The sequence below is a fragment of the Pinus tabuliformis genome, chromosome 2_2 (assembly GCF_031772625.1).
Source record: "Pinus tabuliformis cultivar Carrire ecotype Pingquan chromosome 2_2, CPIR1, whole genome shotgun sequence".
Taxonomy (NCBI): domain Eukaryota; kingdom Viridiplantae; phylum Streptophyta; class Pinopsida; order Pinales; family Pinaceae; genus Pinus; species Pinus tabuliformis.
In genome coordinates, this window is record NC_142300.1 from 1,209,278,598 (window position 1) to 1,209,350,686 (window position 72,089).

A 72,089-nucleotide genomic window follows, 5' to 3' on the forward strand; every position below is an offset into this window, starting at 1 on the left:
TTTCCTTCAACCCCTATAGGCAAATCCTGTAGAATGCCAAAAGGATGAAACCCACGGCCATCAAAGGCCTTTAGAATCGTCGGGGATTGATTTAGCGAAGGAGAACCAAGCGCTCTCCAACACTGTATCGACATAATACACGTTGAGGCTCCCTCATCAATCACAGTCCGATGAATAGGCCTGTTTTTGACTATCACTGGAATCTAGAAAGCCATTTGATGAGGCAAACGCGGTGTACTATTTTCTAGATCGAAAATTATTAGGTTCGAGTCCTGAACGTCAACAGCTCCTATAGCCGACAAAAGTAATTTACGTTGTGCTGGACATGATTGCAGCACTTCCAAAGTCGAAATTGCTGAGGGTGAAACAGCTAAATCCTCAACAATGTTATAGTTCTGAGCCGCTCTCGCATGTGGATTGAAAGCTGACTTTCGAAGTATACCCTTGGCGGGCGGTTTGATTACCAAGTCTGGATTAGGTTTCTCGATCTGTAGTGGATCGGAACCAGGAGCTGAGGTTGATGGATTAGAATGAGAAGATTCTGCTTCTTTACCATCAACAGGACTTGCACTACCATAATCTTGCGATCGAGTCGCAATCCGAACATGGGACATCATCAATATGGGTTCTTCATTGGCACTCGAGGAAGAACCTATCATCTTACTGTCTTGAGCTGGAAAAGGATCCTTCAAAACAGCAGGAGTTTGGGAACCTTTGACAATCTTCGCAACCTCTGCACGATGAGGGCAGTCTCTTGTAAAATGTTCATCGTCACAAATGAGACAAGGATAACGAGGTTTTCACTTTCCATCATTGGATTCCGATTTTTCAGGTTTCTCCTTTGAATTTTTGTCCGTTTTATTCTTCTTCTTTCCTTTCTTCTTCCCACCGGATTTTGATTTGGCTGTAGATGACTCTACAACGTGAATATCGGCGGAAATCTCTGCAGAAGAATCTCCTGTTGGGGAATCAGGCAAGGTTATGATAGGAGAAGAATTCTTGGAAGACTTCTTCTTACTTTTAGTGTTAACCGTACCAATCATACCATCGGCGGCATGAGATCCCGAAGGAGCTGCAGCGATTTGATTTTGCTTGGGAAGATCGGGGATTTTCTCGTGTAACGTACCTGACTGAGTATAGACCAAGTCAAGGTACTGTGCTTGAGCAATTACTTGCTCCTCAGTAACAACTCCGGCTTTAGCTACATCTTCAGTGATCTTTGGCAACAAAGATTTTACAAACCACTCGGCCAAGATCTGATCCGGAATAAACACCTTCACTAAACGCCGTCGACGTCTCCACTCATGAATATGATCTGAAATGTAAGTGGATGTCGATTGTTTTAACGAAGTTAACAATTCCGTGCCATTGTCATATCGGACTGGCAACTGAAAATGAGTTAAAAACGAGGTAGCTAACTGACTAAAATTATAAAAAGTGCCTCGCGGTAACTCAATGTACCACTTGGCCGCGAGACCAATTAGAGTGTGCTGGAAAAGCCTAAGATGGATTGAATCATCTGAAATGGAGTTAGACGCACACCAGAGGTGGTAAGTCATCACATGGTTCGACGGGTCCTCTCCTGATTTACCTTCGAACTTAGGAATGTCACTGGGCAACTTATTCGGCATTGGCGGCCAAAACGGAAGATAATTAATGGGATCATTCGTTAGGTGCGACAAGTCAGGTAGGTCCAAAGTTGCGATAAACGGTAACTGACGATTAGGGTCCCTAAAACTCTGGGTCATGAGACCAGCCCCAGGAGGAGGATATCCAGGATAACTAGGAATAGGAATTGCGTTTGGGATATTGTATCCTCCCAGAAAACTAGGATTAACCGAACCGTACTGGGGTTGTTGAGGTTGTTGATAAGTGTACCCAGGGTATGGTTGATACTGATAGACTGGCTGCTGCACAGCAGGACCGAATTGGTACTGTCCCTGGTACGGTTGATAAGTAAATTGTGGTTGACTTGTGATAACCGTACTTGAACCAGGTTGTCCTACAGGCATCTAAACCGAAGTTTGAATCGTAGATCCAGACAGTGGTAAATATGTCTGAGGAGTAGATACAGGAACAGTAGAAACCAGAGCTGTCGATATTCCAGAAGTAGGTAGGGTAGATTGAACAGATGTTGCGGCAGTTGTAGCAGTCGTTTGAGGCGGAGTACGAGGTGTACTAGGCCCAGACTGAGAAAATACCGAAGGTACAGAAGTTTGAATGTTAGACTGGACTAGTTGATGGGGTGTACCAGAAACTAAGGATTGTCCAGTTTGAGATGACAACTGTACATTTGGCTGCAACACCTGTTGAGTTTGCGATGGATCCCACACTATATTCATTCCGGGGTACTGACCCATAACAGGTTGAGAATATTGAGGATCATAACCAGGTTGAGGGTAGGATTGATAATTGAAAGGTACATTTCCCGTTCCTTGAACATACGTTTGACCGGAGGGTGGTTGGAAACCTTGGTTCGAGTACTGACCTTGGGGTTGATACCCTTGAGGCACGTACTGATACTGGGGTTGACCTTGAGGTATAAATTGATACTAGGGTTGACCTTGGGGTACATATTGAGTCTGGGGTTGACCTTGAGGAACGTACTGTCCTGTAGGTATGTACTGTCCTTGAGGTTGCCCCCCAGATGCAAATTGGGTACCTTGAGGTTGCCCCCCAGGCGATAATTGAGGTTGCCCCCCAGGCGGTAACTGGCCACCTTGAGGTTGAGGATTGGGAATAGAACCTGACATCATGAGAATGTCTTCTACGCTCAACGGCTTAGTACCATTGCTTCCAGTTAATAACCCTTGCTCAATGGGTTGAAGAGACGCTCCCGAAAAAGTACCAGAAAGTGACTGATACCCAGAGGGAACAGAAGGACCGCCGTACAATAAGGATTCGGGCGATTGAGTAAACATGGACGACTGCCTTGACATATTTAACGGAGGATAATAACCTCTAGGTGTTGGGTGATAAGGAGCGCGAGGTGGTGAAAAACTTAACCCTGGGTTTTCTAAGAAATTAGTCAAAGAAAGATACCAAGTACTGCTCCTAGGTGGACTGTAAAAAATTGATTCACGCTCCCTTAGCTCAATAACAGGTTGATTTTCAGGGATAGGGATGCCTACTTCTTCTTCCGGAGTAGCAAGTTCTTCAATAGCAATAAGTCCAGAAGGAAGATCTTGGGTGATTACTCTTTCTACCCTAGGTGAACCAGGACCACTAGAAGCTGGAGAAATAAACCCCGATGTCGGAGTAGCAGCAAATTCACTTTCAGGCTCGGATATTTCAGGTTCCTCACCTATATCACTAGTAGATGAAAAGCTACCAGTCACTTCGGAAACAGACACTGATTGTGGATTATAATCTGCCACTAACGTTTGAAAATCAGGATGTACTATCAAAGAAGATTCTCCTTCTTCAGGTGACCCAACTCTACTGTCTCTAGGAGTTACGAGGACTTTCAAGCCTTCAAGCTGGCTCGGGACTTCCTCAGGAGGTTGGCCCCGAAGTCTACGGGACTTCCTCAGTAATTCAGCCACAGTTAAAAACTCAGGAGGTTGGCCCCGAAGTCTACGGGACTTCCTTGGTGATTCAGCCACGGTTAAAAACTTTTAACTACTTCACACGCAAACAAAGTAAAATCTCAATGAAAACCACCTAAAGTCTCTAAAGAACCAAACAAATTTGAATCACACGCTTAAAGAATCTAGGAGATCAAACACACACAAACAGTAACTTTCCGTACTAAAAACACTAGTTGGTGATGAAATCCAACGTCGCAGAGTTCAATACAGAAATGGCGGTTGGAACAGTTACCCCGGCAACCTGCTTAATGAATAGACTGGCACAAGTTCCTCCACTTAACCGTCTCGAGTGAAGAGAACCCCCCAGAAAATCCAAGTGAGTCTAGCTGACGTCTGCTCCAGGTACAGTGGGATCTTCCCACCACTGTCACCTTAGGAAGAATCCTAAAGAATATGGCCACTAAGGTTACCAACTGAAACAAATATACCTGGGGGAACAGTCTACGATCCGATACGCACGCAAGGGCAGAGTATCAAGCTCAATCCCCTTGAAGGCTCCTTGACATAATCCAAGGTTTACCAACAAGTGACCCCAGGCTCCTCGACAATGGTTAATCCGAGGTTTACCGTTTTTAATACGTGAATATCTGGCGTCGTTCCCAATGAGGAAGGATTGATTCCCACACTGGTTCGGACACGATCTCGTGCTTCTCCTTTAAGAGGAGCTTTCCCAGAGCATAAATGCAACAATTGGATTTCTTCCCTACCACAAGATACAACTACTTGTTTGTTTTTACTGTCTTGGAGAGTTAATTACTCTCCTACTCCAAGACACTAGCCTAAGCTAAGTTGGTGTATCAAAGCCCTAGAAATAAAAATGTTACTAGATGAATTTTACTTTAAGCGTTATTTTTTATTGGTTTTTGTTTAAGTCAAAAGGTGCGGAGATGAAACTCGTGGTATGAAGACTCGACTCAAAATCACTAAAAATGCACTTAAGATGATTTAAACAATCTTTTTCTCTTCGATGAACTTCTAAACTAAGAAAGAGTTTGAGAATGCAAATACTTTTGTAAACACAAATCTTTCTTAATCAAACAAATTAAAAGAAGAGCTTTTTGCCTTTTCCAATGCACTCAAAACGAGACAACTAGTTATTTCACAAAAATTTCCCTTTTTTGTTTCAAAGCACTCAACCACTACAAAAAACAAACTTTTTCCAAAAGAGATTTTTTTTTTTTTATAAAACACTCAAAACTATGGAACTGACTAACTTTGAGATCTATAAATTATAAAAACCTATTTGAAGTCAAAGCCTACAAGATGTCTTTTTTAAGGATGTTTTACTTAGCTAGATGTGAGCTAAGGACCAATTTATGCAGAATCACAAATCAGTCAAGAACAACCAATTTTGTTTTCTTTTTGAAAATGAAAATCCAAACTTTTAAACATAAGCTTTTCGAAGTTTTGTAAAGAGAAAACTCAAAGCGGATTCCTCAACAAGGGGAGATTTCATAAATGGTCAGACTCATAAGAAGGCTGGTAGACACTAAGGTGATCTGAAGTCCCTACAGCTTCTAAGCTCAGAGCCACTATACAACCAAAATGAAAAACAAGCCCAACAAGCAAAACTCTTAGGAATTTCACCTAAAACCCTAACACTAATGAAATCAACCTAAGGAAAGCTTCTGACAAGTTATATGCAGGTCTGGGCAGTGGATAACAATTTCTAAACAAAAACTAAGCTGACTAACAGAGGAAATCTTAGGTTTTTCAAAATTTTGACAGGGTCCACAGGCCCACAGTTGACACAGGTGCGGTCCCGCTCTGTGCTAAAAGCAAAGGTGCGGATAGGTACGCACTGTGTCAAAAGGCTAGGGTGCGGTCCTCTCCCAAAGCTATGAAAAACGAAAAATAACCCTGGATCTACAAACTCTACCCAATTTTACACACAACAAGCCAAAAACAGAAACAAAAACACAATTTCTCAGGTCAAAGTAAAAACAAGGAAAACAATCAAGTCCCCAGTGGAGTCGCCATTTTGTCACACGGAATAAGTCGATCTTGCGGACAAGATAGACCTTCCTAGAATCTAAAGAAGACCTAATGACAAGCAAACCAACCAGACACTATCTTTCTCTAAATATGCTTTTATAAACAATGGCAAACAAGTGTTTTTAGGGCCTACCTTAGGTCCAACGCAAGTTTGTGGATGCCCTCGCTCCTTCGATCCAAATGAGCTCCTTTGTCGCGAATTTGCAAACACAAACAAGGCAAACAAATTAAATAGCACCTGAAAAGCCAATATCATAAAACATATTTAACATGAAAGTCAAGGAGTCCATGAAACAAATAACATGAGATACTTGTTGAGAAAAATGAGTTTGATTGTATTAATTCAAAAGAAGAAGAACTTTACAATCTGTGCCTTGACGCTGTACAAGCTCCTCCCAGGGTCCAGCAAGAAGTCTCCTCTACTTTGACAAGTTTCACTCTCTTCCCAATGAAGCCAAAAAGGTATGTGATCTCTCCTCTTAAGCTCAACTAGGAAGTATTAATTTCACCAGCATTTACCCTAAAAAATGTTCAGCTTCTAACCTCCCCAGCAACCAGCCCAATGCCTGAATTTATAGTGCAATGGAGGGAGGTTACTAGGTCCTCCTTCAAAGGGATAAAGCCCTCCTTCAAAGGGATAGCTCCTCTCATCAAGGGATTAGCTCCTTCTCTTTTGGGATGCATGAACCACCTCAGAGCGAACAATCCACGTCAAAATTCCTTCTAGAATCATCTAGAATTAACCCAAAGTGAGTTTTTTAAGATAAAACTTGCACCTTTTGACTTTCACAAGGGTCCGCACCCACACCTTTAGGGACAGAGCGGGCACGTCCGCAGTTTTTGTAAACAGAAGGTGCGGGACCGCAGGTAATAGTGAGAGAAAGTGCGGAACCAGAGTTTCATTGATTTTTAATGTCTTTCTCCCATTTTCAAAGCTTGACTTGAAGAGCTGAGGTCTGAGACTTTCCTAGGAGGACAGTACAAGTGATGATAGACCCATACTAACTGCAAATAATCATGGTGACGATATTTTTGTGTAACAAGTGTAACTCCTTAACCAAGAGTACAAAACCACGGGCTTAATCATCATGAACCACAAAACCATTAAAATCTAAAACCATGTGTGGAAAATCACCAAAATGGTACACAAAAAGCCACCCAAAAATTCAAAGAATTCTTAAAGCTAGGAATGTGCATAGTTGACTCTAAGATTACACATCTTCTTTTTCAAATTCATCTATTTTATCATGTAAACTTATAAATAAACTAATCTAGAAATCATCACTTAAATATAATCAGACAATCAAAAGTTTTTAAACAAAAATTTCCCAACAATACTAATGATTTTTAGATTGAAATTTGAAATGGCTAAGTATCAACATACACACAAACAATCGTTGAGTGTACTTGCAAGCAAACAACCAATAAACTATGGACTAACCAACTAATAACAAAGCACTACTTTCTAGTTAGCACTAAATCAAATTCTAAAATCAGTATCGAGTTGGAGCGTTGTGAAAGAAATAGAAAAGTAAATCACTCCTCAATATATCTCTATAGGTTTTGATAGCAAAATAAAAACATAACTTCACTATCTTTCTTTACATGAAAGAAATAAATCCATGTCCCAAGGCCATGTTTAAATATCAATTTTTAAGAGCAATGACCATAATTAATGAAGCAAACTAAGTAATATATATATCACAATCAAAATATAACTAACCACTAAGAAGGAAGCAAAGTAACTAGATAAACACTAAGAAGCACCAAACTAATATGATGCAGGTGGTCTTTGGCCATTAAACATCGATTGGTTTTGTCCCTAACTTCCACGATTGTACATGGAGACACGGGGAAAAGTAGTTGGTACCATGCCAACTGGATGATATAATGTAGGATGATGTCTGGGAGGCGGTGGTATGATGCCAATTGGATGATATGATGTAGGACCCCTCGGAGTTGGTACCATGCGAATTGGATGATATGATGTAAGACCTCTTGGAGTAGGCACCATGCCAATTGGATGATATGATGTAGGACCTCCACGATTGTAGGTAGGGACGCCGAGACAAATTGTGGGTTCCATACCCATACCTCCTCGATTGTACATAGGGACACCCGCACAAACTCTTGGTTCTATATTGGCAACTGGATTAGGAAACTCTGAGAAACGAGACTGTAGCTTCTTTTTTCTCTCCTCTTTTTGTTGAGCCAAAGCAACATAAAGAGGCTTGCCCAGGACAACTTTCTTATCCATTTCTGCCAAAGCTCGGGATGCTTCATGAGGAGATGAGAATGAGACAAATCCTGAACCTTTACTGTGTCCATGCAAATCCCTCATTACCTTGCATGAAGTGATAGTGCCATAAATAGAAAACAATTCTCTCAACTTGTTATCATCAATGCTATCATCCAAATGTTTTAAATAAAGATTTGTTCCAGATTGCTCCTTCAATTCAGATTTCTTGAGTGCTTTTCCAACGTACCATTCTTTGCCTTGAATTTTCTTGCCATTTAAACTATCAACACACTTTGCTGCATCATCTGCATTCTCAAAATTGACGAATCCAAAACACTTTGACTTTCCCGCATCATCTCTCATGACTGCCACACTGATAATTTTTCCATACTCATCAAAGTATTTCTTCAAATCCTCATCGTTCATTGACTCTGATAAATTGTTAACAAAAACATTTTTAAACTTGGATTCTGGGTTTGTTTGTTCCGACTCTTGCTCTCGCTCCTCTTTTTTCATGAATTCTTTTTTTTCTCTCTCTTCCTTTTTCATAAATGGGGCAACATAAACCTGTGTATCGTTTATCAACTCACCATTCATACATTTAATTGCATTTTGCGCCGCTGCTTCGTTCTCAAAATGCACAAATCCATATCCTTTGGATTGCCCTGATGCATCTGTTGCAATCTTAGAAGAGAGAATGGGTCCGAAAACAGAGAATTTGTGATAGAGGGTTTTATTGTCTACTGCTTTGTGAAGATTTTTAATAAATATGTTTGCGGATCCAGAGTTGCGGATGTTGGGGTCACGGTGTGAGTACATTATCCGAATAGGCTTTCCATTAAGGGGTGTAAAATTCAAGCTGCGTAAAGCCTCGCTGGCATTTTCAGGGGTGCTGTGATGCAGGAGCATTGGCTCTCAAAGATCAAGCTCGAAGTATCTAGTCAGACCTAAAGGTCTAGACGTCAGCCAAGAAGGGTCCATTGTAAAATTTCATGTAAAAGAATGTTTATTTATTAGCAAGTGTAGATAGGGAATCTATTTAGTTGTTAGGTGTTAGTTAATGATATCCCTGAAGAAATGGGATGACTCGAAAGAGTAGTTATTGTTTGTAGTTGGTAGTTGAATGAGTCATAAGTTAGAGATAAGGATAGTTTTATTAAAATATAAGTTGTTGCATTAGTCTAGGAACTAATTACAGGTTTGTAGGAGTTGGTTGTGAGAGCTGGATAATCTCATGTTGGCAATAGAAAAAGAAAGAGATGAGATCAACGAGAGGAAGGTCTAGAGGGGACAATTGATTTTGAGTTTTTGAAGGAGAGAGGAGGAACATTTTTGGGTGCTGGAAATTTTGGTGTGAGGTTGAAGTTAATTTAACAACATTTCTTAGACCAGTGGTTTTTGTAGCAGCAAATTGAATCTACAAGTGTGTGTGTGAGACAGTTATTTGCTTATGTGTTTGTGAGGTTTATGAACCATAATATTAATATTAGGAGATTGAAATTGATTTGGTCTTTAAATTGCTGTGTTGAATGAGGAATTCTTGCACTGTATTTTATCTGTTATCTACATTTAAATGAGAACCTGGATAATCATATTTCAGTTAATATTTTAGTCTAGTACTTTTTCATCCAAGATTGTGTATTGGAAAGAGTCATTTTATATTTTAGATTCGATAATATAGAGCACTTTGTATCTAGCAAACAAAAGAAAGAAAATTCGTAAAAGAAAATCGTCACCAATTTTGCGGGTCGATTTCTGATCAAAGGAAGATGAATTTCGAAATTCTCGCACCTGAGTTTTGTTCAGAGTGGGGTCTATTTGGTAACCCATGAGCGATTTCCCAAAAAGATCCTTCATTTGGAAGTTACGAAGGGATCTTTAAATTGTGTTTTTACAGACTGCGTGATTGAAAAAAAAAAACAATGTCTTCTTCCTGTAATAGCACCGTAGTTTGCTGTGGGAGTCCTGTAACAGCACCGTATTTTGCTGTGACAGTATGTAACAAAATTGTAGTTTTTTGTGAGAGTCCTGTAACAACATCGTAGTTTGTTGTGAGAGTCTGTAACAAAATTGTAGTTTGCTTTGAGAGCCTGTAATAGCACTATAGTTGGTTGTGAGAGAAAATATTTGTTGATTAAAAAAGAATGCAGAGGATGTTGTAACACATTTCTGAAAGTAGGAAAAGGGTGCAGAAGTGGGATAGATCTTTAGAAAAATTTATCCTGCATCATTTAGTATCAGAGCTTGGTTAAAGATCTTTTTAATTAAAGCAGAATTGTGCAGAATGCAAGTGTGATTGCGAAAGAAAGAGGAGATCAGTAAAAGCAAATGTGCTTTATAGAAAATTGACGAAGATATTGCAAAGAGGAGATCAGGTTATTTGAATCTGATAAGTAGAAGGCATGACAGAAGATGAGAATAAGTGGTACTCTTAAGAAGAGATTGCAGAAGCCTAAAGAAAGCACAATGATGTTTGTTTTCTTGATGAAAATGGAGATTCAGTTGAATGTGAAGAGTGGATGGAGATTGCTTGTGAAATCATACAGGTATTGTTTTATTTAACTCTAGTTTGAGTTTTGCAGGTTAAAGACAGAGTAAATATTGATAGCAACAGACAGACAAGGAAAGTTGTATGTGTTCTAAAGAACAAACTGAATGAAAGATTGGAAAAAAAAGTGGCAGTGAACTTGAAGAATCTGACTGAAGGTTGGACAGAGAGGACAAGAGTGTTCTTAGAAGGAAGCTGAGCAGAAGCATTTTAAAGTGGCCATAGAAATTTGGCAGCAGCAAGCTTTTGAAAGCTTGGAATGGTCTTTGTTTTAAATATCATTGATATGCAAGTAACAATAATTAGTGAAGCATCTCAGCAAGAAGATCACAGCCTTAAGAGCCGTGATGAAGGAAGCCAGTAAGGGTTTCTGAGAGAGTGTGGCTAGAACCTATTATTTCAGTTGTGATCGAAATACAAGAGGACAATTGTGTTCTCAAGTGTAGATGAGTTGTGCATGTGAGCCTAGAAGGAGCAGAGAGAAATGCTCAGGAGGTTCCTGACAGAGAACCAGTGCTTTCCAAAAGACCAAGTCCAGAGGAAAGCTTGGTGAGGTAAGTGGCAGTAGGGAGGACTTGTTGTTGCAAAGGCTTAGTGCATCTCATAGTGAGTAAGTGAGGAACTCATAGAGATGGAGAAGAAGATGACTACTGATAGTCATAGCAGAGGTTTTGAGGAAGACCACAATAGAAGAAAAGTGAAGAAAGAAGATGCCAAGGCAAATGGCATATGGAAGCAGTTGACTAATGAAGAATATGAGAGGGAGAAGGCTGAGATAATAGTCCATCTTGAAGTACTAATGGAACTGTTACAGAGGAATGAGAAAGACCAAAGGTGTGGTTTTCGTATGAGAAGAAAGATAAGGTGGCATAGGCTACAGAGGAGGAAAGAGAAAATGATGAATGCTCGACTAAAGGAAGAATTACTCAGAATAAGTGAGTATCAGGAGGAAGACTTGAAGACTGAAACTTCAAGTGAGACCAAGAGGTCTTATGGTGTTAAATCTGATAACTTGTGTATGTTTGCAGGTGGAACATGTGAGGAAGGACAATTTGCTGACATTGTCATCAAGGAGGAAGAAGACAGGCAGAATCTAAACTCTGTTCTGAAAGAAGATGGGATAGCTAGGTCTCATATAAATGTCCATACACAATTGGGGAAAAGTGTTGCTTTTCAGCATATTGTAAGGGGTAAGAGTAAAGAAAGTTTGGCTTATGATGATGGCCAAAAGCAAGAAGAAGTGGAGAAGGATATCAAGCAACCAAGTGGAGGGCTTGAAGAGGCTGAGAAGAAGACCATTGAAGATTTTCTGAGTCATGTAGAGGACTTGGAACAACAGGAGGACTTGATGATTGAATCATCAAATGAGATCATGAGGTCTTGTGGTTTTAAAACTAACAAGTTATGTGTGATTGCAGGTATTGCAAAAGACAAACCATCCTTTGGAACTATCTTGAGTGAAGATGAAAGTTGCCAAGCAAAGTATGATGATTACTATCTTTCAGATGAAGATCAACATGAGTTATGGCAACAGAAGGAGTTCATAAATTCCTTGCTTAGTGGAGGAAGTATTTTCAATGGAGATGAGATAGTTATGTTTTACAATGAGGAACCTGTTATTGGTAAGGACAAAGAGGAATTGGCTTTCTTGAGTGGCCAAAGAAAGACAGTTGGACAAACATCTAAAGAGTTCACACAGATGGAGAGTCAGACTTTTGTTCTGATGAAGATTGAATAAGTAGTGTCACCAAGAAATTGGATTTGTGACAAAGAAGAAGATAGTGAGGATTGTATAGAGTTTTTGGGAGAAATTCCAAGTAAGATGGCAGATTTGTGGCATAAGTTAAGTCTTTTGGAGAAAAGGCTAGAAAACCAAAGAATAAGTATCTAGAATGTAAAATCAAAGCTAAATGAGAATGAAGAGGTTGTCATGGATGACAAATGTGGAAAAGAAGTTATCAAAAATGTTGGCAAACAAAGAAAACATGGTGAAACATTTATGCTTAATGAATTGGTTGATTCTGATGTACTGGATAATAGAAAAGAAAAGGTGGATGAGTATACAGTCGTGAAGATGATAGGCAGTAAATCTGAATATATGAAGCAGCAAGTGGAAGTTGCAGAAGAAGTTCACTATTGTGAACCAAAGTGAGGAGACATTCTTGGAACGGATGACGTGGAAGAGAGACTAGCTAATAGTCTCGTGAATTCTTTTGAGAATTTAAATCAGCATACTGATGTGCTGACAAAGGAGTTAGAGGAAAACTCAGAACATCAAATTGAGATGTTTCCAAAGAAGGAAAAGGCAATGAGGCCTTATATTTTTAATTATGATAATTGGTGTATTATTGCAGGTTGTGATGAAGATATTGCTGCAAAGACAAAAACAAATTGGCACATGAGAACGGTCAAATGAAGGAGGAAAAGGAAGATTCCATGATAGTACTTAACCCATGGAACGAAAACATTAAATCATTGGGAAGTAAATTTGCAAACAAGGAGTAGAAATTGGATGTTGCAGAGGGAGATATCTTCAAGGATATTCATGAAGTTTGGGTGGCAACAATATCTACAGCAGTATCTGGAGCAATCTCAAGAGTAATAACAAATGTTGAAGTAGAAAAAGCTGAAGAAAGTAATCAATAGTGTAAATATGAATGGACAATGTGCAGTGAGACGTAGTGGCAGAATAATAAAAGCAAGATTTGTTATCAGCAAAGGATTGAACTGCAAGAGGCCATAGATGAACTATGGTATTTGATGTGAGTACCTAAGAAAAGCTACTACAGAGCCAAGCAAGTAATCCACTGTAAAGTTGAATGGAAGGTGAAAAATGATGAAGGTAATGACAGTGGAGCACTACAGCATAAGGTGTAGAAGCCTGGAAGGTTACAGCCAAAGAGAGATGAAGACAGTGAAGCTTATGGACAACCGCAAAAAAAAAAGTTTGGGACCTTGGAGGTTTTTGTCAGCATATGAAATCACATGATCGGGAGATCATGAATGTTTTCAACTTTGGGAGCTTGATGCAGGAGCATTGGCTCTCAAAGATCAAGCTCGAAGTATCTAGTCAAACCTAAAGGTCTAGACGTCAGCCAAGAAAGGGCCAATGTAAAATTTCATGTAAAACAATGTTTATTTCTTAGCAAGCGTAGATGAATCTATTTAGTTGTTAGATGTCAGTTAATGATATCCCTGAAGAAATGGGATGACTCGAAAGAGTAGTTGTTGTTTGTAGTTAGTAGTTGAATGAGTCATAAGTTAGAGATAAGGGTAGTTTTATTAAAATAGAAGTTGTTGCATTAGTCTAGGAACTAAATACAGGTTTGTAGGAGTTGGTTGTGAGAGCTGGATAAGTTCAAATTGGAAATAGAAAAAGAAGGATATGAGATCAATGAGAGGGAGGTCTAGAGGGCACAGTTGATTTTGAGTTTTTGAAGGAGAGAGGAGGAACATTTTTGGGTGCTAGAAATTTTTGTGTGAGGTTGAAGTTAATTGAACAACATTTCTTAGACCAGTGGTTTTTGTAGCAGCAAATTGAATCTATAAGTGTGTGTGAGACAATTATTTTCTTATGTGTTTGTGAGGTTTACGAACCATAATATTAATATCAGGAGATTGAAATTGATTTGGTCTTTAAATTGCTATGTTGAATGAGGAATTCTTGCACTGTATTTTCTTTGTTATTTACATTCAAATGAGAACCTAGAGAATCATATTTCAGTGAATATTTTAATCCAGTACTTTGGCATCCAATATTGTGTATTGGAAAGAGTCATTTTATATTTCATATTCGAGAATACAAAGCACTCTGTATCCAACAAACAGAAGAAAGAAAATTCGTAAAAGAAAATTGTCACCAATTTTGTGGGTCGATTTCTGATCAAAAGAAGGCGAATTTCGAAATTCTGGCATCTGGGTTTTGTTCAGAGCGGGGTCTATGTGGTACTCCACAAGTGATTTCCCAAAAAGATCTTTCGTTTGGAAGTTACGAAGGGATCTTTAAACTGTGTTTTTACAAAGTGCGTGATTGAAAAAAAAAACAATGTGTTCTTCTTGTAACAACACCGTAGTTTGTTGTGAGAGTCCTATAACAACACCGTAGTTTTCCGTGAGAGTTTGTAAAAAAATTGTAGTTTGTTGTGAGAGTCTTATAATAGCACCGTAGTCTATTGTGAGAGTCTGTAACAAAATTATAGTTTACTGTGAGAGTAACAACTCTGTAGTTCGCTGTGAGAGAAAATATTTATTAATTAAAGAAGAATCCAGAGGATGTTGTAGCACACTTCTAAACGCAGGAAAAGGGTGCAGAAGTGGAATAGATCTTTAGAAAGATTTACCCTGCATCATGATGTAATTGACATAGTCGTATCCCAGAGAAGTCTTAGTCATGGCATGATAGATCTTTAGAAAGATTTACCCTACATCATGATGTAATTGACATACCCGTATCCCAGAGAAGTCTTGGTCATGGCATCTCTGCAGATGCGAACACTGACCACGGGGCCAACCTACTGGAAGAGTTCTTGAATCTGCGCATCCGTAACATTGGGCTCCAGATCCCCCACGTACAGAGATTTGGGCCCCTTGATTCATTCTCCTTCTCGCTACCATTATTAACAACTTCTTGAGATGATTTGGGTACTACTGATTCATTCTCCTTCTCGCTGCCATTATTAATAACTTCCTGACAGTCGCTGCCATTATTAACAACTGCGTGTTCTTCTTCTTCTTGGGCTTGGACCTTAACAACTCCCTCTTCTTCTTGTTGGGGTTGGACCATTATTGCTTCTTTTCTCTTATTTCTGCTCTCTGTTGAACCACATACTGATTCATTCTCCTTCTCACTGCCATTATCCCTGAAATTTGGGTACCGATTCATTCTCTTTCTCGCTGCCATTATTAATAACAACTACCTGTTGTTGTTCTTCTTCTAGGGACTCCACCTACAAAGTGCCACCCAATCTTTCCAACTCTACGAGTTAAATTTTAAATTGGAAAAGTCGGCGCAGTTGGGCGTTTAAGTTAAGGTTAAGTCAAGGCTGTTGGGCCTTTTAATTTGAATAGAAAAAGCCATTATGACCGAGAAAATTTCAGGAGTTGAGCAGTAGTGGTTGGAAACGTCAAAGTTTAAAGAGAATGTAATTAAGTAAATTAAATAATATGTCTTAAATAAAATAAAGAGATTATAATTATTTTATTATTTAATAGATGAAATATATAATTTAATAAAAGACCATAGTATACAGTTGTGTATATGAATTGTGTTTGTTTTATGGTTTTAATAGGTAAAATTTTGAATTAAATTATAATGATAAAAAAAAAATTAGTTTTATTTGATTTAGAATTTGAATTAAAGAGTTTGTTAGTTTATATTATGTATATACGATGTTTTTGGAATAAGGCTTTTAGATTTTGAATTTTAATTTAATTATTAATAATTATTATGTCTATAGAAATTTAACCTTTGTAGAATATTATAGAATGTCTTTGGTAGTATACACAAAATAAAACTCAGTGTAGTTATGTCTTTTTTCCCTTTTAATTAAACATATTAATTAAAAAAATGCCATATGAAATGAATTATGGTTTTTTGGGCATGTGGTATTGAGAACCCATGGTATTAGCCCATGGTATTGTAGGGATTTAGCCTACAAAAATGTCAATAATTATTATGTCGATAGTAGGGATTTAACCCCCTCATAATATTATAGAATATCTTTGGTAGTATACACAAAATAAAGGTTGAGTGTAGTTGTGCCTTTTTTGTCCTTTTAATTAAACACATTAATTTAAAAAAAAATGTCATATGAAATGAGTTATGGTTTTTTGGGCATGTGGTATTGAGAACCTGTGGTATTAGCTTACAAACTAAGAATTTCCATGATAAAGTGGGGGTGGACCTCCATAGTTAGGAATCTTCTTACATGTTTTTTAGAATATATATGCTGAACTTATATATTAATTCTTTATATCACTAATAATAATAATCATAATATAGTTATAATTTATTTAATTCTTATGATTTTTTAAATTTTAGCAACTTGAGATGTATAATGAAATAAGTGTTTTGGTGCTTATTATATTCCTATCCTCATTTGCCTGTCATGTTTCACCATTTTCAATTCATCTTCATTCTTTACAAAAACAAGAGGCATGACATATGCATACATATGAAACACTTGGCACAATCTTGCATATTCAAATAAATTAATAACAATGGTGATAGCAACATATGAAAATCAAGAATTTTAAGTACTCATGATTGCAATATAAATCTTCCATGCAAAATATGGTTGTCAGTAATGTGATAGTAAAAGCTCAAAGAAACAAGTCAATTAACACAAAAATAAATCACTTTCTTATGGCAAGATTGATGTTTACTATCATAGAATTGAGTATTAAGCATCATCACATGGCATATAAATAAAAATGAAAACACTTAAGCAACTAAAGAAACAAATATAATGTCTTATATGTTCATGAGGATCTTAATAATAATTTGGTAAAGCACTTAAACTATTTAAATAATGATAACAATTAGAAATGGAAACACCAAATGTACACAAAATATTTTGATTAAAAGGATCTTTTGATTAAAAAATGAAGTAGATGAAGTCCCAAAACTAGAATTTCTCTTTTAGGATGAATATAAACACTTATAACCCATTTTAAAATCTATCATAATACTATTATGGGATAAAAATATGATTTATACATGCTCTAGAAATTTTTTGAAGTCACCATATTTTCTTGAGATGAACAATTTGTTGACCGTGTTTTCCTTTTCCATTGACATTTGTGCTTCGATTGAAAAAAATTGTGTCCTTTTCCTTTTTCGTTGTGTGTAGGATACTTTTAATGGTGGGCTTATTCTCTTTGTTGGTTCTCTCTTTGTTGGTGCTTGACAAATATAAGATCCTTTCAACTTTATGGGTGCACTTGTGGAAATAGGCTCTTTTGCACTCCACTTTATTTCTATGGATATGATTTTTGTATGTACATTTTAAATGAGTCGATCTATGGGTGATTTTACAAGTGCCAACACCCTTCAACATTTATAAAGATGATGTCTAACAGATGTGTGCACTTGGATTTTTCAATTATTTAGATGTTGAAATTTTGTTTCTAATTGATCCCTGGTCATAGGCTTGTGGTCATAGTCCCTAGTCACGGGGTGGTTGGCCTAAGCAGCCAAGTGCTTATCAAACTGTCAAATCTAATAATGTGCACACATCAACAACGAGCTGCGAGTGGCGAGAAACAACCAACATGACATGGAAAGGAGATGAAGTGGCCCAATGAGATGATGACACATGGTGGTGACATGCACAAGATGACATGTGGTGGTCACATGTACAAGATGACATGTGACACCCTACAAATATCTAAATAACTTCTATATTCTTGGATCGTCTAATATCTAGATGGTGCAAGATACAAAATGACGACCATTGGAATATTGACCACCTCCCTTCTTCTTGAAATCTAGAATTGAAGTATTTTATTGTGGTCAAATTTTGTTTACATCTCTTAACTCCTGGATTCTTAGATAGTTAGATGGCTCAGTGAGCCCTTGTGCTCGAAATCCAAATTCGGTCCTTTGTGATGCCCTTAGATTTCTCAGACACTTTGAATATCCATGTATTCAATCTCTTTTAATATTTTAATCGGGATCCATTCTAAATTAAAACTTGCAAATCAACAAACTGCTAGCCTCTTGGATCACCAGATATCCGAATGACTTGGAATTTTGTATTTTGTTGTTTTTAGGTTGATTTGTTAGATCTTGGTTGTTTTATCCAAGGGCTATATACATTAAAAACCTTTGCAAAACTAGACCTTGGTGCTAGTCCCAAGACTGTCACATTGAAACTTCAAGATCGAATCAGAACCTGCCACATGTAATATTTTGTTGCATCATATCTATCATGTCACTACCACATCATATTCCATGTCATCTTTCTTCCACTTGTCATACGACGATGCTACCATGTGTGACTCAAAAAGAGCTACTTGGTCACCTAAAAGGGTTAAATTTGCCTACCATGTGTCTCATCTGTAGGGTGCCACATGCCATCCTATACATGCCACCACCACATGTCATCATCTCATTAGGCCACATCATCTCCTTATCATGTCATGGTAGCCTACTGCTCATTGCCCATTACTTTTTTTTACACATCGTCAGGCCCGATAATCGGTAAGCACTAAATTGCTTAGGCCAAGCACCCAGTGACTAGGGGTTGTGAGTGGAAGCCTTACCAACCATTACTCGCTACCTCTGTACTTCCACCTTTTCAACTTTGGTGTTGGTCTAATGGTGGGCCCATACCGAAATCATGATCAGCTGGAACCATGCTTGAAATTCAAAAATTCAACCTTGGTTTTATTTTTATTCGTGGGGAGTTATATGGAGTGCCATATATCATTGGAATGGTCTTGGAGAGGAATATCTAGTTAAGAACCTAGTTTTATTATTGGAGCTAAGGAACTGAAGAAGAAAATGCCTTCAAAGATATTACCTTCGTCCTTTACCTCAAGCTAGGCAACAACACACATACAAAACATCAATGATAACACACTTACCAAGCTAGACCCCTTGAACTTCAAACTTGACATCAATGACATAAACTACCAACATGCTCAATAACCTCCCTCTTTGGCATTGACAGAAATTCCACCAAACATTGTTGGTCATAGATGCTAGCACCACCAATTGGAAACACTCCAAACATTGCTTTTGATGAGCCAATGGTTAATCACTCTCCCCCTTTCTCACTCTCCATATTCAATATCTATGCACACATTTCATCGCATCTCCAATTTTTTCTTATTCTCCCCCTTTGACATCAATGGAAAAGGGATTAGTTACTCCCCCACTGACCATTTTGCTTCTAAAAAGATATAACATGATGTTTATATTAATTTGTTGCTAATAGGCTTCCCGAAATTTAGTTCTTCTTGAGTGATTATAACCATATTTGTACATATTTAGATGGTTTCCCTCATTGCTTGTGATGAAAAATAATGAAGAGAAGAGTGAGATATCACTCCCAAATTTTTCCTTAAATAATCAAAAGGTTATCGTGCAAGAGGTTTAGTGAAGATAACAACAACTTGTTCCTTGGTTGAGACATATTCTAAATTAGGATCTCATCAACCAGCTTTTCTATATGAAAATGGTACTTTAGGGGGATATGCTTGGTTTTTTAATGAAGAATAGGATTTTTTGGATATCCTAATTTCACTTGTGTTATCACAGATGATTGGAATGGTTTTATCATAAGTAACTTTCATATCTTGTAGAGTTTGTTTCATCCACAAAATATATGTGCAATTAGTTGTAGCTACTATATATTCAGTTTCAACAATAGAAAGAAAGATACATGATAACTTTTTGTTCAACCGAATTGCTCAGTGATTCCCAAGAAAGACACACCACCTCTTGTTATTTTCCTATCATCTAGTTTTCTATCCCAATAAGAATTTGTGTATATAGTTAATGAAAAATATTGACCCTTGGATACCATAGGCCATAGTCCATTGTAGCTCCTAAATATCTGAGAATCATCTTGGGAGCTAACAAACGACTTTGTTTGGGGGTTTACTAATACATTGAAACTACACCAACATATTTCATAATGTTTATTTGTGAGGCATTTAGATACAAAATACTGGCTATTATTGATGTATACAATTCTTGATATACGTCTGGTGACTCATCATCTTTGCTAAGCTTGCATCCAGTGACCATAGGAGTGATGACAACATAACATTCTTCCATTCCAAAATTCTTTAGCATTTCTTTGAGATACTTGCCTTAGGAAATGGATATACCTTTATCTAAATGAATAATATTCAATCCAAGAAAAAATGAGAGTTCCCCAATCATGCAAGTATCAAACTCAATTTGCATATATGCCATAAATGTTTAGCTGAGTAAATCTACATCACTACCAAAAATGATCTCATCAACACAAACAACGATAATTAAAATATTTTTGTTCGTAGTTTTAATATACAAGTTACTTTTAGTTGTTCCTCTTTTGAATCCTTGCTGTTATAGATACTTGTTTATTCTAGAATACCATGCCCTGGGTGCTTATTTAAGTCCATACCATGCCTTCTTCAACCTAGATAATACCTCAGTATTTTTGTATAGCTAAAATACTTCAGTTTGTTCTATGTAAACTTCTTCTTCAAGCTCACCTTTCAAGAATGTTGACATTACATCCATCTGATATACTTCAGAACTTTTGTTGCAAACAAAAGATAAACACACTTTATTTTCCTATAATCTTGCAACAATTAATTTAGATAAACTAAGTAGATGATTTTGAACATATGAAAATTTTGAGAAATGCATGGGAGAACTTGAAGGTTCATGAGGTAAACTTACAATTAGAATTCTCCCAGGTATGCATTGACATGTTCATTGTCATCTGTTTTCAATTTTTCTTTTCATTAGTTTATTTATTATTTCTGTTTTTCTTCTTTTGCAGGTCTTCATTAGCTTGATTTGAAGACATGATTTTTACAAGAAAACTTGATTAGATTTAGGATAAAGCTAGTAATCAGCACTTACCAAACCATTAACATGTTCAAGGAAGTATCTTATTTCTTATCAGAAATACTTTTGTTTTGTGTTGTGTATTAATGTTTCTCTGCATATTTCCTTTATTTGCAAATTTAGCGATATGAGTCAATAATCATAATTCTGCCTCTCGTTGATGCAGCTAAAATGGAATGTTGGACTCTTTCTTATTTAGATTTGTCATAAGCAAAGGAAAAATTACTGTAGCAGTTGTAAAAGTGCTCTTATACACCTTTGACCAAAATTGATTTGAGTCTCTATACTACACTCATTAACCTATCTCTTTGGTTTGTATTATTTTGTATGTTTATTTTGAAAAACATATTCTGAAATTTGTCTCGTGAGATCCATGAGGTCGATTTTATTTCTCCACCTGAATTCATCAGTCTCAGAATCTCGTAAAGACACATCCAATTGTGAGTTTATGATACCATGTTTTTATCCAATAGTAATCTTAGGTTTCTTTGGTTTCCATTTAAAGGATTTTACAAGAAATCTTTTCCATACTAGGTTGTTATTATGAATCAATGTAATTTTCTTCCTGCGGTTTCGTTTTTCACCTCTTTCCATCTCGGAATCCTTTTCTCGGAAGCTTATTTTTAAAGACAAATGTAAGTTCTCTTGAAATCGATTTTCACAAAACTTTAAGGTTATTTTCTTATCGGAACAAGCATCATTGAAGCTATTTTATAAAACTCTTACGAAATTGTTTACCCCCGATATCTGAATGCTTGATATACCAAAAAGACAATATTCCTATGTGATACATTTAAAAGGCATTCGTTATCGGGTATGTTTAATATCATAAGTTTTATTTATGAAAATTTATGAAATGATTTTGTTCCAAGGTCTTGCTTCCCGATGCTTTACTTTAATATTCAAGACTTCTATATATTGGGACTTCTTATATCGAAAGTGAAATTCAATTAAACTTCCGAAGAAGAATTTTGCAGAAAACGTTTATGATGCAAAGTCCTTTTTTATCAGAGTTATGTCCATCGAAGAATTTTTATTCTAGAAATATTGTTTAATAGAGTTCTTACCTTTAACACGTCATTTATCAATGTCTTCCATATTGGAACTTTTTTAACTCATAGTATCCATATCAGACCTCTCTATTTTGGAGCATTGGAATATTGTAACTTTATTTCAAATCCATTCCTGATATCCGCACTCTGAAATCTAGCATGGAATTTCTCACGTATTCTGGCGTCTTTTCACTTAAAGTAATATAAGAGAGGTTTGGGTTCCCGACATATGGAAGAAATTAAAATGGTGAAAAGGAAAAGAAAAAGACACTCTTGAGCAACTATTATGGTAATGCTGCCAGCTGGGAAGTAACTTTGGAATATGTAAAGGTAATGGGTCATGCTCGATTTATGTTTGCGTTTTTTATATATCACTCTATACTTATCATGCAAAGATTCATGTCCTCCCCTAGTGTTCACAAACCATTATTAAATTGTTTGGGACTTGGTCTTGATTCTTGACATTTTATAAAATCATGGAGTTGATATGAAATTTGAAAAACGAAGAGAACAATTCCACTGCAATTCATAAAGAAGCATATTTTCAGTCTCATTTCTGATGGATTTGTTTTATTTCTGATTCCTTGAACATGAGACATCGTTTTCCTAGTTTTACATATTGCTTTAATAAGTTATGATTTTGAGCCAATGAAAAGTACATTGAAAGCCACTTCTTCACGCTTTTACTTCCAATTAAAAGAAGAGGTTAGCTTTTGTTGGAGAAACTTGTTTTCTCTCAAGTAAAATTATAAATAAAATTCTCCAATGGTAAGTTTCTTATGCTCACTTTCATTCTTTTCATTTTCTTTACATTTTTGGTTTCAATTTTGTTTTTAGTTTTGATGATCTCAAACTCTGTTTTGCAGGAGTTCGAGAATTGCTTTGCACCCCTATCAGCTCAGATTTGGCACTAATTCTCCTTTTTTTTGTTACCTTTCAAGTTCTTGGGAGAAACAATAATGATCCTCATCAAGTTAGCTAAATCAGAGAGTCCCTGAACTTTTTAATTTGCTTCACAAGCTTTGTTTTTGTTGAAAAAATATTAAGATGTTTTTTATGCAGGCAAAGACTTCTCATTTGGCTTAATTTCGCCTCATGACTAGTATTTCCCTTACAGGTTGGAAATCTAAATGTTTGTAACTTCTTTCACTTCAGTTTGGATTTATTTTTCCTTTTTGTTGATTGGTTATAGTTTGATTTTGGTGACTCTGCCAAGATTTATGTGAAAGGCCTTTTCCTCACCCAACATTGGTTGGCAAACATGAGAAATATTTACTCTATCGATTTAATGGTTTTCATTTACCTTCAAGGTGTATCTTTATGGAATCCTAAATCCCCCTTGATTTAAACCTTTCTCATGGAGGAACATGCATATTTTCTAAGTGATATAGTTCACCTTTTAAAGGAAAGAACTGACCCGAGTTTAACTCAATGGATCCTTCCCATCCCTCCACTTTATAAAAGTCTCCGGGTTGATAGTCGCGAGGAAAGATTTTGGAGTCAACATTATGGAAGTATTATATCCATTTGGTTAAGTCTCTATTACCATCCCACCCCTTTCACTCAGGTACATCATAAACTAAATCTCGCAAATGTGCTTATCAAAAGGGTGATCAAAAGGGGAAGCATGGGGAATATAAGTAAACTCGTTGGGGCTATAGACGCTTGCTGGAAGCAGGTCCATGCTTGTATGGCATAAAAGACAAATTCATCGAGGTATTGTTCAAGCTCACCGACAGCAAAGTGATGTCAGAGACCATTCATATTGATGGATATATGCTTTATAAAAAAACTCATATATGTAGTTTCATCTATTTTTCATACGAGGTAATCTTAAAATACAAATTTTCCCAAAATTTGTATTCATAACATTAGACTTCTTCAGTGTGAGTACTTATCTTTTTAAACTTATATTGCTTAATTCATCTAACATGGGACCCAAGCGAAATGTTTTATCGTTTGACGACTTAATAAAATTCCTCATTTTTAACCTTTGGGTAAATTGAATTTCATCATTTGTTTTAACCAAGAGAAAATTGGTTCTTTCTCGTGTGGCGCCATTGTTGATGTGAAAACACAACACCCCCATTTGACTTATTTATTTCAAATAATGGGGACTCTTTTCATAAATTTTGACTTAAACACCTTTTAATATTTTTCTTTTGGTTAAGTGTCCTACAATTTTGTGAGATTTTAATTTTCTTCAATTTCTATTCTGTTTACTTCATTGCATTCTACTTTCTACTAGCTTTCCATCAATTCTCGTTTCATCTCATGTGGTTGCACGGTTTGCAAATGGCACTCCTCCGAAGTTTGATAATTTTTACCGCATGGGCTAAAAAAATGTACAAAATGTATATTATTTTGATTTTTGTAAATTATTTGTAAATATTGATTACTAGTTAATTTTGACTAATTAATTCATTTTTCGCTAACGGTCCTACAAAATTACCACAGCCAAATTGTAAAACAATTAAAATTATGGTTTTTTCGGATTTCAGAACTCTGTTAAATTCCAATTTAAAAGAAATTATGTGATCCAAAATCTGAAAAATGAAAAATGATTGTAATTCGTTATGCCGTGACTTTTACACAGGTGGTTGTAATTTATGAAAAGGTCCCACTCCATGTGGGCCTCACCTTACCTCCTTCCTTTCTCATTCAATCGAGCCTCGGTAATTTTTATAGCTCAATACCTTATAACTCCTCCCTCTTCTCTCTTCCTCGGAAATTAAAATATTGAAACTTTCGCTTAATAAAACCTCCGATATATATAATCTTCGATGGTCTAATGTTGTCATTCCATATGGCCCCATCATCTTCCCTCATTCCATTTCATTTTATTACATCTCTGAAACTTTCACCTCCGATAAAACTCTATCACACCTTATGCCTCCCACCTAACTCTTATTCCTCCCTCTTATAAGCTCTGATGGCCGATGCCCGATCCTTGTTCGTACCTTGTTATTATCATATGGTTTGGAATATTTAAAAGGTTTGGTAAAACGTTGATTTAGGTACGGTGACATATAGGGGATTTAATTGTATATAATATTGTTTTAATATTAAATAATGTATATTATATTATTGTTTAATAATTTAATTAAATTCAAATTTTCATATATAATTTAATTTTGGTATATAATTTAATTAATTTGTAAATAAATTAACATATAATTAGTTTAGTTTAAGTTAATTTAATAAATTGTAATTAAAATATAATATTGTTTTAATATTAAATTATGTATATTATATTATTGTTTAATAATTTAATTAAATTAAAATTTTCATACATTATATAATTTAATTTTGGTACATAATTTAATTAATTTGTAAATAAATTAACATATAATTAGTTTAGTTTAAGTTAATTTAATAAATTGTAATTATAATATAAATTAACAATTTGTATATATATAATTCAATTTATAATTTGTATTAATATATTATTTAATGTTTTAGGTAATTAATAATTATTAATTGGATAAATTTAGATTAAATTTTTAATTAAATTTTATGAATTTTAGCCAAGGCATGATTTTTTCCAGAATTCTGACATTTTTGTCACTTCAATTTCAGAGAGGCATACTTCAAGATTCACTCAACCAAATGAAGCTTGCAATAGCTCGTTGGAAAGCTAAGAGAAAGGAGAATAATATGAGATGTTCAATTTTAGCAAATTTCATCATTTAATGATCCATAAATCCATCAGAATAAAAAGTGACGAATTTGCAACAAAAAATAGTTTTTTTATTTTGATTTGGGCAAATTTGATCGGCTCTGGGAAACTGTTGTCAATAATTCATTCCCAACAATACCAAAAGGCTGATCAGATCCATTTGAAGCAATCATAGCACGATAATTTCTTTAGGTATTAATTTATTTTTAAATTAACAATTTGTTGAGAAGTGGTTTTATTTCTGAATTTTCATTGATTTTTGGCAGGTGAGTAGTTGGGGAGATGAAGAAGAGAAGACTTGGAACAATGGAATTGCACCAACAAGAGAGAAAGAAGAATTTTGGCCAATTAAAATTCCTTGTTTCAAATTTATTCTCCAACAACTCTCTCATTTTAATTATTATTGTAATTATAAATATGTCTTTTGTAGAATTGGATAGGGGGTTCCGAATTTGAAACTTGGGGAGGAAATTCTCGGCAAAGAGAGGGATTTTTGCACTAATGTAGAGAGCAATATTTTTGTAGAGAATTCGCTAGTTTGGACTAAACTCGTGGAGATTAAAAGAGACATATTTCAACTTTGTTTCATGCTATCATGAAATTTTCAGAGAGTTTTCATGTACTCAAAGGCTATGATTAAATATTTAATTTTTGTACACTATTGTTGGAGATAAACCCTGATTGGTGGCCTACATTTAATAAAATTTGAGGCAATTCTTGATCAAGATAAGTATATGTTTTTGAAGTTTTGCACTATCGCAAATTTATTTAATATATGCTTATCTAAATCATTTGAAATCTATCTTTTAATGATGGATCTAATTGCCATCAAGTTAAATTATGAATTCGAATAGATAAAAATGACATACTTGTTAACTAGTTAGCAAATTCATGTCAACTTTATCTTGGTTTTAATAATGATTGTTTTATGAGAACTATTTCCTTAATGTAGTCATATATGTTTTAGTTTGAATTCATTTTATTTGAATTTGGATGTATGTGCATCAGAGGTCTCATAACTATTCACTAGATAGATGAATACATATACTTGCTTGAACTATTGATAAATCTTGGAACTATTTCCCCGACTTATTGACTTCATTTTTTATTTCAAATTCAAAGATGGTTCAAAACCCCTTTTTACCTTTCTCTTGGTTGAGAGGGGAACTAATTCTTCTTTCAATCGAGATAGATTTAGGATTTACTTTTTGTTACTTAGAGTAGATCAACATTTAGTTTTAATTATTGCATTCTAGAAGCCCTCTTACACAGAGGCAGACTTTAGAATGGTTTGGTTGAGTCATTAATTCAGCTTAAGGATCTCTTTCTTGCATGAGCTCTGCAAGAGGTCAGATCTTATGTTTCTTTCCTATTGGAATGTAATAGACATACTATAAGCCAGTAGAGAAAGAGAGGGGTAACTAGACCCAATTGAACCAGTTGGAACCACCCTTCCAAACAGAAAGGGAGTTGATTTAAGGTTTTGTATGTGTGGTCTCCCTTACATGTTGAAAAGGTCATTTCAGACCATCAACACTACTCCAATCTCAACCTCGAACAACTATAGTCGTCTTTTGAGCATGCAATCCCTTGACCTAACTTCTAGGAGGACCTTCGACAAGTGTGTAAGGTGATCTAGTCAGCAATCCCGCGTAGTGTCTCAATGTCCAAACTATCAACACGTACTCAACCTTTGGTTGCAAGATCGCTATAGGGGTTGCCAGAATCTACAAACCTTCTTTTGCAAGCTCTTTAACTAACGTAAATATTAGAAAATGCATAAAAATGAAGGCGTCTAGATAGAATAACATATTTACCTTCTAAATTTTGAATAATATGCTAATTAGATTCATTTCTCCAACTTTGCATCAAAGAAGTATGGATATGCGTGGTAAGGTAGGTTCAAAATGGTAAACAAGGGACAAAATGGGGGTATGTGAGGGTAAAAATGAGATAATTTTGGGGCCTCACAACTTCACTTAACATTAAAGAGTACTTTGTTTCTCTCTCCCCTATGCTAGTCTTTACCTTTACCTCTATGTTAATTCCTAGGTTACTTACCTAATTTCTCTCGGCCTACATTTGCATGAACAAAATTTTTCTTAGTAAACTGATACAAAAATAAACAAATTATATACCTCTTGTTGTAGCTCAAGCTCTCACCTAGGATGAAAATTCCTAATCCCAACAAGTTATCCAAGAAGTAGCTTTTTAGGCAAACCATCCACTATCACCTTAGATGCCTTTCCTCTCACTTCAAACCCATAGAAGAAAACTTCCTAACCTAAGGAGGGCGTTCCTAATGGTCCAAAATAAGTCACAATTGCGTTCCTAATGGTCCAAAATAAGTCACAATCATCAAGTAATTAAGGGAGATTTAAGAATTGGTTTGACTAAGACAACTCGATATTACCTACACTAAAAGTAAAGGGAGATTTAAGAATTGGTTTGACTAAGACAACTCGATATTACCTACACTAAAAGTAAAGAGAAAGGTTGTGTAGGTGTGAATAGTAGAATAAACGGTTGAATGTAAATAAATTTAAGATATCCAATTTAGACAAAACAAAAATTATTCAAATCTAAACTATTATTGGAATATTAAACATAATTATTATCATCTATTTTTCATATCATCAACATCAGCGTCAAATAATTATTCAAATCTATGCTATTGTTGGAATATTAAACATAAGAATTATCATCTATTTTTCATATCATCAACATCAAGATCAACAGTCAACAATCTTATTATTATCATCAATCAACAATCTTATTATTATCATCATTATTATCATCAATCAACAATCTTATTATTATCATCAGTGAATCAAATGTCAATGGTTTTGTTTTGTAATGATAAACTAAGATAGTGCCAAATGTATTAGAGATATTGAAAAGCAGTTGGGTTGAACCTTTATGATGACATATATAACATGAACAACAATTGTGTCATTAATGCCTTATTAGTCCCTGCCATCTGGCAATGTCCAGGGACTATAGTAATCGATTTGTGATGTTATAACATTAAATCACCTGTTTGTTTGTTATTAGTCGCTGCCACTTATTAACCAAAGTTTTCAAAGGCATATGGTTTTCCTATTTTATATAAAGCAAAGTTTCCACAGGCATATAGTTTTGCCATCTTATTTGGCCTCTTCCCGGCATAGAGGGAAGAACCATATGTTATGTGTTCTTATTTCGCAAATTTGAAACTAATGAAATAGTTGAACAGATATTAAATGCTATATTCGTAACCAAGTTTCCATGTTCTAATTGTTCTTGTGCATTGAACTTGCCATGTGGTGCAACAGCTGCCAGCTTTTGCGCTGCCAGCTTTGACAGTTAGACAACAACACCACCGGTGATGCATGAAGGTGAAATTCGACCATTCAATAAGAAGACCGCTCCGCTTCCCACATGCTGGAAGTTGATTTTCTATCTATTTTCCTTTTGCTGCATCCACCATGCTTCAACTCCGCTGTCTTTGTTGGGGCTGGAAGCTGATTTTCCATTGCAGGCTTCAGCTCCCCTATCTTTGTTGGGTAGTTGGGTAGTTTTGTTGCAGAGGCATTCTTTTCTGAACTGGAAAGGGGGCTAGCCTTGCCCATCGAATGAATCACTGTTGGCAATCTCCCAAACTGCATTGTGTTTGCGTGGACTCATACTGTACCATCTCCATTGTCCTACCTGCGATACCAGTCAGTCCATTGAGGTTCAGATGGTGTGATTTTTGTCCTACCTGCGATACCAGTCAGTCCATTGAGGTTCAGATGGTGTGATTTCATTTAAGCGAAAATTTTTGCAACGTGTTTCTCAATTATTCTATTTCTCTTTTAGGTGGGATTCTAATGTTATTTGTTAATTAATGTTATTTGTTGATTAAGATTATTAGAAGAGACGAGTGATATGAAAATGACAGGTGGTTACTCACCCAGGCAACTTCAACGGCAGAAATGTCTGTTTGGCCTCCTTCGTACAAAAACTTGACAGCAAGAAAATTCGGGTACGCACTGCTTTCGTCTACCTTGATAGCCATATTTTGACCTGGATACTCGCATGGGACTCTGCAATAATACGCGCAGTTTTTCTATTTCAGGAAGTAAATAACTAGAGTTTTCTATTTCAAGTAAATAGTAAATACGCTGAACACTTATGCATCTATTTCAGATGAATACCAGCGAGATAAGTGACAAGTAGATAACCAAACTATTTCAGGTATTTTAATAAGCAGTTTTTTCTATTTCAAGTATTTTAATAACCATTATCTTCTATTTCAAGTAGATATAACACTTATGCAAGTGCATCTATTTCAGCTAAATACCGACCGAAATAACTAGCAAGTAAATAATGAACAATTTTTTCTATTTCAAGTAGATAATCAACCTAGTACATAAACTTAGCACACTTTTCTGTAAGAGATTTCCTAAAAACAATGTCGAGAGGAATGGGAAAAAACCAGAGATCTACCTTGAACAAGCAACGATCTTCAAGTAGCTTGATACAACTGTTCTCCCTGTCTTTTATATATCCCGCCTCTCTGCTGTTAACAATCCCTTCATATTCTGCAATAGCTGCCCATCCATTTTCCAATCTTGTGGAAATATGGCACAATACAGAAAGCAATTCTTTAATTTCGTAGGCAGACTATTATAACTCCATTTCAGTCGGTCGTACATATCTCTATCAAGACGAGGATGAGCCGCTGAAAAATGAGCAATATTTTAAGATTTCTGAAAAGGATCTACATGCATTAAGAGTTTTCTACTCTGACTAAAGCATCCTATAAAACCCAAGACTCTGGTTGCATCACTTACATGGGATTTCTTAAGATTTCCAGCAATTGCCACTGCTAAACCCTTCAAGAATGCAGTTCCAGAGTTTTGAGATTGTCCAATTGTGCCTTGATTTTCCAAGGAACCTTTAGAAAGTGGAGGCAGAATGCGAACGAGCTTCTTTCCCTTTTGTGATTTAAACCACTGCACAGAAACAAACCTAATCATGTATGCAAAATAATGTATATTTAAGAAACAAAAGAGGCACAACCATTGAATAAAATGTAACACCCAGGAAATAATCCAACCTGCTTAAGATAGGCATTATCTGTTTCCTTCGGAATTTTCCATTTCGCTTTAATACGTTCAGGATTGGTCGTTGAGAAACTACATTTGCTCCATGCAGAAAGATAGCCTAGACATTTGTACTGACCACCAGAATATTCCAATCCACCTTCACAGAGTATCTACAGTAGTCACCACGGAAAACAAGGTTTTCTTCAAGAAATAAGGACTCGCTGTATGAAATCGTGTAAAAACTAAGAAATCCATGGGCAAATCAGCCTCTCAGGGTAAAAAATGTTTACAGTGAGTCTTGCAAATATTATCAGGGTTTGAAGGCAAGAAATGCAGTTGGTGAAATTCCAGCTTACCAATAATGGCGGTCACTGTAAATCCAGAGCGATTCCCTCTGAACTGAGCTATTCGAATGCAATAACACTTAATTGCGGTTACTCTAGGCTAATGGGAAATGCATGCACTGCTACTGACACGTGAAATCCATGCAAAAGGCAATATTTGTGTGTTGGAGCGACTGCTATTCTGCGCTGTTGGATTGGCCCGCGGTGCCATTGTGGACCGACGATTTCCATGTTAGAGTAGGGCCAGCTGAGCTTCCTCAGCAATCATTAAAATTTTAAAGTCTATATACTCCCTGTTTCTGTGTATATGTCTCATTGGTTATGCTAAAGGCCGATAATGGATAAGGTGGACAAGCGGAGGCATCGTTTAACATTAAATCGGAGATCTGACATTCAGCATGATCGTCATCCGCGTCCAGAATGGCTGGTTTTACTCTTATGTTTTCTTACTCTACCCATTTTCAATTTCTCATTAAGAAATTACTTAGTTTAGTGAATTGGTGGTTTGAAATTATGCATGCAGGCACTTTTCTTAAATATTTTTTTTTTAATCTGATGAACTGACAGTGTTTTCAACATTTTTGTTTCTATTAGACAAGTGCGAAAGAAAAAGTATTTTAATTACTATGATCCTTTATCATGATTCAACTCTACGAGTTTATTCCCATGTTACGTTTAATATCCAATTAGTTTTGTACAGGAATTATGACTAAACAAGTAATTAACTTATTTTTATTTTTTAATAAAGTACAAAAATATTTAAAGAATTATAATAACATTTCTATATATAAAAATAATAAAATTAAAAAAAATAATAGCATACACTAAGTTAATGTCTGATTTCGATTAAATCTACTTTGGCGATTATGCAATACGGTGGTAATCTGTTAGCATTATATAGATAGGTACTTGTTAACCTGAAGTAATATATATACTCAGTGTTATTCTTTTGCTATTCTCAGTATTGTTTGTTTCTGTTATGCTTGTTAGATTAGATTGCAGTTACTAGTGCTTAGTGCTTTTGTGTCGCTAGCAAATACTTGCCCACTCTTGCATTCTCAGGATGAACTTAACGCAGGGACTTGCTGCCCCGCAGCTCATCTTGTTTTAACCACGAAACATGAATTATTAGATTTTGAGATTGATTCATATAATAGAGATACTTTCCAATGCGAAACAATAAAGCCTCAACCTTATACATCAATGTGTTAAAATAAAAAAACAATAATCAGAGATGCCACATAGAAATATTTATGATCACAATTATGAAGATAAAATTATTGGAGCATTTGAGATAGTAGGTAATATATGTATTATCCAACAATGGTTTTTTTAACCCTAAAAGCACATTTATCATAATTATTGCAAAATAGAACTTAACATGACAATGGCATGAGTGCTTATGATATTTAAATGACACACGAATTATAATTTTATAAGGGCATGTGGCGATGTTGTAGAACTATACAACCAATTAAGATTACCACTATTTTAGAACAAATTGAAAGTGCATATAAATATTACTCTAAAATGGTGAAGATAATACCCCATTTATGCACAAAATCACTGTAAAGCAATAGCAAGCGGGATCATTTATAACATTGCTATTCATTCAAGGAAAACTCATACACAAAGTATGCAAAAAAAATTGTGTTTTAAACCTTTACATAATGTTGTGTTGGGTTTGACATTAACCTCATAGATCAAATTATTCCATTACCTTGTCCATCGATTCATTTTAAGACATGATTAAGATTCTTTAAGCGTTAAAACATGCCCAAAATTTGGGTATCAAGACATATTTATATCATAGGAAAATTTGTTATATCATTCATGTGCTTAGGTAACCAACTCAAATTCAAATATCGCCACGATAAAGCAATGTGACATTAACCTCATAATGTGACATTAACCTCATAGATCACAATTTTCCATTACCTTGTCTATTGATTCATTTTAGGACATGATTAAGATGTCTTTAAGTGTTGAAACATTTCCCGAGATTTGTGTATCAAGACATATTTATATTATAAGAAAATTTGTTATGTCATTCATGTTTTTAGGTAAGCATCCAGAATGCAAATATTACTATAGTAAAAGGATGGTGCAACATCCCTTAACATTTCAGCATCAAAATCCCTAAATATATATGCAAGTTGAGGTCATAATGATACCATACTAAAACCCCTAAAAAAATGGAATGAATTTAATGTAACATTTGCATCATTAAATAAGTCATTGGGTTTATTAGGGTGTCTATTTTCTTTGAAGGGGCTTCAAAACCATGAATTATTTCAAACATAGTGAATGTATGTGGCAGAGAAAACTTTGATTACCCTTTGAGTAGGCATTATCAAACCAATATCAATGTTACTAAGAAATGTAACATGGGTTTCATGCTTTCTTCAGGTAGAAAAATTTCAATGTTACATGTCATACAACATCTCATAAATCCATAACCCATGATCCATAGAATAGACGACGATGGGGTGTAATGTTAAGGCACTCCATGATGTGAAGATCATTGGTTCAAAAATCCATGGGAAAAAATCCAACCATGCTAAGGGTTGGTGTGGCCCATGACGGGTGCGATCCCTGGGTGATTTTGACGACTTAAATTCCCATGTATAATGATTTTTCAAGTCAAAGGTTAAGCGTGCAATCATCTCAGGACTCACACCACTTACCCAAGACAAAAATCATAACATTATGGATTTATTTAGATAAAAAAAAACACAACCTTAAGGAACCTTCATTGTATAGATTTAAGAAGTAGATTTTGATGCAAAAAGGGTAAGTTGCTTTACTTATTTCATCGTCAAATTATTTCCTTGATGTGTACATACAATGAAAATACATCAATGTTGGCACAAATCCACGACTTTAAACAAGATAAATATTAAAGCATTTGTTTCCAACTGTTAATTTAGATAACCCTATAGATATGAAAGATCTTAAACAACTTCAAAGTCACCTTACCATTGGGGTTAGATCTAAAGATTAACACATGAAATGGATCCAAGCCCATATTATTCTAAATTAATATTATAAATTCGAATAATTCAATTAGCATTACAAGATCCAAAGGAGTAATGATATAGCAATGAAATATGTTAAATCCTACAACCTAGATTAAGAGATCAAACAAATAAATCACTAGGTTGAAAAACAAACAAAATAAAAGAAAACAAATTAATTTTTTTGGATATTTTGGTTGACGAAATAGAAATACTAGTACCTAGAGAGGGCTATGTGGTCACTACACAAGTTTTAAGTGAAGCTAAGGTTTAATATGGGACAATCTTAAGGGCACCAAAAAGGAACATAGCTCAAGCATTGGCTAGGGCCATTAAATTTTATTCAAGGATGGATGGGGGAATAGTCCTCTAGGAATCCTATCCAAGTACTAACAAGGTGATCTCAAAGGTTGGACAAGGTAAGAGAGAACACCCTAATATGTCCTATCTCAATGCAATGGGACAATTTTTCAATGATCAAAAGGGAAAATAAAGAAGAATATAATTCAGTTTACCCTTGCAAGAGGCACAAGGTTCCTTTCTTTGGCCTTGTAATAGATTTTTCTTCTAGAAATACCTAAATAAATAACCTAATCTAACCCTTGAAAATATCTAAATAATCACTTAGAAGAAAAAGGATTCACAAAATCCCTTGGGGGTAGCTCAATTGGTGATGGTTATGAAATTGAAGTGTTATGTGCGAGGAAGTTTGAATTTCAAACTTCCCCAATTCACCTATGCCTACGGAAGGGGCATACGTAGGCACCTAAAGCTTATAGTGGTAGCGATTGGAATTGACCTCATGTCACGCGAGTGTGATACCAATCTAGTTGCCAATTCCTCCAGATACAAAAAAAGGATTCACAAAAAATATTTAGGCAAGTTTTCTCATCAGTTTGCAACATATTAAAATGAGTGACACATCCTCCTTATATATATAAGAGGCCTCCTTAATGCAATATGTGAATACAATGCGCTAGCTCAAAGCCACAAGAAAAATACAAAATGTGGGCACAATAACACACACAAATCCTCCAAGAAAAAGGTTCCTTACTAAAAATTGTGAAGTATGCTCAAAATATGCCACACACGTGAGATAAAGAGGATATAAGAAGTGTTCCCTCTCATTAAATATGTCAATGTCCAAACGATGAGTGAATAAAAGGTAAAGAAGAGCCCAAGGACTAGGGCACACCTCCAACCAACACCTGGAAGTAAGGAAGTGGACAACTCAAGAAGTAACAACCTCTTTGTATATGATGTCACCCCATATGTGTGGGAAGTCCAAGGTAGAATTCAATATGAGTTGGTATATGTGGCTCCTCAAGTAGGGTATTCCTCAAATAAAACAAGGCGGTCAATTACCATGTCATATATAAGTATTGTAATATCTTGTGGTCCTATGTAACCACCTCCTAAGAGTCCTAAAATGCCTCAACACACTCTCATATGTGGTCCAAATAGGGAATAATCATGCATATGTGAGACTAAGGTTCTCAACTAGGAAAGGGAGGCATCTCTTATTGGTTCATGTCACAATTGTGATAAAGTGGCGTCCTTTTCATCACCTAATGCACTATCACAATTCCCAATGTGATTACATGCATCCAAATGAAGCTCACGGATCCTAAGAAACATGGTACAAATCGAAATGTCAATACATATGGTCGAATACACAAACATCGATCTCAATGCAATATCAATAATCCTAATATGGTGTCATGGATCCTAATGTAAGGCATCCACTTGCAATGGTGAGTCCAACTTCTTGATGTGCCATTAGGTAGTATACCCTTATTGATTTCTTCCAACATGACATAATAACATTTTTTCTTCAAATTTTCCTATGACTTACCATGGGGGGATTAAAATTAATCCCTATAAATGTGTCAAGTCATATGAAAAAGATTATTTCTCAAGTCCCTTAGTAAAAGTTATGCGAGGTGAGGAAAATTGATGGAAGGGGAAAGGTAAAACTTCATGAAGTGAACCTTGAATTAATGTAATGGTATATAGCTCTTAAAAGTTCCATCATCTATATTTCAAGATCTAGGAATTTTATGTATAGAAGCCTTTACAAGAGGAGCTTAATATTGAGTTTCCTTTCCTTGGAATTATTTCTTACTACCCCTTTTCATCTTTCCTTAAGTGTTGTTTTCATTGAACAAGTCCCTTTTTCTTTATATATTCATACATAAGCATAGGACTAAGGGCGATGGTCCCATCATGAGGTGACATTCACTCAAGCTTTATAGTGTAATATTGGATTTTAATTTCATTGGCACTCTACGCCTTAGCCTTTTTTGGCCTTAATGATAGGATTTTATTCATTTTTGTGATCCATGTAAGTCAAACATGAAGGGGATATATTTGTATGAATGGTATCAAGTGAAGGGGAAAGTGAAAAGTGTTAAGTATGGTCGAAATTTGGAAGATACTACCTTGACCAATTTCCTAGTAGTACAAATTGATATAAGAGATGGTGACACTTCTAAAGGAAAGGTATGCCCCCATGGTATGACAAGGAAAATAATAAAACTACAATTTTACGTAGTGTTATCAAATCTCATTTTATAGTATACCATTTTCATGGCATGACACCTTTAAGAATGTAAATGCATGGAATACCAAATAAAATATGTTGAGACCATACTATAATATCCATAATTATATCTATCAATTTGAGAGTCAAGGGTGGAGGATTTAATATACCACAACTAAATTATCACAAAAATAAGTTTGAAGGAGAAAATAAGAGAATTGTTTGAGTATGGAGAATTTGAGCAAGAAATCTCATGAAATTGGCAAAAATATACGCTTGTGAGGGTACCCCTATGATAATTACCCCTTGGTGGATAACATTTTCAAAAATTAAAATGACATATTATAAGATACAAAATCATCATGAAATATTTGAAAATAAAAATTATTCTTACCAATGTTGCTCATTTGTCATCTTAAGGAAACACTAATTTAGAATCTCAATCAACGTCCATTACAAAATATGTGTAGTCATCAATGGTTATCAACTAATAAAAAAATTAGTCAATGTAGGAATTTGTGATCTCTCTTCCCCTTGACTTATAGCTCAAGTCAAACCATCAGATTTTCTTAGTCTCTCTAAGTCCCAATAGCGTAAGTGTGACACGTGGGCATATTTTCAAGATCATCTCTAAAAAGAAAGATCATAGAATGCTATCATACCTAAATTTATTATTCTTTCCTAACTTGTACTCACTAAAATGAGTCTTCATTCTAAGAAGAAGATTGGTTCCCTAGTCATACGTAGTGAGCCTCAAACACTCTACTCCATAGTACATTTGAGACATAGAAGCTTGATGCAAAACATTGTATCCTACTACCCATGCAATGGTCAAAAGAATACTCTTTATTCTAAAGCTCTTTGTATTGTGGATGGGGAGTTGAGTTCCTTTATTTCGGGTCTACACTGAACAACATGTGTCTATATTTTATTGAATAGTGAATGCTATGTTAGGATATTTAGACACTTGGGAGTTAATTTTTATCAACTTAGTCTAATGTGTCTTTAGCTAAAAGTGTGTTTCTTTAGTATGCATTTGTGATTATGTAATTTCATAGTAACAATATTATTTAGACATAAAGTGATATAACGACTCATATTCTCCTTAATAATAATGTCTATTGATCTTTGGCTTGACACTAGATTGGTCCATGATCTCTATTTAAAGAGCATGGATGACCAATTGATGCAGATTAGCTGTGAGAGACTCTTATGTATATAATTTATTTTGAATTAATATATTTCCTCAAGTAGCCACATTACCTAGGGCCATGGACTATTTCCCTCTCAAAGGATTTTAATAATGTAAAAAGACTAATGTACTAATATTTGATCGCGTTGTGTGAGTGTTATGCAACCAACTCACAAAATAGAAGAAAAGATAGTTCAACGAATTCAAAATCAGCCTCTTTGAGGGGGAAACCTCCTTTACATTACACAAATGAATAATTCTTGGATGATACAAATGACATGACCTCATTTCTATATATAGGAGTCTAAGGGGTCACAATATAATCAAAGCCGACATAACAATAATAAACTAAGGGCACAACAATAACAATAGTGGGCTTCTATGGGGCACAATAATAACAATATGGGGACAACATGGGCACAACAATAACCATAAAGGGCTACAATGAAAATATATAAGGGAATACACTAGTATTATAGGGACCTAACATGCCCCTCTCCTTCAAAAAAGTGTTGTCCTCATCGCCTGAGTAGTTCTGGATGCTTCTGTATAAAATTATCATCATCACATGTGGAATCTTCAGCGGGTAAGTTCTTCCACTTGATGAGATACTCTGAAATTGATCGATTTCGTAGTTGTTGAGTTCTTGTTTCAGTGTCTGCTTTAGGTTCCAATATGATTTTTCCTTCCTCGTCAAGTTCTGGCAATATTGTTTGAACTGGGAGCTTGTCGCCTATAACGTTCTTTAAGCATGAAACATGGAAAACTGGGTGCACCAATACAGTCGTGTGTATGCTCATTTCGACTCAAAGTTTCGAGCAGAACATAGTGGTGAGTTCCATTTCTGTGTCGAGACTCTATTTTTGAGCTTATACCTGTAACAACCATTTGAAGTCATAATAAAGACATCCCCACTGGAAGCTAGGACCAGGAGACGTAGCTAGGAAGTCTAGTGAACTCCTTTATCAATTTTGCTTGTGTTGATGCGTCTGATTGTGTTTTTATAATTGTTTAAGTGTCCCAATCTTATTGATCCTTTACACTAAGTAACATAGGAAACTTCACACATAGTCTATAATACCTTTTATCAATTTCAGGTCAAGTGGTATTAGAGCTTAAGGTTTTTAAGGTTTGACAAGTTTGTGTAGAGATTTGAATGCTGACTAGGTTAAGGCTCGGACGAGGTGAAGGAGAACTTTTTGAGGTGAATCTAGAGATTGGAAGGGTCTTTTTACGAAGCAATATAGCAGATGAAGCTCCACTTGGGTCAGAATCCCAGTTCTTGGATAGTTTCATGACGATACATGCCATGGTGGAAGAAATTTATCATGAGTTTAAAAAGGGTAAAGGTGAAGGCACTTCATCACTTGGACTAGACAAAGGAGCAGAGGAAACTTTTCTTTTTGTCCCTCCAGACAAAGAAGATAAGGAAGATAAAGGAAAAGGAGGAATGCCTCCTCCACCATCTCCTCCATCATTACCATCATTTTCATCATCATCATCTTCCTCTCATAAAACTAGTCCTTCTAAGAATAAGAAAAAGAAAACCTCTTTGATCAAATTAGATGTAAAATTTGATCTGACAATTTACGATGGAGAACTTAATGCAAAAAAGCTTGATAATTGGATAAGGCAAATTGATGTATATTACAGGGTGTAGAAAGTTGATTCAAAAAGGAAGAAGATCCAACTGGCTAGCCTTCAACTTGGAGGAACCACACTTGTATGGTGGGAAGGCAAGACACAAGTAGGTCTTCAATAGCATGGTAAAATCATTTCAACTTGGAATGAGTTTGTTTCTGCCATTAAAAAGAAATTTTATCCTTTGGCTTATATGCAGCAAGCAATGATGAGTTGGCAAACACTACGTCAATTGAAGGGTCAAAGTGTACAAAGTTATACTCAGGAATTTCGTAAGAGAGCTTTAAAATGAGGAATATCATTGTACTCACAAGAGACATTGTTAAAATATGTAGGCGTTCTTCATAGTTATTTGAAGCATACTATACTTATGTTTAATCCCACTAACTTAGATGATGTGTCAGTCCAAGAGACTCATCTAGAGGCTAAAGGTAAAAATGTAACCCCAGATGTTGGGAAGTCATCCAAATATTTGGAGAACAAGAATAAAGGAAAGAAGAAACTGAAATGGAAGGAGAGGAAAACAAACACTGTAAAGAATGATAAACCTTCATGCACTCATTGTAAGAAGGGAGGACACGATGAGGCACACTATTGGTCTTTGCATCTAGAATTGAAGCCTAAGAAGTTTGGAGGTAAAGAGCAAAAGAATGTTGCTGCTATTCAAAAGGACTTGGGATCAAACTCAAGTGACGAAACAACAGTTACAACCTCAGGTATAAAAGGTTATCAGCTCTAGAGAATGTAGAGATAAAGAAGAAGGGACATGAGTTGCTCGATAAAGGGTTTATTTGACCAAGCACATCACCGTGTGGATCACCAATCGTGTTGGTGCGAAAGAAATATGGTTCGTGGAGAATGTGCATTGATTTTAGAGCACTAAATAAAATCACGATCAAGAATCGTTATCCTTTTACTCGTATTGATGATTTATTAGATCAATTAAAAGATGCAAATTACTTTTTTAAATTAGACTTGCAAAGCGGCTACCATCATATTAGAGTTGCAGAACATGATGTATGGAAAACTGCTTTCAAGACGAAGCAAGGAATTTATGAGTGGTTGGTTATGCCTTTTGGCTTAACTAACACTCCTGCTATGTTTATGCGAGTCATGAATGATGTATTTATACCATTTATTGATGATTTTTTAATAGGCTATTTAGATGATATTCTTGTTTTTAGTAAGACATGGGATGAACATGTAAAGCATGTAAAGTAGGTTTTAGATGTTTTAAAAGAGAAAATCTCTATGTGAAGCTATCAAAATGTGAATTTGGCAGGACATCTTTGAATTATTTGGGTTATATTGTAGGGGGTGGTGAATTGAAGATAGATCCCTCTAAGGTTGAAGTTATTGTGAACTGGCCTAAACCCAAACCTGCTATAGAAGTTAGAAGTTTCTTAGGGGAAGTGCAATATTGGAGAAAGTTTATTGCTTACTTTTTGTTGATTGCAACTCCTTTACATGCTTTGACAAGTGTGAAACAGGTGTTTCAGTGGGGAGGAAACCAACGGAAAGCCTTCAACACCTTGAAAGAAAGGATCAGTACAACGCCAGTACTAGCATTTCTAGATCTTCAACATCCATTTGAGATCGAGATAGATGCAAGTGACTATGCCATGGGGGCAGTTTTGATGCAACACAACAAGCCTATATGCTTTCATTCTAAGACATTTACATCTATAGTAGTTAACTATCCTACATATGATAAAGAATTGTATGCATTAGTATAGAGTGTTAAAAAGTGGAAACACTATATAATGGGTAAAGAAACAATCATTCACATAGATCATCAACCACTTCAATATCTACACTCACAAACTAAATTTTAACAATCCAGACATTACAGGTGGATGGGTTTTCTACAACAATTTCATCTTGTTATCAGATATAAGAAGGGAATTGATCCAAAATGGATCTAACATAGACTTCTAAGTCTATGAATTTTACTCACAAAGGAAAAATGAAAGTCAAAGGATGCTCCTGGAAATAGTCTCATTGTAGAGATCTCTTCATTCTAAATCTAACACAATTTGAATGGGCGAAAATGGACTTCAGATGATGAAGTTATTGCAAAAAGAAGTTTGCCCATTGTCCTTTGAAAGGAGGCAAATTCTTATAAAATGGGCTTAAGGTATTATATGCAAAAATCGCATCGCAAATGCCAAAGGGAAGGAATTAACCAAAGGACGTGAAGACTTGCAATGGGAGGATTGTGATGAGCGTTTTCAGTCGTCGGATTAAATGGGAAATCAATGGTCAGGATCTGATCGAAGATCGCTAATCGGGGAAACTTAAGGGTTGCGGATCATGGAAGCAGCGACCGCTGATAAGCAATATTGCGATATGTCGATGTTTTGATGGGCTGATCGGCGATATCTGAGATCAGCGATCGACGAACCCCCGATACCAGGGCCAATGCACTGCGATATGTTGATATGTGATCAACGATGGCGCCGATATGCGACAGTGTCGACATGTGATATGTGATGCGCCGATATCGGCGATCGGCGATCCCAATATAAAGGGCCATTGACATATGCTTGTAGTGATTGTGATTTGCGATCAGAGCACAGACCCGTTGGGTTTATAAATGCGATTGAATATAATTTGAAATCCATAATTATGGATTTTCTATGTATTTCCCGTGTATTGATGTTTTTGGCCATTTCGCCATGTGACTTGCAAATGCGATAGGATGGCGGACTCGATAGGTTTATATGGGTGATTCTATATTATTTGAAGTCTGACTAAAAATCCCATGATGTCTTTTACATGCGTTTTCTTGTGTAAACCCGAATACTTCTATGTATAGGAAATATGGTCATTTTCAGGATTTCGTCCGAAGAAAGGCCGCCGATTCCTTTGTAAACTATCCCTATTCTTGAATCATTTGTGCCACGTTGTAAGCGGGTGTTTTGTAACAATGATGCGTTGTAACAGGAATGCATTAGCCACAGAGCCATATGGCTAGTCGCAGAGCCAGAGAGCCAGAGAGCCGGAGGGCCAGACACAGAGACAGAGGGATGATTACATAGAGAGGAAGACAGAGGGCCAGTCGAAGAGACGCAGAGCCGCCAAGAATGATTCCTCATGATTGCACACAGAAAGATGGATAGAAGGGTCTAGCACAGAGGAAGGCATTTTAGGGGAACCAAAGAGGTTTTTGTAACTGTCCAAGGGGTCTGGAGGCGTTATTCTTGTGGACTCAAGGAGTTCAAGCCATCTGAGGGATAAATTCCATTGTTTTGTAGAGAATCAAGGGGAGCTCACACATTGTAAAAATATGAGCCAGTGAGAGGAGAATAGAGAGAAGCCACCAAAGGTTGGAGGTAGTTATTCTCCTTACACAGAGCCAGAGCCGAGAGCCAGAGCCATAGCCAAATCCAGAGCCATAGCCATAGCCAGAACTGAGAGCCAAAGACAGAGCCAGAGCCAGAGCCAGAGCTAGAGCCAGAGCCAGAGCCGAGAGCCAGAGCCAGAGCCAGAGCCAGAGCCAGAGCGAGAGCGAGTGCTAGAGCCAGATCAGAGAGCTAGAGAGCCAAACAGCCAGGGATAAAGATGGTGTTCTAAACCCATAGGTTTAGTTGTAAACCAATGGAGTTGAGCGTGGATCTTGTAAAAGAATGCAACCATAATCCCAAAGAGCCTAGTTGAGTTGACTAGAGTTCAAGGAGACGTAGCCAAGTTTGGGTGAAATCCATATTATATTTTTGTCTTATGTATTTGTTTATTTGCTACATTATTTACTATTACATGTATTTAAATATCAGCATAAGAAATAGAACTTAAGGCATTAGATAGTTTAAAGGCAAACGTAAGCATACACCTATTTCAAGCACTTTTAATTCTGAAATTGGTTAATCATAAGCTAGATCTTGGAAATTAATAAGATTTGGAGTGGGAGAGGTTCTTGTAAGCTTGACAAGAAGCCTTTAGTGCCCCATTTTAGATCAGGTGGTATCAGAGCTTCAGGTTGATTAACCCCACCTTCAAATAAGGTGATACCAAAGCTGGTTATACCAAAGCAGGTGGTCATGAAGCAGATTACATCATGATGCAAGTGGTATTAGATCTATATGCTTGTTTGACTTGAAAGGTGTTCAAACAGTAGCAATGATTTTGCTGTTTGATTGTTTGTAAACTAATTTTTGTGTGAGTTGCAAAGGTTCAAGGAAAGTTGCTGTTAGCTAAGTCCAGGAGAGGACAAGAAGGAAGAAGGGTTGAAGGCATTCCTCTTATCCCAAAGGACCTCAAAGAAACCCTTGAAGCACAAGAGGTTTGTTGCAAAAGGTTGCTTGAATAAGCTCTTTGTTAATCTTGTTTGAAGTTCTTTTGTTCATTCTGATAATGACAACTTCTACAAGTGAGTCCTAAAATTCTTCTTTCTTCACAAGATCCTTTGATGAAGACATGAAGCAAGACTTGTTCATCCTGATGGATATGGTGAGAGAAATGTATGAGAATGGAAGGAAGAGCATCATACTTCGAGAGCAGTTGAATTCCATGAAGGAAGAGAATCAGTTGCTTTCTGACAAATTGCAGGAAATGAAGAGGCAACTTCATATTGCAAATATGAACCTGAAAAGGATGCATGAGTTGGAGACACAGCTCTTTGTTGCCAAAGAAGCCTTAGTCAAGTACCAGCTTGAAGAAGCGGTAAATAATTCCAGTTTGTCTTCAATTTCCTCTAAGAATGTTTATATTAGTTCTTTTGGAAAACATACCAGAGGCATAGGTTCCAAGCTAATGTCCAAGATGAGCTATGAAGGAAACAGCTTGGGCAAACATGCACAGGGTATTGTTGAGAAAAGGCCTAAGTATTTGGGTCTTGGCTATGGACAGGCTTATGGAGAAAGTTCCAAAGCTACCATGAAGGCCATTGAAATAGTTCTAAAAATGAGTTTCATGTCAGGTCTTCGACCTCAAGATTGTGAAGATTGTATTCTTAGGGAATGCAATAGTGTGAAGCATACTTTGCAGAAAGAAGGTGTATATCAGCATACACTTGAACCAGAGAGTTTTGGAAACTCTGAAACCATTGAAGAGGTTGATTATGTTCCAAAGGGAGCTACTTCTTCATTCAATTCACCTCCTCATGAAGGCAAAAAGGGGGAAGAGAAAGGTATAAATCTGGTTCTAATCATATTCCTTTTTATTATGTTAAGCATGATAAATTTCCATATAAGCATTGTAAAAGCATTGCATGTTCCTTTTGTGGTTTGGTTAACCATAATGTTTCTAGAAGTTGGAAGAGGATGCACATGTGTTGCACTTACTGGAATAAGCAAGGACATATTGTTGCAAAATATTGGACTCTGAATCCAACAATGCTTCCACGAAACTTGAAGAAGGTGGAAAGAGAAAATGGCAGGAATGGAAAGAAAGATTCCATAAATGATGTGTTTCAAGATGATTCACATGTTGATGCTGATGTGCAGACAAAGGAAGGACCTTTGAAATGGATTGGTAAGAAATAGTTAGAGTTCTTATCCAATTAAGATTGCATGTTTATTGATATAATGCATCTATTTTCATTTCCTTGTTAATGGAATGCAAGTTGCAGGGTTTTACCAAGAAGGTGAATGGAAAAGTTGAGTAGGAGACTCACTTTATTGCTACAAAATTATGTTCATTTCAGCTTCAAAAGTACATGGTACTTAAGCAAAAGTTGAAGGATGAAACATTATATTCATTTCAGCTTCGAAAGTACAGTGTACTTAAGTGAAAGTTGAAAGATGAAATGCATGCATAAGCATGATATGCATGAACACAGGGATGTTGATGATTTCCTTGTATTTGAACATGTATGTGTGATTAACTTGAAGGGTTGGTTGCTTTGTTTTCAAACATGCATGTAATGTAATATTGACTTGGAAAAAGTTGATTTGGTCTCTAAGATGGAGATAATGATGAAGTGTTTCATCTTTGAAAAATAACTTTAGGACTCTTTTTCTACATGCTTGACTTGAAGGGTCAATTGTTTTAAAGGCATGTTTTGTTGGCTTGTTATATAGTCAATAATTTGTATGCAGATGTAAAGACATGGAGGTAATTCACAAGATATGGAAATCTATTTCTTTTGTTGAAGCAGGAGTTTAGGCCATCCAGTTATTGTCTGTAATCCTATTGTTGTTAACAATCGTTGTTGACAGTATGTTAAATAGGTGCAAATGAAAATTTTGTGAAGCAAATGTAAATTCACATTGGTTTGAGCCACCTTGGATCAATGATCAAGGTAGAGAAGTTCAAACTACCTTTTGTGACCATCTCAGCAAGAGTTTTGTAGGAAGTCAAGGAGGAAGACAGTTCTTCCCAGGAGGACAAGCACATCCAGGAAGGGAGTGTTCAAAGGCTTTGGTTTAGAGGCACTATACAAGGCAAGTGTATGGAGGTTGAAAGAAGAGGGTGACATACTCTCATTTACTATTCAGATCAGTATATCAATCTTTTGGAGTCCAAAAGCTTTTTAGTGGGAAAGCGTGATCCAAAATGGATCTAACATATACTTCTAAGTCTATGAATTTTCCTCACAGAGGAAAAATGAAAGTCAAAGGATGCTCCTGGAAATAGTCTCATTGCAGAGATCTTTGCATTCTGAATCTAACACAATTTGAATGGGAAAAAATGGACTTCAAATGATGAATTTATTGTAAAAAGAAGTTTGCCCATTGTCCTTTGAAAAGGAGGCAAATTCTTATAAAAATGGGCTTAAGGCCTTATATGCAAAAATTGCATCGCAAATGCCAAAGGGAAGGACTTAACCAAAGGCGTGAAGACTTGCGATGGGTTTATTGCGATGAGCATTGTTAGCCATCGGATTAAACGGGAAATCAACGGTCAGGATCTGATCGGAGATCGCTGATCGGGGAAGCTTAAGGGCTGTGGATCATGGAAGCAGCGACCGCCGATAAGCGATATTACGATATGCCAATGTTTCGATGGGCCGATCGGCGATATTGGCGAACCCCTGATACCAGGGCCAATGCACTGCAATATGCTGATATCCAATCAGAGATGGTGCTGATATGCGACAGTGCCGACATGCGATATGCGATGCGACGATATCGGCGATTGACGATCCCAATATAAAGGGCCATTGACATATGCTTGCAGCGATTGTGATTTGTGATCAGAGAACAGACCTGATAGGTTTATAAACATGATTGAATATAATTTGAAATCCAGAATTATGGATTTTCTATGTATTTCCCATGTATTGATGTTTTTGGCCATTTCGCCATGCGACTTGTAAATGCGATAGGATGACGGACCCGATAGGTTTATAGGGCGATTCTATATCATTTGAATTCTGACTAAAAGGCCCATGATGTGTTTTGTGTGCATTTTGTGTAAACCCGAATACTTTTGTGTATTGGAAATATGGTCGTTTTCGAGATTCAATCCAAGAAAGGCCACCGATTCCTTTGTAAATTGTCCCTGTTCTTGAATCATTTGTGCCACGCTGTAAGTAGGTGTTTTGTAACAATGATGCATTGTAACAAGAATGTGTTATATGCAGAGAGCCACATAGCCACAGAGCCAAAGAGCTAGAGGGCCAGACGCATAGATAGAGGGATGATTACACAAAGAGGAAGACAGACGGCCAGTCAAAGAGACGCAAAGCTGCCAAGAATGATTCCTCATGATTGCACACAGAGAGACGGACAGAAGGGTCTAGCACAGAGGAAGGCGTTTTAGGGGAACCAAAGAGGTTTTGGTAATCGTCCAGGGGGTCTGGAGGCGTTATTATTGTGGACTCGAGGAGTTCGAGCCATCTGAGGGATAAATCCCATTTTTTTGTAGAGACTCAAGGGGAGCTCACACATTGTAATACTCCAAGCCAGTGAGAGGAGAACAAAGAGAAGTCAACAGAGGATGGAGGCAGTTATTCTCCTTATACAGAGCCAGAGCCGAGAGCCAGAGCCAGAGCCAGAGCCAGAGCTAGAGCCAGAGCCGAGAGCCAGAGCCAGAGCCAAAGCCAGAGCTAGAGCCAGAGCTAGAGCCAGAGCCAGAGCCAAAGCTAGAGCCAGAGCTAGAGCCAGAGCCAGAGCCAAAGCTAGAGCCAGAGCCAGAGCCAGGGCCAAAGCCAAGAGCCAGAGCTAGAGCCAGAGCCAGAGCAGAGAGCCAGAGCCAAGAGCCGAGAGCTAGAGAGCCAAACGGCCAGGGATAAAGATGGTGTTCTAAACCCATAGGCTCAGTTGTAAACCAATGGAGTTGAGTGTGGAGCTTGTAAAAGAATTTAGCCATAATCCCAAAGAGCCTAGTCGAGTTGACTAGAGCTCAAGGAGACGTAGCCCAAGAGGTTTGGGTGAACTCCATATTATATGTTTTCTTATGTGTTTGTTTATTTGCTGCATTATTTATTGTTACATGTATTTAAATATCAGCAAGCAATATAACTTAAGGCATTAGACATTTTAAAGGCAAACATAAGCATACACCTATTTCAAGCACTTTTAATTCCGCAATTGGTTAATCATAAGCTAGATCTTGGAAATTAATAAGCCTTGGAGTGGGAGAGGTTCTTGTAAGCTTGACAAGAAGCCTTTAGTGCCCCATTTCAGATCAGACATACATAATAAGGTTGCGGACATGTTATCAAGACCAATCATAAATGAATCCACTATAGTTAAGCATAATTCAGTAATTCATGAAAGTTACATTGAACAATATGCTCAAGATACAGATTTTAAGGATATATATGCAACTTTAAGTCATGGCAAGCAACTAGAAGAATTGGATTACTACATTAAGGACAAACTCTTATATCATTTGGGAAAGTTATGCATTCCACAAACTGAAAGAGTTAACATAATTCGAGAAGCACATACTTCTCTCATATCAGGTCATTTTGGTGTAAGTAAAACAGTTTCACAATTGCAAAGGTTTTATTATTGGCCATGAATGCATGAAACAGTGTCTAGATATATCAAAGGATGTACTATGTGTGCTACAAGTAATCCAAGTAATAGAAAATTAGGCTTGTATACTCCACTTCCAATAACTTCTCGTCCTTGGGAAAGTGTTTCCATGGATTTTGTTGGGGGATTTCCAAAGTCTAGGAAGGGTCATGATTATTTGTATGTAGTTTTGGATAGGTTCAATAAGATGTGTATTTTGATACCATGTAATAAATAGGTCACAATTGAACAAACTACAAAGTTTTTCTTTAAAAATGTATGGGTTCATTTTGGGTTACCCACTTCTATTGTATCTGATCAAGATTCTCAATTTGTTGGGAAATTTTGGTCAAGTCTATGGGAGTTAATGGACATAAGGTTAAAGAAGAGCACAAATTTTCATCCACAAATAGATGGTCAGACAGAAGTGGTCAATAGGACAGTGATACAGTTGCTTCGAGGATATTGCAGCAAGCATCCCAAACTTTGGGATGAGCATTTGTGTTATGTGCAGCATGCTTACAACCGTGAAAAGAATTCTTCTACTCAGAGATCTCCTTTTGAGACTTTTTTTGGTTTTATACCAAAGTCTCCCTTGGATTTTGTCTTTGGTAAAGACATAGCCATTGATGGACACAGTGATGTGGACAAAGAAGCCAAGTTCATTGAACAAATCTAGGAAATTCACTAGGCAGTACAGGAACAACTAGAAAGAAGCTAAGAAAAGTATAAGGTGTGACATGACAAGCATCGAGTTGAGCATAGTTTTCAAGTTGGTGATCAAGTCTGGTTGTATATCAGCAAAGAAAGACTGCAAGAGAAAGGTAAAAAGTTAAAACCAATTAGATATGGTCCTTTCAAAATACTTGATAAAATTGGTGAAAATGCTTTCCGCCTTGATCTACCAACTTATGTGCAAATCTATTTAGTTGTTAATGTTGAAAACTTGAGGTTGTATGAACCTTCAATGATTGAAGATCCCGAAGAGTAAGGTTAGTTACCTTCCATTGAGGATCTGTTGCCTGAGTATCTCAATGAGTTAGAGGAGGACACAATTCTTGACAGGAGGATAAGAACTTTGTGATGAGGGGATGTTGAGTACTTGAGAGTTGGACTCAAAGGTACAAATCCAAGTAAAGCACAATGGATAGAAATTGGACAAGTGAAGGAACTTTATCCTCACTTACTCGATAGCTAAAACCAACTTTTGGTGGACCAAAAGCTTCTAGTGGGGAGGAGTGATCCAAAATGGATTCAGCATAGCCTCCAGATCAAAAGTCTTCAAATACAGGTGAAATGGAAAAATGTTGAAGGGCTCGTGAATATGAAGCCAATGGTGCAAACCACATGAAAATCCAAGTTCAAACAAGGAAATTAGAGCTAATCAAAGATTCAAGTCAAAGAGTCAAAGCCTATGTCAACAGGACATGTGGCAACCCGGGAAAGAGTCGCAGGTACCCAATGATGTCAGCGCAGAAGATGATGTGATTGGTTCATACCACAAGCAATGAGGAACAACGATCAAGAGCGGAGATCATCCAACTAAAGGAGATCGACGCATATCACGTTGAAACACGCAAACAAGTTATCTAGGAAAACGGACGCGATAAAACTATGAAAATGGAGCTAAACTCTTTGAGTTCCGATAGGAGAGCGGTAAATGGTTTACCGCGTGCTGTCAAGGTAGGAAGTGGTTTTAGACGAGGAGCACGCGATTCCACTCAGTGCTCGACATGTAGCATCACGAAAACACTTTATCACGTGCCTTTAGAGAAATAGCGAACGTGCTAGTTGGAGCGTGAAACTGTGCGATAGCTGTTGGATGGCAGAGGACAGATCAACGGTGCAGGTTGTCCGGATCAGTTGAAGAGTTGGACGTGACAGCCATCAGATGGTTTGTTCTCGAGATTAGTGCCAGGGAGTCTTTTGTTTATAGCCTGCTTCTATTATAAACGTATTTTTTCCACGTTTATTGCAATTTGTAAATAAAACGTGTTATATAAACACCATAACACAGAAAATTTGATAGAGGGAGTGTATTGTGAACCATTCCAGGGGGTCTGGAGGTTAGGGTGACCAGTACGGTCGTGTGTATGCTCATTTCAACTTGAAGTTTTGAGCGAAACATAGTGGTGAGTTCCATTTCTGTGTTGAGACTCTGTTTTTGAGCTCACACCTATAACAACCATTTGAAGACATAATAAAGAGGTCAGCACTGGAAGCTAGGACTAGGAGACGTAGCCAGGAAGTCTGGTGAACTCCTTTATCAATTTTGCTTGTGTTGATGTGTCTGATTGTGTTTTTATAATTGTTTAAGTGTTTGTGTTATTCGTAATCTTATCGATCCATTACACTAAGTAACATAGGAAACTTCACACATAGTCTGTAATACCTTTTATCAATTTCAGATTAGATATCCATAAAGTGCCATAAATGGGGTCATTTTTTCTACAGTATAAAAGGAAGTGTTATACCACCATTCAGATAGAGGCAACCATTTGACACATTATGTTTGTTTATCAGATACAAAGCAACGAAGATATCCTTCTAGCCATTTGTTCACTATCTTAGTTTTCCCATCAGATTGAGGATGATAAGATGAGCTATGAGCTAACTGAGTACCGAGACAAGAAAATAATTTTGTCCAAAAATTTCCATCAAAATAGGATCTTGGTCGCTTACAATAATCTTTGGGTTTCCATGTAGCTTTTGAATTGTTTCCATAAATGCAGTAGCAATTGTATTGGATTTAAATGGATGAGATAATGCACAAAAGTGTCCATACTTGGTAAGTCTATCAACTGCCATCATGATGACACTCTTTCCTTCGGACTTGGGTAAACCTGTGATAAAATCCATTGAAACATCCTCCCAAAATTGACTTAGAATGGATAAAGTTTGTAATAGACCTGGGGTATTAATTGTCTCAACTTTATTTTGTTGGCAAACCAAACATTCCGCCACAAAATTTTGAATATCATATTTAAGGCTATCCCAAAAAAATTCCTTCTTCACCCTGTGGTAAGTTTTTAAAAATCCTGAATGCCCTCCTAAGGGACAAGTGTGAAATTTTAGAAGAATATTTTGTTTAGGTTGGGAATTCCTACAGAGGTATAAGCGATCTTTGTACCATAATGAATCATTTTTCCAGCTAAATGTATCAGATGTACTGGGATTTTGCTGCAACTTTTGAATGAGTTCCCACACTTCTTCGCCATTCTTCCATTCATCCCTTGCTTCGTTTATCCAATCTGGTTGGATAATAGAAATGTCACAAAGCAATTCTTCCACATCCTCATCCTTTCTTGAGAGTGAATCTGCAACAACATTTTGCTTCCCTTTTTTGTAGATGATTTCAAAGTCATAACCCAACATCTTTGTGACCCATTTTTTCTTCTCAACTGAAGATAATATTTGTTCTAAAAAGTATTTAAGACTATCATGGTCCATTTTTACCTTGAAGTGTCTTCCCAATATGTAAGGTATCCATTTCTTAAGTGCATGTAGATTGCCAACATTTCCTTCTCATAAATAGCTTTGTGTAAATACTTTCCTTTGATTGGACAACTTTCAAAAGCAATGGGTCTTTCTTCTTGCATTAAAAAAACACCAATTCCCTTTCTTGAGGCATAACTGATGAGCCCCAAATTTGGAAACATTTTGGGCTCATTTGGCCTCACTACCCTTGCTCAACCCTTCATTTTTCATGACTTATGCATCATTTTTTAGTATATTTATGTTATTTGTACGAATGAAGGGCAGTCACTATTCCTAGGTGGCTAATACATGTTTATTTCAGGTTTTTTGACATTAAATGGAGCAAAACCACGCAGATGAAGGCTAGGAGACAGCCAAGGTGGCATTGAGGTTTTGTAGGAAGGTTGTCCACGCCATTGAATGGCCTTCCTCGTGATCTCCACCCACAACTCCGAGCTCCAACAGCTATCACCACCGAGCTAGAAGGCAACCAACGGATTCTAAGGGAACAGCAGTTTACTTTTAGTTGGTCAGCCAAGCCCCACTAATTTAGGAGGCCAGCTTGGCCCTCATAATGTATAAATATTGAGGCTGTAGCCTTCGATGGGAACTTTTGAACCTTTGTTGCAGATTCTGAATTATGAGCTATAGCTCTATTTTGCTTTTTGTAAGCCATTTTTGGCATGTTATGAGACTGATGACTATTATCTTTTAATAAAAAGCAGGCAGATTTGAGTTCAATTCTGAGTTCTTAGAGGAGCTATAGGTCTCAGGTTTGGGCCCAACCTGAGAGCAATAGACCTCCTTTCTTTGTATTGTTACTTTTCTTTCAGCATTGTATTTCTTTCCCTTTACATCCATTTGGAAACATAGTTTGCTGAGTTGAATTTCTTGATGTGATTAAGTAGGTTAGTTTTATGGAAAAAGTTGATTTCAGTAGTTTAGATTAGAGTAAGGAGATTAGAGTTAATCAGAGCTCCAAAAAATGGTTGATTGCACACTCACTTCCACCTCTGTTTAGAGATTGGGAGTGCAGACCGTGCCAACTACCAAAAACACAATTTTACATGTTCATGCAAGCTTTAACGTAATATTTCCGTTTGTAGAAGTGTCCATGCATTTAGATCTTGAGCAATAACTCTTTGTTTCAACACCATGCACGATTTTCCCTTAAAAACGACATTGCTGTTCTTTGGTTTCTAATAAAACAGTTAGAGTAGGTTGATGACATTTCGGTTATACGCAAGACAGGGGTGATTTGTTTCATTTACACTGCGCAGCACCACTCCATCGTTTCCTTATCCTTCTAAGCCGTACCTAGTCCATCTACTTATCTCTCAGTTAGATCATTTGCCTCCCAACTCTTCTATTATCCACGTTGTTTTATCTTTTCGGCCTTCCATTGCCTCTACCCTCCTCTAGACCAACCAGCGTTACACACCCCCTCTCCATCTCACCTCTCTGTCCATCAGCCATTACAAGCTCCCCTCCTACCTCCCTATCCACCCATACAACTCATTCACTCATCCATCACCCAAAACTCCGATTGCAGAACATCCTGTAGAAATTACGGGACTTCCTGTAGAAATCCTGAACTTCCTATAGAATCCCCTACAGACATCCTGTAGAAGCTTGCAAACACGGTTGCCAGGCATCTGAACTTTGTGAACTTCTGTGGAATGATGTTAGGGATCCCTTGGACCCTCTCAGAAGTCCTCCTGACCTTTTCCAAGCCTTCCTCCCCTTGATCTACCCCTGCACAGTCAAGACCCAGTAAGAAGCACAGTCATAATAACTCCAACAACTTGAGCAAAAATACAAAAACATGTTCTCTTCAGATGAAAGTAGTTTAGAAACATGTAACTCATCTCAATAGAAGTAATGGCATCACTTTTAGAAGTTGCATTCCCACCATTGCATCATAAGGATTAAGCTGGTAGAATCAGGGTTTACTAGGGTTTCCATGTTTTGTTGGCTTTCAGTTCATTCTTGCAAAGTAGGTTAATTTCCTTTGAGATAGCTTTCGTTCATCACTTAAAAAGCTTCTTCTGAGAACATATAGAAGTTGGCTTGAGCCCTAGCGGACTTGTGCCAGCTGACCAAGTGACATCTGCGACAAGAGCTAGTACTTGTGCATACAGCACCGTCGCTTCTAAGTTTGTTACGAACTACCGGGTTGATAAAATTAGAGAAGGAAGCTCCAGGAGTTGTAGCATTATTGCTACAATACTAGAGCCCACCATCTTTTTGGCGCCGTTGCCGGGGAAGCGTCAGAGTATTAGTAATTGTTGCTTTTCTTCTATTTTCCTACTCTCGCCTTCTGCCAAGTAGTTTATTTCATTTCCATTCTGCAAAAGTAGCATAGACATTTCCTACTTTCATAGATTAACATTTCAATTCCGCAATTTCATTTTTGCAAGAATAGATTAGAATTTCAATTCTGCAAGCGTAGACTAGCATTTCCATTCCTGAAATTTCATTTGAGCAAAGTATATTAGTTCTTTCCTGCTTTCATTTCAATTCTGCATTTTCATTTCAGCAAGATAGTTAGTTGTAGATCAATCTGTTTCAGTTTTTGCAGGTACCAGAGAAAAAAAAAACAAAAGCAATCAAAAGTCTTTTCATTTCATGCCTCGTAGGAATCAAGATAAAACAGGCAAATTCTTACCCAACACCCCCACCACATCACTGAGTCACCCTTCTCTCTTCTTCGGTGACAGTGATCCAGAAGAACCTATAGGTGAACCTCCTGAGATATACGAAGATCCTATAGCCGAAGAAGAATTAGAGACCATTCCATCTGAAGCTATGGCTGAAAATAGAGGAGAAGATGAGAGAATAGAAGGTGCCTTCCCCATCCGAGAGACCAATGGAGACATGAAAATGAAGAACATTAGCCCCTCCGCTTTACCTCACTTCCATGGACTGACTACTGAAGATCCTGATACCTTCCTGTTTGAGTTTGCTGTCCTTTGTCGAACCTATGACTATACTGAAGATGAGCAGAAGCTGAAACTCTTCCCCTCAACTCTTAAGGATGCAGCATTACGCTGGTTCATGGGCTTACCTGGGAACAGTATCACCACTTGGGCTCAAATGCAACAAGCTTTCAATACCAAGTACCGGGACTACTGTAGGTCCAAGGAAACCAAGGGAGAAATCTTCCGGATGACCATGGGAAATGATGAGTCCTTAGAGGATTATGAGGAAAGGTTCCAACTTAGCTATAAACGGGCCAGGTGCACACTTGACCCTGAATCCCTCAAGTTGGTCCTGCTCCGAGGAGTCCCTGAAGACCTCTTAGATACCCTTCACATGTTAGCTGGAGGAGATATTTACCAACTGCCTTATGAGGACATAAAGACTGTGTTTAGAAACCACTCTAGGGCAGCCCAGAAACGAGGCAGAGGAAACCTCCTCTCAGCTGGTATTCCTTTCTCCAAACATGAGTTTGCAAATCAATTAGAGGATCTCAAAAGTGAGGTGAGACAGACCATTGCCATGCAACTTGATACATTCAGGATCCAGCAGAAGAAGGAAGAAGCTGAGAGGGCCTTGGCTATCTTCTACCCTAGGTGTACAAGAAGACACCCTAAGAACGAATGCCCATTACATTCGGTTGAAGTATGTTTCGTTTGTGAGGAGGACCACCCCACAAACCAGTGTCCAACCTTACCTGGGCTTAAAGCCATGTATCAAGGGACATAAGCCCCCACTGAACCTCTCTATTTCCTCAACCAAAGGAGGCCACAGGGACCTAGACCTTACCAGCAGGGGATGCAAGGGGCACCCCAAGCTTATTACAGCCCCAACCAATCTACTCCTATGCCTTCCTGGGGTCCCCCTACTCATCCTTACTGGTCTGTGCCTCCTCCATGGTCTTATCCACCTCCGTACCATACTCAACCCACTACTCATTCGTATCACTCACAGGCCCAGCCACAGCCTCAGTGGAATGCACCTCCATCGGGGTGGAGGCCCCAGTACAACACTCCTCCCGCCATTTTGCCTCCACCACCAGTTCAACCTCAACCATTACCTCCTGCTCCTCCAAGGCAACCTCAAATGCCTGCTCAACCGAACCCGAACCCCAACAATAGACAGGCCCAACAGGTATACATTGGGGAAACATCATGCCCTACCTATGCTGTGGAGATCCAGGAGATCAATCTTCGATCTAGAAAGACTCTTCCGGATCACCAACCTCCTCCCCTAGAGGATGAGGAAGATAAGCAGGAAAGTGAACCAAAGGCTATTCCACCCTTTCCTGAGAGACTAACAGCCACCACACAACCCAACCCAGAGAAGGATGAGCTTCTGGGAGAGCTCAAGCAGTTGTGTGTGAAAATACCACTTCTCCAAGCCATCAAAGATGTACCGATATACAACAAACTGGTTAAGGAAAAGTGTTTCAGGCACCCAGGCAGGCGAAAGAGAGATGCTTCAACCATCAATGTGTTAGGACAGCTGTCTGACCTTATGTTGGGACAAGTCATCTACCCAAAGTATCTAGATCCTGGGAGTCCTGTAGTAGATGTCCACATCAATGGCACCATCATACCTCACACCTTGATTGATCTGGGGGATGCCATTAATGTGATGACCAGGGATACCATGCTTAAACTCAACCATTAGGGTTCCTTGAGGAAGACCTCGACAGTCCTGCAACTAGCAGATCGCTCCACCATGACTCCCGAAGGGATTTTGGAGGATGTCTTGGTCTCTGTTGACTCTTGGGAATACCCTGCAGATTTCTTGGTTCGGCAACCAAAGGCAAAGCTTACTGGATACCCTCTCATTTTGGGAAGGCCTTGGTTAGCCACTGCAGATGCTTACATAAGCTGTCGTGCAGGAAACATGACCATAAAAAATGGTCCTATGTCCAAGCAGCTAGTCCTATACCCTCCTGCCCAACCCTCCTTAGAGCATGACTTACCACTTCGGTTGGAGGAAGGAGAAGAGGATGAGGTGTACTCAGCACCTTTGTGCACCCTAGACACCACTAGAAGAGACCCCCCAACCGAGGATGATTTGATTGAGACCTTGATCCAGAATCCACCTCCCAGTGCACTGACCTTAGAGAAATTGGTGGAGGATGCCCAAGCCAGCGCCTTAGTGGATCTTTGTGCGACCAACCTTGTCACTCCTAGAGTCAAAAATGTGGAGTTCGGCCCTGAGAGAACGTTAAAGATCAGCTCCTCCCTATCTCCTTCCCAGGAAAAGGAGCTGTGTAGCCTGTTGGCCAGTCATCTAGATGCTTTTGCTTGGAGCTATAAGGAGATGAAAGGAGTCCATCCTTCGGTCTGTACCCATCACATCTACATCAAAGAGGACTGTAAACCGGTTAGGCAACCCCAGAGGAGAATGAATCCAGCACTTAAGGACATTGTCAAGGAAGAATTGCAAAAACTGTTGGATGCCGGATTCATCTACCCCATCTCGGATAGCGAATGGGTGTCCCCTCTGGTGTTGGTTCCCAAGAAAAATGGGAAGTGGAGAATCTGTGTGGACTACCGAGAACTGAACAAAGCTACCAAGAAAGACCATTTCCCTCTACCTTTCATAGATCAAGTGTTGGATGGACTGGCATGAAAGAAGTTTTTCTCTTTCCTAGATGGGTTTAGCAGGTACAACCAAATCCAAATCAGCCCGGAAGACCAAGATAAGACCACCTTCACTTGTCCTTGGGGTACCTTTGCCTATCGGGTTCTTCCCTTTGGTCTATGCAATGCTCCTGCTACCTTCTAGAGAGCTGTCTTGAGCATCTTCTCGGAGCTGGTCCATGATGCAGTGGAAATCTATATGGATGACTTCACTCCTTATGGGTCCAACTTCCAGGAAGCATTGTCCAATCTGGGAAAAGTCCTAACCAAATGCATTGAGATGAACCTGTCCCTTAGTCCTGAAAAATGTGAATTCTTGATGACTGAAGGGACCGTGCTAGGCCATACCATTTCTTGCCAAGGGTTACAGGTGGATCCTAACAAAATTGCTCTCATCAAGAAGGTTCCACCTCCTCAAAAGGTAAGGGATGTTCGGAGTTTCTTAGGATTAGCAGGGTATTACATGAGATTCATTAAAGACTTCAGCAAGCTAGCCTCGCCATTGTTTGGCCTGTTGGCAAAAGATGTGGAGTTTAAATGGACTGACGATTGTCAGAGGGCTCTGAATGAATTAAAGGACAAGTTGGTGTCTGCCCCAATCTTGAGAGGTCCAAACTGGGCCCTACCTTTCCACATCCACACTGACGCCTCGAACAAAGCCATAGGGGCAGCCTTAGGACAAGTTGAACAAAAACTTCCGTATGCCATTTACTTTGTTAGCAAAAACTTATCCAAAGCAGAACTGAATTACACTGTAACCGAGAAAGAATTCTTGGCTGTGGTCCATGCACTGAACAAGTTCCAACATTATATCACTGGCTATCAAACATTTGTACATACTGATCATGCTGCAATTAGATATTTAATGAATAAACCAGATGTGAATGCTCGTATTATTAGATGGTTACTTTTGCTGCAGCAATTTGATTTGACTATAGTTGACAAACCAAGTAAAGAAAATGTTGTTGCTGAATTTTTATCTAGATTGGATTTATCTGCAGATGAGGATGGAACAGTGGATGACCAGATGCCCGATGAACATCTGTTTGCTATTTCAGTACTCTCTCCATGGTTTGCTGATATAGCAAACTACCTTGTTTCAGCACAGTTCCCTCCGCACCTATCCTCAAGAGAGAAGAGCAGAATCATCAGAAAAAGTGCCTCATTTACTTGGATCGGGGGCAACCTGTTCAAGATTGGCCCTAATTAGATCTTAAGGCGTTGTGTAAGGGAGGAGGAAGTCTTGGATATCCTCCTCACCTGTCATGATGGGTCTTGTGGAGGACATTTTGCAGCAAAGAGGACTGCCTTCAAAATCCTGCAGGCAGGCTACTATTGGCCCACACTTCATCAAGATGCCAGAAGATATATCAGCCAATGTGACCGATGCCAAAGAATGGGGAAACCGACTCAAAGGGATGAGATGCCTCTCCAACCTCAAGTGACTCTTGAGCCATTTGAGAAGTGGGATATGGACTTTGTGGGTCCAATCAACCCTCCTTCGAGGCAAAGGTCTTACATCATTGTGTGCACTGACTACCTGACAAAGCGGGCAGAAACTAAGGCAATCAAAGCAGCAACAGAAGAAAGGTGGCTGAGTTCTTGAGAGAGAACATCTTCTACAAATTTGGCTACCCAAGAGAGCTAGTCACCGATCAAGGAAGCCAATTCACATCCAACTTAATTGAAGACCTACTAGCTCATCACAAAATCAAGCATAGGACTTCCACCCCCTATCATCCTCAGGCAAATGGGCAAGTGGAAGTCACCAACAGAGCATTGGAAGGGATTTTGACTAAGGTGGTGAGCAACAGTAGGAAAGATTGGGCAGATCGCATGGTTGAGGCCACATGGGCTTACAACACCACTTGGAAGACCACAACCGGCTTCACACCTTATGAGCTGGTCTATGGGAAGAAAGCTTTGTTGTCTATCGAATTTGAATACAACACTTTGAGGATGGCAGCTCAGCTGGACCTAGATCTCAGCCATGCCCAACAAGAGAGGTTATTGCAGCTGAATGGATTGGATGAGCACCGAATGGAGGCCCTTCTTCACACAGAAGTGGTTCAACTTCAGAGGAAGGTGTGGCATGACCAACACCTCAATGACAAGCAATTCCAGCCAGGAGATTGGGCGCTGTTGTATGATTCCAGGCATAAAGATTTCAAGGGGAAGCTGAGAACCAGATGGCTGGGACCATATGCAGTGGAGAAATTTCATGACAATGGATCTGTTCTCATTCGGACCATTGATGAGGAGGCCATCCCCATGCTTGTCAATGGGCATCGACTGAAAATCTACAGGAAACCTCTCTCAAGACAAAAATTCATTAAAACTGTGGAGAAATCAGTGCTGGTCATAGAGAAGGGTTCTGCCTCTGTTTTGGGCATACCCTGAAGATCTTAACAAAAAATAAAATTAAAAAAAAATAAAAAATAAAAATAAAGATCCTTGGGTGAAAACCTCTCTGAGGCTCCCAAGGCAGATGGTAGGGGTGAAAACCTCATTGAGGTGCCCCTGCTGTCTTTCAAAAAAAAAAAAAAAAATTGAAAAAGACCCTTGAGTGAAAACCTTTCTGAGGCGCTTGAGGCAGATGGCAAGGGTGAAAACCTCATTGAGGCGCCCCTGCTGTCTTTCAAAAAAAAAGAAAAAAAGAAAAAAAAGAGAAAAAACAAACAAAAAAAAAGCAGGGACAGCAAGTTCACAATGTGGTAATGCATGCAGGTTGCAGGTTTATGAAGGAAGAAGAGGTCCCTCAACTTGAAGAAAAGGATCCATATCATGCTGCCAGGAGACCCTACCAGCACCTCCTCCGAGAACACTCATCTTCTCCAAGGTATGGGCACGATTTCATCACAGCTTAGTCTTCTACAAGAAGTTACAGACTTTCTACAGGAAGTTTTGTATTTCTACAGGAAACTTCCTGTAGAAGTTTTGGACGGCCCAGAACTAATTGTATGAGGAGATCTAACGACCAAGGTCCAGTGTGAATGCATGCAAGCTACTCTTTTCCCCCTCACCCACTGCTGTCACCTCCTTCTACCACCCCTGTCGACATGCAATGAAGATACCTGCACAATCAAAGCAGATCAGTGAATTATAAAGAGGAAGCAATTCTGAAATAAAAGAAGACGCTGAGATGCCATGCAATACTCAACCCAGCTATCCAAGGGCCCTGCGAGCGTGATCGTGATGCCACTGTCTTCATCGTTCAGCATGCACCCGAGGAGGAAAAACTGCTACAGGACATCCTGCAGGAGTCCCGTAGCAGTTAAGCCAACTAGAGTGTACACCATTCAATCGCCTGCAACATGCAATGATAACGCGGGCACATGCAGCCGAATCATAAGCTTCATCGTCAGTAGCCTGCGCAGAGGAACCTCCAGACCTGTGCAATCCAGCAGCAGCAAGCAAATTTAGTCATCGTCGTCCAAGAGCTTGAAAGATCATGTTGCGGCCGCACAGGTAAGTGCCTCGCCCTTTCTTTCGTCGAATTACATGGATATTACTTTGAAATGTTTGCAAAGTGTGAAGTGAATGGGTTGAGCGGTCATATGGCCATTTGACTGGCCACGTCGACCAGTCAGATGGTCCAGTCAGATGTGTAAACGGTGTTCGTGGCAAAAGGAACGGGTAGTGCACACGTGAGAGCCATCCAGTCGGGGAGAAGCGCATTTTAAGAGAAATGACGGCGGCGGATCTGTGGGGAATGATGCGGCAGTAAGGGAACTGGCAGTGGAATGATTAAGTGACGTCGCCCAATGGTCCGGCAGGGACAGCTCACCCCCGCGCCATGGATTCCGCCGGATTCAAATCTATCGGCTAGATCGCCACCCCACGCATTTATCATCAGCCGTTTGGAAGTCGAGTGAGCATCCGCATTCCTCTGAAGCTCGACACTCCAAGCCTTCGGCCGTTCGAACGTCTGATAGCAGCACAGAAAGCGCAGACCCACTGCAGTATCCTCCAGAATTTGTGCGCTGCTTCTACAGGAAATTCGGTTCCTCACGTCAAAAGGTGGCGGATTAAAAAGGTAAGCCTGAACCTTCCATGCAATTGGTTTCGAGGGTGGCAGAGTCGACGTTCTACAGTCTAGTCGTAAAAAAATTGCAAGTATTGTCTGCCGTTTGCATGAATTGTCGTCCTACAGGATGTGAGTTATAATTAAGCCGTGTTAAGGCTCATCGGGAGATAAGTTTTCGTGAATTGTATGCGTGGCAGAGGCGTAATTCTACGCTCTGTCCCAGTAGGCCAATTTTCTTCCGCACTCGCCACCTCCAGCTAACGCAGTAGTTTTTCACCATGCCGGGTGGGTTCATCAGAAGGGAACCAACCGACTCAACAAAGCTAAGAGAGAATCCTGAGGTGGTGGAGCTGTTCACGCAAGCGCAATGGATGTCGTTCTGCGACAAATTGCAGGGCTATGACGATGAGGTGGCAGAGGAGTTCTTGCAAGCTCTGAAGCCAAAATCCAAAACATTGGCCACCGTCAACTTCAGGGGTTTGAACCTCAGACTCACCCCACAATTCATCAGCCGAGTTACTGAGCTCCCAATGGGATTACCATAGGATAAAGAAGAGAGGAAATTGGGCCAGAAGGCTAAGAAGGAATTCTTCCCCCCAGAGGAGGAATTCTCAGAAGATAAAAACGGGGTTCGTAGAACCAGCTTACTGCCACTTTGGAGTGAAGTTAGCCTTCAGATTATGAAGTACATCACCTGCGAAGGTCGATTTAGCATTGTATATGGGTACCATTTTCGGTTACTCACAGAATTAAGGCATCAGATGGACCTACCTGTAGAGAACAAACTAAGTATCCCCTACATTCTACTACAGTCTATGATTGAATGTGCCACCAAGTTGAAAGAAGGCACACCAGACCAGGTAGCCCACCATGGACTCATTAAAATCCTCGTGGAGGATGTGCTCCACACATACAAGGTTCCTCTCTCATGGGAAGCCTTCAGAAATTTGACCAAGGATGGTGATATAAAGATGTTGACCGAAGAGCTCGGTTCATCTAGCAGTGAGGAGAAGGAGTCAGTGCCCGCAGGGAAGAAAGAAAAAGGCCAGAAGACCACGACCACGGAGCAGAAGAAAGAGCAAAAGAAGAAACAAGAGAAAAAGGGTGCCAAAGAGAAAGAGGAAGCACCCATATTAACACCCCAAGAGAAGAGATTACAAAGCAGGGTGGACAAGACTGAGTAGGTCCACATCAGCAAAGGTACCTCGACAGCAGCCTCGACCAAGTCAAAAAGTAAAACACCCTCAGCAAAGCAAACTAAAGTGGTGCCACCTGTTCCTACAAGAAAACCGAAACCGGCTTCTACAGGAAGCCAGAAATCAACTGAAAAAGGGTCTTCTACAGGAAGCCCTGAGAAAGCGAAACCCAAGGAGAAGAAAGCTGACATTCTTGCAAGGGAGGTAGCAGCCGTGCTGGCCGCCCTCAGTACACCTCCTAAGCAAAAGGAGAAGAGAAAGAGGGAGACCCCTCTATATTTTAAAGCTAGAAGAAGTGTGAGAATAAAGACGGGCAAGCCACAGCCTCCGTCCAGCAGCCCAATCACTATAGAGGATGCCCCTACTTCGCCCAAGGAGAGGTCCCCCTCAAAGATATCAGTCACCTATGAGAGGGGGAGCCCGAAGAAAACTACTTGGAAAGAAAGGTTAGACCAATTGGCTTCAAAAGCCCGGCTACAGGATGCTGAGGATGCTCTACAGGAAACCTTAGCCCGGCCTAAGGAGACCGAGAGGATGGAAGGAGAAGCACCCTCATCACCACCGAGAGAGGGCGAAGTAGAGCCACCAAAAGAAGTAGAGAAAGAGCATATTCCAGAGCCTAGCCCTCAGCCAAGTCTGAGTTCATATTACAACTTCTTAGAGGCTGGCAAAATTATACCTCAGAAATTCACTGTGCCACTGTTCTTTGCATTGGAGGAAGAGAGAGTACGATCACACACGTGGATGAAAATAGCCAAATCAAAAGGTGTGGCGGACATAGGCCCCTTGGAAGAGCAACTTAAGGAGGCCAGAAGTGAATTAGCCATGGCTAAACACGTGGCAAATTACCAGCGGGTGTTCATACAGGAAGAAAACGAAAAACTTAGACTGCAGCTACAAGAGCTGAGGAGAGGAACAGGCACACCCTTAGGGGACATAATAGCAGGACAGCAAGGCAAAAAGGAACTGCAAACCGGTCTTGGGGAGCCAACCTTGCATCTACAGGAAGCAGAACAACAAGCACAAATTGAGGTGCAAGCTCTCAGATAACAGCTGCAGCAGAAAGAGGCACAATTAGCCTGCATGGCCAGTTGGGCCATGGATGCTATCCAATGCAGACAGCCGGCCAAATCCTATGGCCTGTACCTGAAAGACCAATGGCTGCAATTTCAAATCAATACCTTGGCGCAAAGGGGTATCTCTCAGCTCCAAGACCCGCAGCAATTCACTGAATTATGCAGTACCAGCTCATCAGAGGATAAGGCCAAATTAGCGGAGTTCTATCTCCATAATTTGGCCCTGCCTAATGTAATTTCATGGGATCCCAATACGGCCTTAGGAGATATGCAATTAATGGCATTTGCCTCATGGTTGAACCATGAGTACAAAAGAGCAGCAGAAGCCAAAGCGGTCATGAACCGAGAGCTGAATGAGCCATTGCTAATTAGAGCAGAACCAGGGGATCCAGTTGCACTAATCTCGGCACACCAACACTTGTCCACCGACCCTCAAGCTTCATTGAGATATATGGATCAGCAGGCCCAGGCCATAGCGCATTTTGAGGACATCGAGAGACTGTTAGGAGACAACTCTGTCCAAGCTTGCACCCGCCGATGGAATACATTGGCCCACAGTCTGAAAATCAGAGACTATCATACCCCAACTCGGATGAGGGAAGCTCTAGTCCGGGTGGCCCTCTATAAGAAATCCATGCAAAACCTCCAGGCCAGCTGGATTGGCCTCAAGCTAAGCCCACCACTGCTGCTAGGATTGATGGAAGGCAGCACAGAGAAAGATGATAATGAACAGTGGGAAGAGGTGAACAGAAAGGCTGGGTTCCATATCGGCAAGGACACTACTACAGAGGCTTGGGATGTAAGGGTGGCAGTAAAGGCAATGAAGGATGAGGAGCTGGATTAGTTGCTCAAGGATGAGCAAATATTTTAGCTGGGGGGTGATGATGAGCCCCAAATTTGGTAACATTTTGGGCTCATTTGGCCTCACTACCCTTGCTCAACCCTTCATTTTTCATGACTTATGCATCATTTTTTAGTATATTTATGTTATTTGTACGAATGAAGGGCAGTCACTATTCCTAGGTGGCTAATACATGTTTATTTCAGGTTTTTTGACATTAAATGGAGCAAAACCACGCAGATGAAGGCTAGGAGATAGCCAAGGTGGCATTGAGGTTTTGTAGGAAGGTTGTCCACGCCATTGAATGGCCTTCCTCGTGATCTCCACCCACAACTCCGAGCTCCAACAACTATCACCACCGAGCTAGAAGGCAGCCAACGGATTCTAAGGGAACAACAGTTTACTTTTAGTTGGTCAGCTAAGCCCCACTAATTTAGGAGGCCAGCTTGGCCCTCATAATGTATAAATATTGAGGCTGTAGCCTTCGATGGGAACTTTTGAACCTTTGTTGCAGATTCTGAATTACGAGCTATAGCTTTGTTTTGCTTTTTGTAAGCCATTTTTGGCATGTTATGAGACTGATGACTATTATCTTTTAATAAAAGGCAGGCAGATTTGAGTTCAATTCTGAGTTCTTAGAGGAGCTATAGCTCTCAGGGTTGGGCCCAACCTGAGAGCAATAGACCTCCTTTCTTTGTATTGTTACTTTTCTTTCAGCATTGTATTTCTTTCCCTTTACATGCATTTGGAAACATAGTTTGCTGAGTTGAATTTCTTGATGTGATTAAGTAGGTTAGTTTTATGGACAAAGTTGCTTTCAGTAGTTTAGATTAGAGTAAGGAGATTAGAGTTAATCAGAGCTCCAAAAAAGGGTTGATTGCACACTCACTTCCACCTCTGTTTAGAGATTGGGAGTGCAGACCGTGCCAACTACCAAAAACACAGTTTTACATGTTCATGCAAGCTTTAACGTAATATTTCCATTTGTAGAAGTGTCCATGCATTTAGATCTTGAGCAATAACTCTTTGTTTCAGCACCATGCACGATTTTCCCTTAAAAACGACATTGCTGTTCTTTGGTTTCTAATAAAACAATTAGAGTAGGTTGATGACATTTCGGTTATACGCAAGACAGGGGTGATTTGTTTCATTTACACTGCGCAGCACCACTCCATCGTTTCCTTATCCTTCTAAGCCATACCTAGGCCATCTACTTATCTCCCAGTTAGATCATTTGCCTCCCAACTCTTCTATTATCCACGTTGTTTTATCTTTTCGGCCTTCCATTGCCTCTACCCTCCTCTAGACCAACCAGCTTTACACACCCCCTCTCCATCTCACCTCTCTGTCCATAAGCCATTACAAGCTCCCCTCCTACCTCCCTATCCACCCATACAGCTCATTCACTCATCCATCACCCAAAACTCCGATTGCAGAACATCCTGTAGAAATTACGGGACTTCCTGTAGAAATCCTGAACTTCCTGTAGAATCCCCTGCAGACATCCTGTAGAAGCTTGCAAACACGGTTGCCAGGCATCTGAACTTTGTGAACTTCTGTGGAATGATGTTAGGGATCCCTTGGACCCTCTCAGAAGTCCTCCTGACCTTTTCCAAGCCTTCCTCCCCTTGATCTACCCCTACACAGTTAAGACCCAGTAAGAAGCACAGTCATAATAACTCCAACAACTTGAGCAAAAATACAAAAACATGTTCTCTTCATATGAAAGTAGTTTAGACACATGCAACTCATCTCAATAGAAGTAATGGCATCACTTTTAGAAGTTGCATTCCCACCATTGCATCATAAGGATTAAGCTGGTAGAATTAGGGTTTACTAGGGTTTCCATGTTTTGTTGGCTTTTAGTTCATTCTTGCAAAGTAGGTTAATTTCCTTTGAGATAGCTTTCGTTCATCACTTAAAAAGCTTCTTCTGAGAACATATAGAAGTTGGCTTGAGCCCTAGCGGACTTGTGCCAGTTGACCAAGTGACAACTGCGACAAGAGCTAGTACTTGTGCATACAGCACCGTCGCTTCCAAGTTTGTTACGAACTACCGGGTTGATAAAATTAGAGAAGGAAGCTCCAGGAGTTGTAGCATTATTGCTACAATACTGGAGCCCACCAATAACATTCCACAATAAAGGTTTTGTGAAGCCTAGTGTAGCTAAGACCGGTGCTTGGCTCATTGCCTTCTTAATATGTTCAAAGACTTTCGTTGCTTCAGGAGTCCAAGAAAATGCATCTTTCTTCAGTAATGTTGTTAGAGGTGTTGTTATTCTCCCATAATTCTTAACAAACTTGTGATAATACCATGTCAACCCAAGAAATCTTCGCAGATGCTTTATGGATGTGGGGATTTTCCATTCCTTAATGGGTTTAATTTTTCTAAGGTTTACCTTAACACCTTCATGAGATACAATATGACCCAAATATTCCACCTCTTGTACTCCAAAGAAACATTTGGAGGTTTTTGTGTATAATTATTTCTCCTCCAATAGTTTGAGCACTCTATCAACATATTGAACATGATCCTTCCAAGACTTGTTATAGATTAGTATATCATCAGAAAATACTAACGCAAATTTTCTAAGGAAGAGTTTGAAAATGGAATTCATCAAACCTTGAAATGTAGAAAGTGCATTGGTAAGGCCAAAAGGCATGACCAAAAATTCATAATGACCCTCATGAGTTCTAAATGTTGTTTTCGGAATGTCTTTAGTATTCATTCTGATTTTATGATATCTTGAATAAAGGTCCAACTTGGTGAAGTAAATTGCTCCATGCAATTCATCTAATAATTCATCAATGACAGGAATGGGAAATTTATCTTTAATAGTGAGCTTGTTAAGCTCCCTATAATCTGGACCCATGCACCATGATCCATCCTTCTTGTGCACCAATACTACTGGAGCAAAGAAATAACTTTGACTTGGTTGAATTATACCAGCCTCTAGCATTTCTGCAACCATACATTCAATTTCAATCTTTTGGGTATAGGGATATTTGTAGGGCCTGATGTTTGGAGGAACACTTCCTGGAATCAAATGAATACCATGATCATGATCAAAAATAGGTGGGAGGCCTTTGGGAGTCTCAAATACCTTGGAACGATTGTCCAAGACTTTTTGGAGATCTGGAGAAATAAATGATTTCGATGTGGGAACCTCTAGTGAACACAATTGTGCAATTACACCACGTTGTTCTTTCTTTAGAAGCTTCGTCATGACGTTAGAGCTGATTATATTTCTCGGTTTCCCTGCGATACCCCTTAATTCAAATTACTTTCCTTGTAAAAAAAAATCAAGAAAAGTTCTTGAAAATTAAAATCTTTCGTACCCACCCACAGAGGTTTGGTCTCATGGCCAACGGATGATCTGCTAAGTCGTCCATGCCACTGTGCAGGTCACAAGTTCGAGTCTCGTCTTAACCGAGGCCCATTCTTGTGGGCTAGGTGGTTCCTCCTAGAGGTTATAGTGGCAGCCGGTGGGATTCAACCCCGTGTAACGTGAGTACGATACTGTCGTCATCGCTGATTCTGCTAGTCAACAAAAAGAAAAATCTCTCGTACCCAAATATTGTAGCCATTGGACTCCTAGTACAACATTAGCACCACCCATTGAAATGGAAAGCATTGGACTATTCAACACGTATTCTTCCATGGATAGCTTGATATTATGGCACTTTCCAGAGCAATTTATGGTTCCTCCATTTCCAACAATCACTTGACGCTATGGTGCTAGATATAGGAAGAAATTCAATTCCTTCGCTATCTTACAATGAATAAAATTATGGGTAATGCTTGAATCAATCAACATTATTAACTTTTTCTTCTTGATATGTCCTTCTATCTTGATAGTTTAAGGAGTGGTAATTCCGGCCAATGCATTATAAGATATGGTCAGATTCATTTCTTCTTTCTCTAGGGTTTGTTCCTAGTGTGTATCCTCTTCTTTTGATGTTTCTTGTTCCTTTTCTTCTTCCTCTTCACAATCTATGTAAAATAATTTCTTCTCAACACACTTATGACCTTTAGTGTATTTACTATCACAACTGTAACAAAGCCCTTTCACTCTTTTTTCTTCCAAATGTTGTGGTGTCAACATTGTAGGTTGTGGAAGGCTTGGGGTAACAACACTTCCATATTTATAGTTGCGATTGGTAGGATTTCTTGTTGCCATAATTTGCTTTCAATTTTTCTTGCCATCTTGAATGCCTTCTCCAATGAATTAGGTTCCCAACGGAAAACCACATGTTGGATGCTATCCTTTAAATTCGCTAACACATCAATCCTATGCTCCTCTGGAATGTATTTTACCCTTATACTCAATTTTTAGGAGTCCTCAATGTGCTCCACCATTGAACCCTTTTGTTTGAGATTTATCAATTGGCTAAAAAAGGTGTTGCTTTTTGTATCCTCATAATGTGCTATCATTTCTTTCGTAAAAAATGATTAGGTGCTCAGTATTTAGCTCAAAAATAAAAGTTATCAAATTGGCTCTAAAACTATATGACTGCGTCCGTATCATCAAGACAATCGCAACGCAGTTCGTTTCACTAAAAACGGAGTCCGGATGAAGGTGAAAAGGCCTACTGTTCGTTTTCCTAAACCGCTAAAAAAATTGCAGAATGGGATAGACTGATGACATGGCAGTCCAGTTAGCAGTATAGTCAGCAAGGGGAATCTTCCTCAGTTTTTGCCCAATGGGGCTGTGACAAGTTTCACCTCCGAATTCGCAATTTTGGTTGTGTGAAGGTGAAATTGCCTAGTTGGCTCCAAGGTGGAATTTGAATTTGTTTTTATTTTAATATATATTATATATTATATATATATATAATATATATATATATATATATAGTCTTTTTATATATATATATATATATATATATATATATATATATATATATATATATATATATATATATATATATATATATATATATATACATAACAAATCTGCATTATATCAAATTTATGAACTATATATTATACCAAATTTCAAATTCCACGTTAAATGCAAAGGTCTGAACCATACATTGTATTGCAAAATGTATATGGGATGGGCAGAGGGCGAGTTTGAACCCATGACCTCCCCCTCCCAATACCAATGCCTTCGTCGTTGAACCATCGTGACGCGATTTGAAAAGCATTGCTCATGAATTGTATTTAACGAATACAACGCCAACAATAGGGGAAGGAGGGGAGCTAGCCCTGCGGGCTAGCCCCCACCTCATGTGATCACAAGCACATAACCAAGGGCCATCAGATAGGATAAGCGCTTAGCGCACTAATCACACTTAAGTTAATTAATTCTGTTTATCCTTTAATTAAACCCGCTTTAATTTCGGATTAAGTTGGTGGTGGATTTGGCGGTGCGCTAAGTTCAACGGAACTGCTAGTTTTGGTGGACTTAACTGGAGTCTCTCCGGATTTAGCAGGCTTTCCTAGGAAAAATTCAATGCAACATATCTTGAGCAATTTTCGACCAAATTGAGCTCAAAAAGAGGTGTTCTTGGCTAGTTTTGACATTCTGAACACATTAGTGCATATATCAGGAGCCATAGAGCTTTGTAAACAACATTTTTTCCACATTGAGCTAATACAAAGGCCCAAGCCATGGAAGCTGGACCAAGGTGATGTAACCCAGGAGGGGTAAAATCCTTCATCAAAACACTATGTTAATGTGTCTCTTTGATGGTTTGTTGTACTGTACATGTTTTATGTTCATTATTAGTTTTTGAAGCTATTTTTCTCATGAATTTCTTATTTAACTTAAGGAAATTTATCTGTTTGTAAGCACCAACAACTAAGGAAACCTCAGCAAAAAAAGTAAGAAGCAAGCACATGTTTATTAATCTGTAATTGTTATTAGCACAACAAAACTAATCATACAAAACCAGATCAAGTTGGTATCAGAGGAAAGGTTGAATTGCTTGATTGCTTGAGTTCGTGCAATTAGGGTTTTAATGGTTGCAAAATTGTGATGCTTACAAGGTTAAAGTTGCAGAGAGGAGAAGGGAAGTTATTGGTTGCAACACTTGAGGTAATGCCCAGAAGAAGGAGAGCTACAAGGCCACAATCTCCAACACCCAAAGTTCCAATTCTAGTTTCACTTGAAACTTCTCAAGTTTTTCCTTCAATTGAGATTGAAGAGGTACAATCAGTACAAATTTATGAGCGTGAATCCATAGCCATTATGTTTGGATAAAGAGAGCCCGAAGGTCCCTCTTCAGAAGAGGAAGAATTCAAGAAATCTTTCTATAATTTGACTGAGATGGTTAAAGTCCTTTATGAAGATAGGAACACCATAATGGTTGGAGAGAGTTATAAACCTCCACATGGAGAAGGAAACTCAAAGAACAAAAAATATGAGAAGAATATTCCAAAGGGAATGGTGGAAATCCACCTCCATCTCCACCATCCTTATCATCTTCCTCATCATCTCCATCATCTCACACAGTATCATCTTCCACTACTACCACTGAAACAAGCCATACTCATTCCAAAACCCCAAAAAGAAAAACTCCATCACTAAAATTGGACATAAAATTCGAACTTCCCATGTACAATTAGAGGTGAATGCAGAAAAGTTGGAAAATTGGATTCGACAGTTGGAGGTATACTGCAAAATTCAGAACCTTCAAGAAGATGACATAAAGATCAAGTTGGCTTCACTGACGCTCGAAGGAGCTGCACTAGTTTGGTGGGAAGCAAAGACTCAAGAGGAAATGAGAATCCATGGTAAGATATCTATCACTTGGTTTGAATTTGTTTCTGCAATTAAAAGACAGTTTTATCCTTTAGCCTATATGCAAAAATCCATTATGAGTTGGCAGAATTTTAGGCAGCTTAAAGGTCAAACAATCCAAGATTATACACAGGAGTTTAGAAAAAGGGCTTTGTTATTAGGAGTGAATTTGAATTCCAAAGACACAACTGAAATATATTGGGGGTTTACACTCCTATTTGAAACATACTATCCTTATGTTTAATCCAAACAATTTAGATGAGGTATATGTGCAAGCCATGCACCTTGAATCTAGAGGAAAGAACATTTGGGAAGAGAGTAGTAAGAGGAAACCATTCAAGGATAAGGAGAAATAAAAGGGTGGAAAACGGAAGGGAAAGAAGAATGCAAGTGTGAAGAAAGAAGGGGAGAAAATCACATGAAAACATTGTTCCAAAGAGGGGTATGATGAAGCCCACTGTTGGAAACTGCATCCCGAATTAAGGCCTAAGAAACAAAACAATAAGGGAAAACAAAAGACGATAGCTACCACAAAACATGACCTTGGTTCAGCTTCTGGTGATGAGACCAAGATTTCAGCCATGGTTACAAAAGGAAAGGAAACTATTGCAAGCACTAGTTCATGACATAGTCAAAACAACACTCCAAATGAAGAGTCAAGAATAGAGTTGTTTCATGTTAGAGTGATTTAAAATCATACAAAGGTTGATGCATTATTTGATAGTGGGTCA

The 72,089-nt window shown here is 38.3% G+C and overlaps 1 long non-coding RNA gene and 1 pseudogene across 1 annotated transcript; both read right to left on the reverse strand.

Annotated features, from left to right (window-relative positions):
* Positions 1-7,407: 7,407 nt before the first annotated feature.
* Positions 7,408-15,272, reverse strand: LOC149197829 (polyadenylate-binding protein 8 pseudogene; annotated as a pseudogene).
* Positions 15,273-29,677: 14,405 nt separating this feature from the next.
* Positions 29,678-31,171, reverse strand: LOC149197830 (uncharacterized). The gene is made up of 5 exons (XR_016254235.1): positions 31,105-31,171; positions 30,760-30,918; positions 30,494-30,655; positions 30,147-30,381; positions 29,678-29,743 (listed from the first exon to the last, which is right to left on the reverse strand). It is a non-coding gene; the product is annotated as an uncharacterized LOC149197830 (long non-coding RNA).
* Between the last annotated feature and the right edge of the window lie 40,918 nt (positions 31,172-72,089).